Source organism: Oncorhynchus mykiss, chromosome 30 (genome assembly GCF_057628025.1).
Source record: "Oncorhynchus mykiss isolate SJ-2025 chromosome 30, ASM5762802v1, whole genome shotgun sequence".
In the NCBI taxonomy this organism is placed as follows: Eukaryota; Metazoa; Chordata; class Actinopteri; order Salmoniformes; family Salmonidae; genus Oncorhynchus; species Oncorhynchus mykiss.
Genome location: NC_143051.1, coordinates 39,372,384 through 39,444,472, shown reverse-complemented (window position 1 = coordinate 39,444,472; position 72,089 = coordinate 39,372,384). Strand labels below are relative to the sequence as shown.

The following is a 72,089-nucleotide window of genomic DNA, read 5'->3' as shown; positions in this document are numbered from 1 at the left end:
TCCAGGATGAAAAAGTATAATTTGGGACAATAGGTAATGTGAATGATACAGCATGCCAAAGGTGAAAAGGAAGATAAATAGAATAGTTTTACTATGTAACTTGTGCTGATTGGGTTGCAATTCAATCAAAGCATTTATATTGCAATCAAACCAAAGTGGGACAGTCAGTGCCATGTAGGTGGGATGTTAGGCTACTATTTATACTGGTTAATAAAAGGCATTGTCTATATGTATCACTGAGAGCCTCCATTTCAGCAAAGCATGGTAATGATGACTTTAACTGTGCGGTATAGGACAGGTCATCAACAAACCTTGAAATATAGGCCATGTGCACAGACAGTAGCCTGGTCACAGATCTGTTTGTGCTCTTGTCTATTCCATTGCTGCTGACAGGGAGTTGACATGATAGCACAAACAGACTGGAACTCATGCTATATGGATATTATTTAGTACACTGGGCCGTACAAATGATATTGGCTTAGAGTGTGTACTAACACAGATCTTGTATACAGAAGATCATTACCAGCCTCAACAACCAGAATGTGCAGCGTGGGTCTTCAAGATGGTAGACTACAGTACAGCTCTTCCAGATTTGATCTCACAGCCAGCCAGGCCTTCATCAGAAAATGTCAAATGCCTTTTCCAGTCCCCCATCCACCTCCCCCCTCTCGTTACAGTACATGTTAAATAATGATCATGGCGATTAAGTATTGGTGGTAGTTGTTCTGAGGTATTTAAAAGAAGGCCCATGCTGGGCTTAATGCTCAATGGGAGGATAATGTGGTCCCCCTGCATGTGGTGTTGTGGCAGCATACCTCCAGCCAGTCTAAACACAATCTGTTACAGATTTAGACCAAGTATAATTTTTTTTTTAAAGAGAGGTGCAATGCCAACGAGCGAGAGAGGGAAAGCAGGAGAGAAAGAGAGAGGAGTGGTAGAGTACAATACATTCCAATTCCACTCCCTCTATCATGCGGCGATAGAGAGATAAAGCCACCCAGGATGACTTTTATCTATGTCTTAGGAAATGAAGAACCTCTGTATTGTGCTGTTGACTTTCTATAGTTTTTTTGGTCGGTTTTTATTTCTCCTTGGTGGCTGAAGCTAGCAAACCCATCCACCCTTTGGTTTCCCTGAACATGGACCCAATTAAATACATATGTGGATTTTCATATCGAGGTCTCGTAAAAAAATGTAGGGATTTACATCACGCTCATCTACATAGGGACCATATGCTGAACATTCGTACATGTCCTGTACAGTCTTACAGTTTTCATTATTGTGTAATGATATTTAAGGGCACATCAGATGTTCATGTTATTCACATGATTCATAATACGACATTATTTCTCACTTCAGTCAAGTGTTATTTCATAAATACAGCATTTTACAGTCAGAATTTAGTTTTTTGTTAAACATGTGGAATTTGTTAAAAATGTACTGTATAGTCTACATCCATCTTCAGCACTCAGGCTACTGAGAAGGAAACCTACATTTTTCCTTCCATTCAACTACAATAAAACCATATTGTTTATATTATGAGGCTGGGATAGCAGCATTGCTTGTTTAAAGATCTGTATGTGTGCTTTAGCCAAGTCGTTTCACTGTCATTGTCATTCTGAGGATTTGCTATGGTACATAGAGATTAGCGACCAGGCTAGTGACTCTATTGTCATTGTCTCCCAACAGGTGGCTCCATGCCTCCACAACACTAAAGAATACCACTGTGGTATAATATAAAATGTTTTTTAAAATCCCTAAGATTGTTTGTTAGGCCAGGCTGAGTTTTATGTACCATGGTTTTTATGCATAGTTGATACAGTGAGCTACATTCCCTCATCACTGCTGTCTATCCCAGTACATAGTACATATATTACATATAATATAATATCGTACGGGGAGAATCTCAATTGCATTTCCTTGATTCCTCGCATCCTCTCTCCTTACCTTCTTCTTAAAACCCCTTTCGATGAGAAGGTCAGTGGTCCCGCCCTTTTCACTTTCTCATCCAATGGGTTTTGAGGAGGCAAGGAGAGAGGGCATGAGGTATCACAGCAATACAATTTAGATTCTCTCAAGGTATGAATTAGGCTTACTGTTAGAATAGTTAATGTTCTACTGCCTCCCAGTGGTCAAGGTGAAACACTGCTCAGATATTGGTCAGAAATGTGGAAAAAGTCAAGGGGTTTGAATACTTTCCGAATGCCCTGTATACACTAGAAATAGAAATGCAACATGTGTTTGGTCCTGTGTTTCATGAGCTGAAATAAAAGATCCCAGAAATTGTCTATGGACAACAAAATGTTTCTCTCAAATGTTACATCCCTGTTAGTGAGCGTTTCTCCTTTGCCAAGATAATCCATTCACCTGACTGGTGTGGCATATCATGAAGTTGACTAAACAACATGATCATTACTAGGCTTGAACAATTTGGGGGATATTTAGAGGTGGGAACTGTCTGTGGGAATTAACAGGAATATATGGGAATTAATGGAAATATATGCAAATTAATATTAATACCATTTAAATGTAGATGTTTTTGCATTGGATATATTTACCATATCATATCATATGGAGACAGAAACATAAACATTTTACCTTATCATCAGTAGACATAATTGCAAATGATTAAATTCTTCCAGTAGAAAAAAACCATTTAGTTACAAATTGAACCTTAAATAAATGAGTTGACTCTTCCCATGGGATGATTTCACTGAACAACTAAATAAAGGGAATATTGAATGATCCCAATGATCCCTTGCATCTCCCAAAAACGTTTTCAAGATACATCTGTAAAATGATAGTCTAGAAACTAAAGCTTTGGTTCTCTTCCTCTGAGGCTTCCATGTCTTCTCCATGGACCTCCTCAATGTCCACCTCTTGAACATCATTCTCGACATGGTCTTCTTTCCCCACTGATTCCGCAAAACCCTTGGCTATGGTTTCGCTAGATAGTAGGTAGGAACAGTGGGAATCTCGTTCATCCATTCATGCGCGTCACTAATTAGATGACGAGGCATTTGGCTACCTTAACAGTCACAATCACTCCCGCCCTTTACCCGGAATTCATTGAATTTCTTCACTTTGACAGCTCAAAGCGGGGCTCGTCTCTTTTGACCCCCGGTTGATCCGCATGGCGGGGTGGACTCTTTTCCGGTTTACCGACTGGCCGTCAGTCGCCTACAGGCCATCTTGTGCTGCGTACTACTTACCTGGAAACGAGGTCACCAAGGACTAACGCTACTGTATCTGGCGTCCTCCAGCTGGAGAGGGCATCCGATTCCTATTGCTTGACTCTGTCCGTCACCACAAGAGACCTGAGGCTGACAAAAGAGTGGGATTATTCGACCGTGCGTCGGATGGTAGCGGCCTCTGCATTGTATGGAACTGTAACACTATGTGTGGGTTTTGCCGGTGTGAGTGATACATGTTACCGTTCCGCCCCTGCGCACCTTACCATGTGCACGTATGCATGTAGTGTACCTCCCTTTCAGCCAGCATTTTTATCCTCTCTATTCACCATGGGGGCAGTTACTACCCCCGGGTCCTCGGAACCTAAGACCCATCTGTAGACGGTATGTTTTTGCTAAGGGTTAGTCACATGCCATCCCACTTCATGCTCTGAGAAGCGTGAAAGGGAGCTCCCACTTTAATGTGTAGAGTCCCTTACTCAGGCAAACCTGAGACCTGGTAGTACCTAACCGCTAAGCACCGACCATCGCACCGACCGTCTCCCTTTAATGCTCATTCTTTGGCGTTCGATTCAAACCTTCGCGGTTTAGCGTTACCTAAGTATAGGGACGCGCGTTTAAACGTTTCACCACAGAGGCTCTGTGATCAGACTGATGTTGCCGAAGCTCCATCAGCCGTCTCCCAGAACATAGTTCCCCCTCCTAGCCGAGCCACCATTCTCTGGTTGGCTACTCTTGTTTGCATCGTTATCGACACCTGAGAACAGGTGACCTACAAGGAGGGGTTGAAAGAGCCCTACTTGAAGGCTGCCTCCCTTACCTCCCTGCACTAACACGCCAGAGACAGTTCGACCTGCCCCTACCAGGTGTCATATAAGAAGGGACCAGAGGGGTCCTACTAGAGGGCCCCCTCCCTACCTCCTCGCACTACCCTGTCAGAGATAGATCTACTCAACCCCACCAGGTGTCATTACAAGAAGGGATTTGAGAGGCCCTACCTTACCTTCTCATACTATCCTGCTAGAAGTGATTTTTTCCCAGTCGTTGGAGTGACTCCCCTAAATATGTAACACAGAGTAGGGGTTGAAAGAGCAATGTCTGTCTTACGGCTCTGCCTTGCCGAAAGGTGATGCCAGTTTTGATAACCCGGGTTGGTTGCCCTGGAACGTTTATGGAATCGAGTTCATTACCTGGATAATTCTGTCAGTAGACATAATTTTGTTTCGCAGAGGTTGGTGGCTAGGTGGGGTTGGGGAGGTTGCCCTTCTTTCCCCCGCCCGACTTTCGCCAGAGCAAGATGACATATTTCACAAAAAGGTTGAAATGAGAGCATCTGGGTTCTCCCCTGTCATCGCCAGGGCGATGGTGAGGGGAGACATTGAACTCCCGCCTGCGCCGGTTGTCATGCATCCACCCTTTGAGCTCCATCCATCGTCCTCGTAGATACATACCTGGTTAAGGGTCAGGCAAAACACATAGAGGGCTACTCCCTTCCAGGAACCCAGCTTCTCAGTCGGTTGCCATGTGTCCATCCCAAGCATGTCAATCAGTCGGCCTTGAGAGATTGAGCAGACAAAAACCCAGGAAGTATAACCTCCTCTACGGTTGTCAGGCATCCACCCCAAGTGTCAGTCCTTTGTACTCAGTGGTTCAGATGGCAAGAACTAGTGAGGCCACACCCTTCCAGGATTGTGGGTCCCCATAGGGTGTCATTCTTAGCCAGTGAGTTATTGTCATTATGTTGTTCAAGTCTTGTAGTGGTCGGATCAGTATGAGCGAGACTGGGCCAGGTGTCCGCAGAGTGTCCGAAGCTGGTTTTCATATCTGATGGATCCTCTTCCCCGTCAAACTACACCTGGTCCCCCTTCCAGGTTCCAAGGCCACAAACAGGTTCCAGCGTGCCAAGTGATCCCAAGCCCATTTCACCAACACTCCATTGGAGACATCGATGGCCACCAGTCGGTCAGAGGCTGAACTTCCCGACTCATTCTGTCAAGGTACTGAATCAGCAGGCCAGTGACTTACAGGGTACCTCTGCCGGGAGCAAAGGCATGTCGTTGGCCGTTTGTCAAGCCCCGCATACTCTTCGGTGAGAGTGTCTGGCATTTTTTTAAAGAGATATGGAATGGATATGCGTAGGGCAGCATTGCTTTGTTAGAGCGTCTTATGCCGGGCATGAATCCAAGGTGCACTCCATCTCTAAGCCCCTTGGAGCAGCGGGGGAGAGGGTCACGTGAAGGCCTTAAAGATGTGGTTGAAGGGTAGATTTGGAGGGGAAAACCATCCATCCAGTCCCACAGGCGTATTTAGATGGTTACCTTTTTACCGTACTTTTCACCCTTTGGTGTTAGGATTTGGACGGGCCTGATTTGCAAGGGAGGCTCAGCGCACAGACGGCCCGTTGGGGGAGCCAAGGGACTGAAGGTTGGAGGAGTGTTTAGGTCCTCTCTGTCATAGGGTTTGTTGGTGGGTTGTAATGGGTTGATTGTAGTTGAGGTTGATGAGAGGCTTGATTGGAGAGTGGATGTGTTGAAACACAGGAAGGCTGTTGCCTCCGTGTGTTTTTGTTGCTCCCTTGATGGCTAGTGCCTTGGGGGCCCGTTGCTGAGTCCACACTTGGCTTTGTATCTTGTTGAGTAGAGTGTTGATTGGAGTCTGTTGTGTCATTTTTTATGATGGGATGTGGTAGGTGTAGGTGTTGGGTTGGTCCGCAATGGCAGAGGTTTTGGGTGGTGATGGGAGCACATCGAGGATGAGAAGGTGGAGGAGGAGAGGGATGATGATGATGAGGAGTCGGCGGCGGTGGAGGAGGTGGTGGTGGCGATGTTTCTAGACGAGTGTGTAGAGGAGTCATTGCTGGTGGAGGGTTGAGGTGTGGAGGAGCTGCTCTTGGTCTGTGATGGTGTGATGGTCTTGCTGTTGGGCGGTGGTTGGTTGATCCTGGGGGTGTTGTGTCCCTTTCGATGTTGTCTGGTGTTCGTCATTGTGGTGGAGGATCGTGGAGAAGGTAGAAGAAGAGGTGCCACGGTAGTGTTGTACTGGTGGTCTTCTTCCTTGTGGAGGGTAGTGGTGCCTCTTGTGTCTGGTTGAGTGGCGTCTGGTGGCTGTTGTGTTCTCTCTTCTAGCCTGCTGGGAGAGTTCTGTCACAGCATGCATGAGGAGGGCATCGTCTAGGATATCTTGATCCTCTGGAGCCAGTGCAGATGGTAGTCCGGTGGAGTGAAGAGGAATGGGGGTGGAGAGGTCCAGAAAGTTGGGGAGCCCCTCTTCTAGTACGGTGAGTTGGTTGATGGTCTCTGCAATGCCGGGTGGATAGGTTGGAGGGTGGAGGGGGCTTGGTCTTTTGGAGAAGTACCATGGGTATCTTGGAGTAATGGTTGAGTTGTATCTTGGTCTTTCTGTAGGTAGTTGGTGCTGGCGGGTCTGTAGGTTCTGGTAGGTGGTGGTCTCTGTCCAGGGTGGGGTGGAGTGTTGTGAGCTCAGAGGTAGTGGGTTGAGCCTTGGTTTCCTCAGGTGCGGTCTCCCTGGTCTGGGTGGGGTCCGTGCTGGGGTTGGGTTGGGCCGTACTAGTGGTCGGGCGGTGGGTTGGGGGCAGTCTTGATCTGTAGGTGGCTGGTTCTGTCAGGATCTGGAGAGGGTGTAGAGGCCCTGTAGGTCTCGTGGGTTCTCTTGCGTACTCTAGTAGCGGTCTGTGGGTATCTTGTCTTGTAGGTTTCTTCCGTGGTGGGGGAGGTAGTGGCTTTGTCCGGAGGGTCGAAGTTCAGTCCTGCCGGTTATTCTTCTGTTGAGAGGGGCGGTTTCAGGTCTTGGCGTGGCGAAGGAGGTCTCTCCTCAGTTGGGGTGATGTGTAGAGAGGTCTGGAGAGGTGAGTCGTCCTCTGCTTTACTGCCTGGGGGGTGTGGGTGAGTGGGGGACGAATTGGCCATTGTCTCTGGTTGGCCAGTCTCCTTGAAGGTGAGGGAGGGAGTTCAGCAGGCTCTCCAGAAGAGGTAGTAGTGGGGGTCTTTGAAGGAGTTCTTCTGCCCATCTGCTGCCGAGGTACCCGACCTCTGCAGTTGGTGTAATCAGAGAGGATGTGTTGGGTGTATTCTGTCTCATTCCTGTAGTGTCTCTCCAGGATCTCATGGTTCTTTCTGAGCCATTGCGTGGTGGCGATGGTTAGTTCATTGAGGGTGTCGTTTGATGCTCTAAATGGGGTGAAGAGGGCTTTTAGTTCCTTTGTCTTGGTCTGGTAGCCAGGTGGTAGAGGGCCTCCGGAGAAGTGCTCGCTGGTTGCTTCCAGGTGGTGTATCGCTCTGAGGAGTCTGGAGATCAGCTTAGCTGATTTCTTGACCCTAGGGTGGCGCGAGCGGCGCGCCGGCACCCGTGGCTTCAGCCATGGGCAGTTCAGGACCTCCCGCTGGGCGATTGGTGGATTGCACCAGGGCCTCCTCCCCTCATGGGGTAGGACCGTGCCCTGGCCGTTCTCTGCTTAGTGAGAATGGCCAGTAGCATATGCTTGTCTCAAAGATTAAGCCATACAAGTCTAAGTACACACGGCCGGTACAGTGAAACTCCGAATGGCTCATTAAATCAATTATGGTTCCTTTGATCGCTCCAACGTTACTTGGATAACTGTGGCAATTCTAGAGCTAATACATGCCAACGAGCGCTGACCTTCGGGGATGCGTGCATTTATCAGAACCAAAACCCATGCGGGCCGCTCTCGGGTGCCCCGGCCGCTTTGGTGACTCTACATAACCTTGAGCCGATCACGCGTCCTTTGTGGCAGTGAAGTCTCATTCGAATGTCTGCCCTATCAACTTTCGCTGGTACTTTTTGGTGCTGAAAATCCACTTTTTCCCGGGCTTTGCTAAGGGGTCCTTGAATGAGCTATCGGACAGAAACGTTAAGGGTCCGTCTCTATGGGCCGAGGCGGTTTCAATGCACCTAGTCTTGTGACTTTGGGACTTTTCTAAATGTTTTCATTTTCGCGATGGTCAAAATGAATTGAAGTCATTGCAAATGTACGAGGCTGTTTCTCGGTCTGAGAACCTTCTAGAGCCACATAGATCACCGTGCACTATCAACTTGAGCTCTAGAACATGTTTCTCAAGTTTCAGAGCTCTTGGTCTGACGGTTCGTTGATAGTTTGAACAATCGTAACTATTGCAGGCTTTGTGTGTCTGTAAGCCCCACACTCTGTCACTCCATCCTTGCTGTGTGTGTGAGTTTTTCTTGGAAATCTGATGGTAGAAATGACTGATTTACAGTTCATTAACTGGAACTAGGGGGCGCTTTTTTTGTTTTTGGAAAAATAACATTCCCAAAGTAAACGGCCTATTTTTCAGGACCAGAAAATAGAATATGCATATAATTGACATCTTAGGATAGAAAACACTCTAAAGTTTCCAAAACTGTAAGAATATTATCTGTGAGTATAACAGAACTGATATTGCAGGCAAAAGCCTGAGAAAAATCCAATCAGGAACGCAGCGGTTTCAAAATAAGAGTCCCTTCCTATGCGTCCCTATTGAGCAGTGAATGGGATATCAACGAGATTCCTTTTTCTATGGCTTCCTTAAACAGAAGGCGCTGTGAATTTTGGGCCTACTCTGAAATATGTGATAGATGGCTTCTAAACATGTTGGACAAAGTGAGTTTGGTGTCAGTATGTATCAGTTTGGTGTCAGAATGATATCTTATTGACTGATGGACGCTGACTTGATGGCTGACTTTTGTCCTTTTGCAATAAGTTTAAACATTGATGAATCATCACCAAATTGACATGCTGAAATCAACGCTAACGAGCGATGGAGAGGAACCACTATCACTACCCGGCCATCCCGAGTTCAACGGGCCATCAATTGGGCATTTCTGCAGTATATTAGAGAGACCGTACACGGCTGTCCATTTGCAATGTCTTACAATTTACCATCACGAATGTCAACCTGGTTTACCATCAGCATGTCAATCTAGTAACCTGAACGGATTAACAGTAGCACATTTTAAAAATAGTTTTAATGCCTTAAGGGGGGTGCAAGGGGTCCATGGCCACCCATTCCCAACCAATAGAGGGTGCCCCTGGTCATTTTGGACGTTTTTCAAAAAATATTCAGAAAAATGTCCCGCTTCTCTCTCATTGCTGCAAATTCTTACTTCCTATGACTTCCTATGATCAAATATGAAAAATAGACCTTCTAGTTTGATTCAGGCGATATATATATAGTTTGGTCAGTTTAAATTCCATTTGGACATTTCTTATGCATTTGGACATAGTTTACTGACTTTTGGGTTCGGAAGCCGACTTCCTATGATCATATATGGCAAATGGACATAACATCCTGATTTGGTATGTTCAATACTTATCTATGGCATTTGGACATTTCTTATGCCATTCAGCCATGGTTCACTGACTTTTTACCCCCTATGATCATATATTGCAAATGGACAAAACATAGGCCTTATGGACAAACTTAATAAAATAAGGCAAATGTATGTTCCTACGGATATTACATATGTATAATTGACCAAAAAAAATCATTTTTTGGGGGGGGATCTTCAACATTTGACCCTTGTGTCTTGACTTTGTGACCATTTGCCATGTGACAATCAATGGTGGCGCGTGCTCATCATCTTTGGGATTTTGGGGTATGACACTCACTTGGCATTTGCCATGTTCCACTTGACATAAGGTTTGAAAGAACTGCCATCCATTTGAGTGGTATTTGTGATTGTGTCCATGGTTCGCCCAATGGCAATAAGTTGCCATTCATTTTTGTCAATTTTATGGCGGTCTTCCTTTACCCAGGTTGTGCAATGACAGAGACTAGACTTAGTCATTTTTTTGTAGATACATTTTTTAAAAATGATTTAAATAACAATGCAGCGGTACATGAAAGGATAACATTTAACAAAATGTTATCTTCAAATGTTGAAAAAGTTGTGTTAAATAGACATCCTATCATTTGAAAATATTTGAAAGGCTGAGTGAATCATCTCCGGAGATGAGGTTACCGGCCTATCAACATTCAGTCACCCTGTTGGCAGAACCCGGGTGGGGGTGCCTCCTTGCGAAGCAATGGACCCCAGTAACCCCATGAAGCCATTAAGAACCACAATGAAAAATGCACCTGGTAACCCGTTCATTCCCCAGGTGCACAGCTCAATATAGTGCAATGACAGAGACTCTGGACATAGTAATTTTTTGGTAGAAAAACAATATATGTGAAAATGAATAAAATAAAGTTGCAGCAGTACATGAGATGATCAAACCAAACAAACTGCTATCTTGAAATTTAGATTTTTTTTATATTTCAGGCTGATACGTCATCTTGTAAGAAAAATTGCATGTCCCTCGAGGCCTTATTTAGGAAAAAAAAATCGTAAAATGAAAAAAATAATGACTCATAAGTGCATTAAAAGATTAAAGTCAAACTGCTATCTTCAAATGTCGAAAGATGGGCATTAAACGGACCCTCCGGCGTTTCACCTGCTAAGGTTAAGAGCCTCTCACCTAACCAAACCGCCATAAAAAAAAGCCAGACTACGGTTTGCAACTGCATATGGGGAAAACGTTTGTACATTTTGGAGAAATATCCTCTGGTTTGATTAAACAAAAATAGAACTGTTTGAACATAATGACCATCATTATGTTTGGAGGAAAAAGGGGGATGCTTGCAAGCCGAAGAACACCATACCAACCGTGAAGCACGGGGGTGGCAGCATCATGTTGTGGGGGTGGCAGCATCATGTTGTGGGGGTGCTTTGCTGCAGGAGGGACTGGTGCACTTCACAAAATAGATGGCATCATGAGGCATGAAAATTATGTGGATATATTGAAGCAACATCTCAAGACATCAGTCAGGAAGTTAAAGCTTGGTCGCAAATGGGTCTTCCAAATGGACAATGACCCCAAGCATACTTCCAAAGTTGTGGCAAAATGGCTTAAGGACAACAAAGTCAAGGTATCGGAGTGGCCATCACAAAGCCCTGAACTCAATCCTATAGAAAATGTGTGGACAGAACTGAATAATCATTTGCAAGCAAGGAGGCCTGTGAACCTGACTCAGTTACACCAGCTCTGTCAGGAGGAATGGGCCAAAATTTCCCCAACTTATTGTGTGAAGCTTGTGGAAGGCTACCTGAAACGTTTGACCCAAGTTAAACAATTTAAAGGCAAATACTAATTGAGCCAAATACTAATTGAGTGTATGTAAACTTCTGACCCACTGGGAATGTGATGAAAGAACTAAAAGCTTAAATAAATCATTCTCTCTACTATTATTCTGACATTTCACATTCTTAAAATAAAGTGGTGATCCTAACTGACCTAAGACAGGACATTTTTACTATGATTAAATGTCAGGAACTGTGAAAAACTGAGTTTAAATCTATTTGGCTAAGGTATATGTAAACTTCCGACTTCAACTGTACATAACTATTTCATTGGCTCTCTTGTAGAGCGTATCCATTGTTTTCAGTGCCATGATGTCCTTGAGGAGCAGATTCAATGCATGAGCAGCACAGTCCATGGGTGTGATACGAGAGATGGTCTCCACTTTAGACCAAGCAGCCTTCATGTTCGCAGCATTGTCTGTCACCAGTGCAAATACCTTCTGTGGTCCAAGGTCAATGATGACTGCCTTCAGCTCATCTGCAATGTAGAGACCGAGACTTGTGTCTGTGCTCTTGTAGAGTACTGGTTGAGGGGTGGAGATTATGTAGTTAATTATTCCTTGCCCACGAATATTCGACCACCCATCAGAGATGATTGCAATACAGTCTGCTTTCTCTATGATTTGCTTGACCTTCACTTGAACTCTGTTGAACTCTGCATCCAGCAAATTAGTAGATAAAGCATGTCTGGTTTGGTACTTGGTATTTTATTGGGATCCCCATTAGCTGTTGCAAAAGCAGCAGCTACTCTTCCTGGGGTCTACACAAAACATGAAACATAATACAGAATGACATAATACAGAACATCATAAGACAAGAACAGCTCAAGGACAGAACTACATACATTTTTAAAAAGGCACACGTAGCCTACATATCAATGCATACACACAAACTATCTAGGTCAAATAGGGGAGAGGTGTTGTGCCACGAGGTGTTGCTTTATCTGTTTTTTGAAACCAGGTTTGCTGTTTATTTGAGCAATATGAGATGGATGGAAGTTCCATGCAATAAGGGCTCTATATAATACCGTATGTTTTCTTGAATTTGACCAGAATTTTTTTGGGGGGGAGACTATGAAAAGACCCCTGGTGGCATGTCTGGTGGAATAAGTGTGTGTGTCAGAGCTATGTGTAAGTTGACTATGTAAACAATTTGGGATTTTCACCACATTAATGTTTCTTAAAAGAATAAACAAGAATGAAGTGATGCAGTCAGTCTCTCCTCAACTCTTAGCCAAGAGAGGCTGGCATGCATAGTATTTATATCAGCCCTCTGGTTACAATTAAGAGCAAACGTGCCGCTCTGTTCTGGTTGGAGGGATATATGCTGGGCGAAGAACATTCAGAAATCTCTTCCAATACACAATGGCTGTGAGCATCAGAGGTGAACCAGTTGCATACACGGCTCGAGCAAGACATTCATCAGCATTTCTCTGACTACGTTCCTCCATTGAGTCAAAAACAACTTCTGATTCCAGGGGGACCGTGAGCTGTTGCTATAAGGTGTCTGATTCATAATTTTCACCTTGAATATAAGTAGAGGGACTTTTGTCAGAGGTTGCTTGTTGTGAGCACTGAGGGAACTTTATGCACTTGACCAAATTATTCTGCATCTTGTTGAATTCTTCACATATGATTTGACACAGTATTTGCAAATGTACAAGCTAAAACCCACATGGTAGTAAAAACAAACTAGCAGAAATTGTTAACAAGTTAGAAATGTTTTAAACACACTTTGCTGTAGGCTACTATTTATTAGTTAACAAAAAATAATGTCACATAAAATATATTCACTCACCCAGTATTATAATCAAAACTTACCAGAAAGCATGTAGTCCTTGGCTGAGACAGTGTAGTAGTGTGGGCTCAATAGCATCCCATTAGTGCGCAAGATCTTGAGAATCAACTGTACATGTGATGGAAGAGTACACTGCACATGGGATGGAAGAATGCATTGTGCATGCAGAGGGTTGCAATCCCATTGAATTGGAGATAGTTTAACCAAAATATACCAGAAGACGTAGAATTGCCTTACGTGTATCCCAAAAAAAGGTTTACTGTTATAAGATCACTTTTTTGATGATTTTAAGCAAAATTCCCCAAATTCCCAGGCTTATCCTCCCCCTTATCATTACACAGGTGCACCTGGTACACAAATGACTGATGATTGGCTGAGAGAAATTGCTGATAAAAAATATTGTGGGGGCTGTTTTGTTAGACTTCAGTGAGGCCTTTGACATTATCGATCATAGTCTGCTGCTGGAAAAACATACAATATGTGTTCTGGCTTTACACCTCCTGCTATTTTGTGGAAAAATAGTTACCTGTCTAACAGATCACAGAGAGTGTTCTTTAATAGAAACCTCTCCAACATAATCCTGGTAGAATCAGGAATTCCCCAGGGTAGCTGTTTAGGCCCCTTACTTTTCAATCTTTACTAATGACATGCCACTGCTTTGAGTAAAGCCAGTGTGTCTATGTATGTGGATGACTCAACACTATACATGACAGCTACTACAGCGACTGAAATGACTGCAACACTTAACTTGTTATGGCTTTTTTCAGAATTTCCGCCTGACTGACATGCCCAAAGTAAACTGCCTGTTACTCAGGCCCAGAATCCAGGATAGGCATATAATTGGTACCATTGGATAGCAAATAATACTACAGCGACTGAAATGACTGCAACACTTAAAAAACAGCTGCAGTTAGTTTTGGAATGGGTGGCAAGGAATAAGTTAGTCCTAAATATTTCAAAAACTTAAAGCATTGTGATTGGGACAAATCATTCACTAAACCCTAAACCTCAACTAAAACTTGTAATAAAAAATGTAGAAATTGAGCAAGTTGAGGTGATTAAACTGCTTGGAGTAACCCTGGAGTTGACCATGAAACTGTCATGGTCAAAACATATTGATACAACAGTAGCTAAAATGGGAAGAAGTCTGTCCATAATAAAGTGCTGCTGTGCCTTCTTAAGAAGACTATCAACAAGGCAGGTCCTACAGGCCCTATTTTTGTCACACCTGGACTACTGTTCAGTATTGGGGTCAGGTGCCACAAAGAAGGACTTAGGAAAATGATTATTGGCTCAGAAGAGGGCAGCACAGCTGGCCCTTAAAAGTACACAGGGAGCTAACATTAATGATATGCATGTCAATCTCTCATGGCTCAAAGCGGAACAGAGATTGACTTCATTACTACTTGTTTTTGTAAGAAGTGTTGACAAGCTGAATATACCGAGCTGTTTTTAACGCTTTTTTGGATACTACATTTCACACCGTAAAACATGGAAGAGGAGGTGTTATGGTGTGGGGGGCCTATGCTGGTGACACTGTCTGTGATTTATTTAGAATTCAAGGCACACTTAACCAGAATGTTTACCACAGCATTTTGCAGCGATACGCCATCCCATCTGGTTTGGGCTTAGTGGGACTATCTTTGTTTTTCAACAGGACAATGACCCAACACACCTCCAGGCTCTACAATCCCCTGACCTCAACCAAATTGAGATGGTTTGGGATGAGTTGGACCGCAGAGTGAAGGAAAAGCAGCCAACAAGTGCTCAGCATATGTGGGAACTCCTTCAAGACTTTTGGAAAGGCATTCCAGGTGAAGCTGGTTGAGAGAATGCCAAGAGTGTGCAAATCTTTCATAAAGGCAAAGGGTGGCTACTTTGAAGAATCTCAAATATAAAATCTGTTTTTATTTGATTAACACTTTGGTTACTACATGATTCCATGTGTTATTTCATAGTTTGATGTCTTCACTCTTATTCTACAGTCTATAAAATATTACAAATAAAGAAAAACCATGGAATGAGTAGGTGTTTCCAAACTTTTGACTGGTACTGTACATCATTGGTCAAAACACTTGCAGTAGTCACCCCTATGCAGTTTGTAGGTTCCCCTCACAAAATAGGTTAAATTAACTGTTATATAAAAAGTGAATGGCAAGAGTCTGTTTTGACATGAAAGTACTCAGAATATGTGACACATTTTGCAAAGGACAATGCAAAGGACAATGAACTGAAGCTGGTTTGACTACTACTACCACCCAAAACAATAAGGAGGACAGATTTAGCTTATTTTCAGAATTTGTATTTATTTCGAGTTAATTGTTGGTCTATGTTTTTTATTTTTACAAACATTCTGCCAGCAGGAGAAGTCTACATTTCGTCTGCGTCCCACTTTTGACCAAGAATCGAGTTGGTCGAAAGTAGTGCACGATATAGGGAATAGGGTGCCATTTCAGAGACAACCTACATTTCTAGAAAGCTTATCATTCATAAGAAGCACTGCTCATTATTTACAATCAAGCCCACTTTGAAATAATCCAAAATATTCCCTAAAAGCCAAAATTATCATTAGCCAATGGTGATCAATATGATTATCAGACAAGTGAATTACTGCATTCTCGCTCCTTCTCCTACACACACACGCACGCACACACGCATGCACGCACACACTGCAGAAGTTAAACATTGGAAAAACAATCAATGCACAAACGTATTAATCAAGAAGCAAGTGATAAAGGTGGCTGAAGCCGAAGCAGTATCATTCAGTTCTTAATTACAGTATTGCCTCATGTTCATGTTATCCACCTAACTAAATCTACTGTCTACTCAATTACAACAGTATTTAGTCCAGAGAAATCACTTTGGTTGGGGTTGTGATGGAGTGAGTGGGAAGATTTCACTAACAGTCAGGACTTTTTACCATTGGAGATACACAGACATAGACGTGTGAAAAGTGTTAGTACACAGTGAAGGGGAACCTGTTATATGAAGTATCAAAAAACATAGATCCGTCAAATTCAAATCTGGACCTCAAAGCCAGTTCCACCAGGGACACCAGGTAGGTGCAATTAATTATCAGGTAGAACGGAAACCAGCAGATGCCCGGGACCTTGTAGGGTAAGATTTGAGTACCCCTGACCTAGATGAACACCCAGACATAACATGACTGAGAAAGAGTGTTTCTAAACTATATCTGTTCTTGCATATATATATAAACATATATACTGTAAATATATACAGTATATATACAGTATAGTGTGGTTAATAGTGCAAGTGTCAGAGATATGAGACATTACATAATTGCTGTGTGTGTAATTTGACAGCTACTACTTAAGCAATTTAGTATTTCTGACAAAATAAAATGTGCAAACCCCCAAAATAATGCAGTAAAGTTAGACATTTGCATATTGGTTGCAATAAAAACTATTTTTCTCATACAAATGAAATACAAAACAACACAATCTCTGAGGTTACTAACTTTTTGCTCCGGCCAAGTAAATAGCTTACAATTAACTTTACATTCTATGTCCAATCAATCACCTCAGATGATTGATGCGCGTTTTAAAGGCAATGTTACCGCATTTGCGGAGATCGCATTCAAGGTAAACGCGGCAGATGTTGTCACAATTGGAAATTACCTTTAAATGTCAAGCGCGCTACGCCGTGGTTTCGGATTGAATCTGGCCTAGTTATTCAGATTAGTGACACGGGGTTGGATGGTGACCCTCCTGACTGGAGTCTGGTCTGCCATCCGATTGGCCACAAGCTCCTGTAACTGCAGCGCCCCTCCGCCAATAAAACAGAAAGCCGGGCAAACGGGGCCGGAGCAATCGACAGGCCCTTCCCACAGTGGACGGAGCGAGTGGGCATCGTAGAAAGTGACGCGACCCTTCTCGAAGTCAAGGCACACCCCGAGCCTGGGAGGCAGGGGGTAGGTGAGGCCCGTAGGCGAGGAGGCGGGGATGTTCCCGTTGGAGATGGTAGGGCTGCGGCGAGGGCTGGTGCCATTGGCGGGGCAACCATGGTTGTTATGATGGTTGGGACCGTGGGGCAGGAAGATCTTGCCCATCCCCATGGTGAGGAAGGAGAAGGGGGGAGGGGAGTCCAGGGAATCCTCCGCCCCACTGTCATGACCACTGTCTGGGTCATAGCTAGAGAGAGAGAGAGAGAGAGAGAGAGAGAGAGAGAGAGATGAGTCATACATACACAACTAGGGCCTGTATTCATAAAGCATCTCAGAGTAGGAAGGCTGATCTTCATGTCCACCTGTCCATGTAATTCTATTCATTATGCTGTAGGCATAAACTGATGAAGGCAAAACTGATCCTAGACCAGCACTCCTACTTTGAGATGTTTTTTGAATACAAGCCCTGATGTAGGTCAGTCTCTCCTCAACATATTTTCCCATTGACTACTTCCTGTACTCCATGCACTTTACAGCCTTAACCTCCAGCACCACTCACCGGGGACTGGCCATGTCTTGGGGAAGATGAAACCACTCCTGTAGTTTGGCCTCTAGGCCCACCCCCACCTGCGGAACAGATAGAGGCACTGAAAAGGCGCAGCAGCATTCAACGGGGTCTAAAATGATTGGCACCCTTGATAAAGATTAGCAAAAAAGACAGTATAAAATAATAATACAAATACTGAGCTATATTGTATGCTCCAGAATATTTTTAAATTACATTATTTTATACTAATACAATTGCTCAGAGAAATAGATTTTGTTTAACAAGAAATATATATTTTTCTCCGTTTAAATTGTTGTTTTTGTCATCATTATTTTGGTGTGTGTGATAAAACAGCTCTATTTTCATTTAATCTGACCATAGCACCGGTTCCAATCAAAGTGCCAATGCCGTTTAGGCAACTCCAGGCATTTACATTTGTTGGATGACGTAAAAATAGAGATCTTTGGCCATGCATACCAGTGGTGGGTTTGTCGTCGAAAAATAAGTAACGCATAATCAGAAAAGAACCCCATATCTACTGTAAAATATGGTGGAGGATCTTTGATGTTATGGGGTTATTTTGCTTCCACTGGTCCTGGGGCCCTTGTTAAGGTCAACGGCATCATGAACTTTACCAAGTACCTTGACATTTTAGGAAAAAAACTGGTTGCTTCTGCCATGAGGCTGAAACTTGGCTGCAAGTAGATCTTCCAGAAAGACAATAACCCCAAGCACACATCGATATCCACAACTGGTACATTTCCACAAACTCAACATTTTTCAATGGCCATATCTTCGGACTTGAACCCCATTGAAAACCTGTGGTTTGAATTGAATAGGGCAGTCCATAAGCACAGACGAAGTATATCAAGAATCCTGTACGGAGGTATGGTTTAGAATCCCTCACAGTGTGTTCTCCAATCTCATAAAATATTTTTTGAAAAATAACTTGCATGGTGAGTTATTGAAAGGTATTGAAAATGGGGTGCCAATAATTTTGACCCCTGTCTTTTTGAGAAAAATACGAGTTGTTAACTATAACTTTTTCTCTGAGCAATAATAATATCATACAATATGATTATTTTCACATTTGTTTTGCGTACAATATAGCCCAGTATTTTGTATTATTAATTTTTTGCTCATCTTTATCAAGGGTGCCAATAATTTCCGACGAGTACATTATTACCCAAGAGGTCAACATGCAAAAACACATATGATCACACATTCATTTTCATACACATTTTTGTATATAGCCTACAAAACCATACAAAATACACCACGCCATCTACAGTACAGTAAGGGCCAATCCCAAATTGCTCTTTAACTTCACTAGGGTAGGGGCATTATTTTCACCTCCGGATGAAAAGTGTGCCCAAAGTAAACCGCCTGCTACTCAGGCCCAGAAACTAGGATAGAAAACACTAAAGTTTCCAAAACTGTTCAAATAATGTCTGTGAGTATAACAGAACTGATTTGGCAGGCAAAAACCTGAGAAAAATTCATCCGTGAAGTGGGATTTTTTATGTTTGCAGTTTTCTATTGAATGCCATTACAGTATCCATTGACTTAGGACTCAAATTGCACTTCCTATGGCTTCCACTAGATGTCAACAGTCTTTAGAAATTGTTTCAGGCTTGTATTCTGACAAATGAGGGAGTAAGACCACTCTGAATGAGTGGACACTGCAGTGTCCCAGAGCTTTTTCATGCATGTGACCGAGACCACGCCTTTCTTGTTGACCTTTAATATTGACGACGTTATTGTCCGGTTGAAATATTATCGATTATTTAGGCTAAAAACAACCTGAGAATTTATTATAAACATTGTTTGACATGTTTCTACGAACTTTACGGATACTATTTGGATTTTTCATCTGCCTGTTGTGACTGCATTTGAGCCTGTGGATTACTGAACAAAACGCGCAAACAAAACGGAGGTTTTTGGATATAAAGAGGGACTTTATCGAACAAAACAAACATTTATTGAGTAAATGGGAGTCTTGTTAGTGCAACCATATGAAGATCATCAAAGGTAAGTTATTAATTGTATTGCTCTTCCTGACTTGTGTAACTCCTCTACTTGGCTGGTAACTGTTTGTAATGATTTGTCTGCTGGGCGCTGTTCTCAGATAATCGCATGGTATGCTTTCGCCGTAAAGCCTTCTTGTAATCTGACACCGTGGTTGCTCTGCAATTTCTCTGCAATTTCACTGGATGTTGGCCAGGTGGGATGCTACCATCCCACGTCCCCTAGTGAGGTTAAGCCCTATGCAGTAGCGGAGATCTGAGAGGATTTGATTGGCATAAGAAATATGGGTAAACGTCCACCTAGCCTATCAGAGGGCAAGGTGGAGTTATTACCAAATGGATTTCACCTGTCAAATCTTCTCAGTTCTCTACAGGTGAATAGGGCACGGGGCTTTCTGGGACGATATGGGATTGGGCAAAACTCTCTTCCCAGCCATTCCACTTGCCTTGACCAGATAGGAGCCGGGCTCCACTGAGCATGCCCAGTAGTGCCTGCCCTGGGTGATGGCCACGTCGCCCACCAGCAGGTCTGCAGTCAGGTGACAGGAAGTGAGCGCTAGGTCGGCGGCCTGCAGCAGGGACAGACCGGGGACGCTCCGGGCGCAGCGCTGCTCCTTACTCACCACCAGCCGGTCGGCATGGAGACCCCAGCGAGAGTCCAGGTAAAAATTTAACACTGAGAGAGGAAGGCAGGGGAGGAGAGTGCGATGGAGGGAGGCAGGAGGAGAGGGAGATGGAGGGAGAGGGAGGGAGGGTGGAAGGAGGAGTGCATTTTTAGGAAAGAGAGAAGCGGGAAGGGGAGGGTTTTGATGGGATGGAGTAAAGAAGTGAAATAGGAGAGAGGTAGAAGATAAGGGTACAGAGGAGGTAAATACAGGGATAGACTTAGACTTAGAATCAGGGCAAGGAAAGAACTAAGAGCGTTAAGAGAGGAGGAGAGGTATGGACAACATGCAAGTCCTCTGGAATGAGGAGAGGAGACAAGGACTAATAGAAAGGGAGTCAAACTGTCCATCAACAAACTGGAAACGGATAGAAAACATTCAAAGCCAAAGGTCAATCAAAAGAGGGGATGCATCTTTCCTAAACTGGGATCATTTTGGGGATTAATATTCCTGAGGGAAATATCACAGGATAGAATACTTTACCAGGGGAGACAAGGGATACATTGACCACTCAGGACTTCTCAGACCCATTAGCATGGATCTCAACCAACCAAACTGATTTGTCAAGCCTCAGGTCTTAACAAACAGCAAACCTCATCAACACACTCTGAGATTTCATTATGGGAGAGAGGGAAAAAGAGGGTGGCTGGGAGAACAAGAGATGCATGGTATACATGTAAAAGAGGTAGAGATACAGTGCCTTGCGAAAGTATTCGGCCCCCTTGAACTTTGCGACCTTTTGCCACATTTCAGGCTTCAAACATAAAGATATAAAACTGTATTTTTTTGTGAAGAATCAACAACAAGTGGGACACAATCATGAAGTGGAACGACATTTATTGGATATTTCAAACTTTTTTAACAAATCAAAAACTGAAAAATTGGGCGTGCAAAATTATTCAGCCCCTTTACTTTCAGTGCAGCAAACTCTCTCCAGAAGTTCAGTGAGGATCTCTGAATGATCCAATGTTGACCTAAATGACTAATGATGATAAATACAATCCACCTGTGTGTAATCAAGTCTCCGTATAAATGCACCTGCATTGTGATAGTCTCAGAGGTCCGTTAAAAGCGCAGAGAGCATCATGAAGAACAAGGAACACACCAGGCAGGTCCGAGATACTGTTGTGAAGATACAAAAAGATTTCCCAAGCTTTAAACATCCCAAGGAGCACTGTGCAAGCAATAATATTGAAATGGAAGGAGTATCAGACCACTGCAAATCTACCAAGACCTGACCTCTACCAAGAACTTTCAGCTCATACAAGGAGAAGACTGATCAGAGATGCAGCCAAGAGGCCCATGATCACTCTGGATGAACTGCAGAGATCTACAGCTGAGGTGGGAGACTCTGTCCATAGGACAACAATCAGTCGTATATTGCACAAATCTGGCCTTTATGGAAGAGTGGCAAGAAGAAAGCCATTTCTTAAAGATATCCATAAAAAGTGTCGTTTAAAGTTTGCCACAAGCCACCTGGGAGACACACCAAACATGTGGAAGAAGGTGCTCTGGTCAGATGAAACCAAAATTGAACTTTTTGGCAACAATGCAAAACGTTATGTTTGGCGTAAAAGCAACACAGCTGAACACACCATCCCCACTGTCAAACATGGTGGTGGCAGCATCATGGTTTGGGCCTGCTTTTCTTCAGCAGGGACAGGGAAGATGGTTAAAATTGATGGGAAGATGGATGGAGCCAAATACAGGACCATTCTGGAAGAAAACCTGATGGAGTCTGCAAAAGACCTGAGACTGGGACGGAGATTTGTCTTCCAACAAGACAATGATCCAAAACATAAAGCAAAATCTACAATGGAATGGTTCAAAAATAAACATATCCAGGTGTTAGAATGGCCAAGTCAAAGTCCAGACCTGAATCCAATCGAGAATCTGTGGAAAGAACTGAAAACTGATGTTCACAAATGCTCTCCATCCAACCTCACTGAGCTCGAGCTGTTTTGAAAGGAGGAATGGGAAAAAAATGTCAGTCTCTCGATGTGCAAAACTGATAGAGACATACCCCAAGCGACTTACAGCTGTAATCGCAGCAAAAGGTGGCGCTACAAAGTATTAACTTAAGGGGGCTGAATAATTTTGCACGCCCAATTTTTCAGTTTTTGATTTGTTCAAAAAGTTTGAAATATCCAATAAATGTCGTTCCACTTCATGATTGTGTCCCACTTGTTGTTGATTCTTCACAAAAAAATACAGTTTTATATCTTTATGTTTGAAGCCTGAAATGTGGCAAAAGGTCGCAAAGTTCAAGGGGGCCGAATACTTTCGCAAGGCACTGTATGTGCAAAGCAACAAGAGGAAAAATGAGAAAGGGTGTAGATGCTCACACTAACAGGCAGAGGTAGAAATGTGGATTGGGAGATTGGATCTAAGAGCGGAATGAGTGAGATGAGGAGAGATATGTGAAGACAAAGTGTAAAGAGGAAAGAAGCTAGGTTGGATAGAGAGATGGGATGGGTAAAGAGAGGGATGGGAGGAGAGATGGATGGTATGGGCAGAAAGAAGTATGGGAATGGGCAGAAAAAGAGAGACATTTGTCATTAAGATGATCTCCATGGATACTGTTCTGATGCATACCAGCTATACCAAGACTTATAATGAGGCCAAGTGTGTGTGTTCGTGTGTGTGTGTGCGCGTGTGTGTGTGTGTGTGTATAGTGTGTGTGCGCCTTTAGAACAGTGTATAGACCTCACCTGGTGCTGGCGGGGTGTGTAGGTACACCTCCTCACTGTACTCCCCGAAGCCGGCCTTGTTGCAGCCTCTCACCCTCAACACATACACACTGTCCATCTCCAACCTGTCAATCACAGCACTGGTCCCGCCCACTTCCTCCAGCCGCTGCCAGCCCCAGCGGGCCGCAGCCAATCGTCCTTGGATACCACCTCTGGCCCCGCCTCCTGGCACCACCCCACGGCGACGAAACTCAACAGAGAAGTGCCAGGCGGGAGCGGATTCCTGAGGCAGCCGCCAACACAGAAAAAGCTGGTCATAGGCCAGGGTCTTTTGGGTGTCAATTACAGGGGCCAGAGGGGCTGATGGGAGAAAACATTACAGCTGTCAGTCAGATGTTAGATTCACAAACATACAATTCTCTCTGGCTTGATTATACTGTATATGCAATACTACCAGATGTTCATTACAGTTTGTAGGGAAGCCTAGTGGTTAGAGCGTTGGACTAGAAACCGGAAGATTGCAAGTTCAAACCCCCGAGCTGACAAGGTACAAATCTGTCATTCTGCCCCTGAACAGTCAGTTAACCCCCTGTTCCTAGGCCGTCATTGAAAAAAAGAATTTGTTCTTAACCGACTTGCCTAGCTAAATAAAGGTAAAATAAATAAATAAACAGTTTGTAAACAAATCAAATCAAACTTTATTTGTCACATGCACCCGAATACGTAGACCTTACCGTGAAATACATAGTTGAAGACGCAGTATTATGACATAATTAAAGGTAGACTCAGCGAGATGACGTTGCCTTAACCCTCTCTGGCTGACTCTATCCTCCTTCACCTTCATATCCCCCTCCGTTATCCTCCACTCTCTCTCTGGCTGACTCTATCCTCCTTCACCTTCATATCCCCCCCTGTTATCCTCCTCTCTCTCTGGCTGACTCCATCCCTCCATGCCCCCCTAGACCCCACCTTCATCTTCCTCTCCTCTCTCTCTGGCTGACTATCCCTCTATGCCTCCCCAGCCACCTCCTCTTATCCTCTCTCTTGTGGACTCTATCCCGCTACCCTTCCCTAGCCCCAGGTCCCCTCCTTTATCTTTTTCTCCTCCTCTGTCTCACCCTGGATGAACTGCAGGTCTGTGAGGAGTTTGAGCTCTTTGGAGACATCCAGCTGGAAGTGTCTGAAGGAGGGATCAGCGGCCAGAGAGAAACACTGCAGCCCCTCGATGGACGTGGATAACCTTGGAGAGAGCGTGGAGGGGGGGAGATGGAGAGAGGGGAGGGAGAGAGAAAGGGAGATACATTTAGATGAATTGTTTGGGAGTAGACGAGACATACAACAAGTTGGGGGAGGGAGTCAATTTTATCATTAGGGTAATACACACAGAGATAGGCAGTATTTCTGTAACATGTACACTACCAGTCAAAAGTTTTAGAACACCTACTCATTCAAGGGTTTTTCTTTATTTCTACTATTTTCTACATTGTAGAAGAGTTTGCAAATCTGTCATCAAGGCAAAGGGTGGCTATTGGAAGAATGTCAAATATGAAACATATTTTGACTTGTTTAATACTCAGAACACCAAACAAAAACAACAAACGGCATCACAACCGTCACGTTCTGCCGGCTTCACAGAGCTAACAAAAAACAGGATCCCACAACATAGGTGGGAAAACAGGCTACCTAAGTTTGATTCCCAATCAGAGACAACGATAGACAGCTGCCTCTGATTGGGAACCACACTCGGCCAAAACAAAAGAAATACAAAACATAGAATGCCCACCCCACATCACACCCTGACCTCACCAAATAGAGAAATAAAACGTCTCTCTGAGGTCAGGGTGTGACAAGTACATATGCAGAGGGTTAGGCAAATTAACGTAGCAGGTTAGGAGAATTAGGCTAAGCTGTATCCCATCAAGACATGATCCCCAAAAAAGGCCAATAATAATACCCAGTGTGCTTTGCAGTTCATTTTTGGAATGTTCATTTTCACATACAGTGACTTATTTCACATTTTGTTGTGTTACAGCCTGAATTCAAAATAGATTAAATAAAACATTTTCTCACCCAGCTACACACAATACCCCATAACGACAAAATGAAAACATGTTCACATTTTTGGGGGCAAATTTATTGAAAATTAAATACAGAAATATTAAATGTACATAAGTATTCACACCCCTGAATCACTTTTGGCAGTGATTACAGCAGTGAATCTTTATGGGTAAGTCTCTAAGAGCTTTGCACACCTGGATTGTACAATATTTGACCATTATTCTTTTTTACATTCTTTAAGCTCTGTCAAGTTGATTGTTGACCATTGTTAGACAGCCATTTCCAAGTCTTGCGATAGATTCTCAAACCGATTTTAGTCAAAACTGTAACTCGGCCACTCAGAAACATTCAGTGTCATCTTGGTAAGCAACTCAGTGTAGATTTGGCCTTGTGTTTCAGGTTATTGTCCTGAATAATGGTGAATTTGTCTTCCAGTGCCTGTAGGAAAGCAGACTGAACCAGGTTTTCTTCTTGGATTTTGCTTGTGTGTACCTCTATTCTATTTATTTTCTATCCTAAAAACCTCCCTAGTCCTTGCAGATTACAAGCATACCATAACATGATGCAGTCACCACCATTCTTCAAAAAATATGAAGAGTGGTACTCAGTTATGTGTTGTTGGATTTGCCCCAACGCTTTGTATTCAGGACAAAAAGTAAATTTCTTTGCCACATTTTTTGCAGTATTATTTAAGTGCCTTGTTGCAAACAGGATGCATGTTTTTGTATTTTTATTCTGTACAGGCTTCCTTCTTTTCAGTCTGGAGTAAATACAATGTTGTTGATCCGTCCTAAGTTTTCTCATATCACAACCATTAAACTCTGTAACTCTTTTAATATCACCTTTGGCCTCATGGTAAAATCCCTGAGCAGTTTCCTTCCTCTTTGGCAACTGAGATAGGAAGGACGCCTCTATCTTTGTAGTGACTGGGTTTATTGATACACCATCCAAAGTCTAATTAACAACTTCACCATGCTCAAAGGGATATTCAGCATCTGCTTTTTTAAACTTTTTTTTTTTTACACATCTAGCAATCAGTCTCCTTCTTTGCGAAGCTTTGAAAAACCTCCCTGGTCTTTGTGGTTGAATCAGTGTTTGAAATTCACTACTCGATTGAGGGTCCTTACAGGTTTGAAACTAACTGTATGTTTGGGGTACAGAGATGGGGGTAGTTATTAAAAAATCAGGTTAACCACTATTATTGAACATGGAATGAGTCCATGCAACTTATTATGCAAATTGTTAAGCACAATTTTACTTCTGAACTTATTTAGGCTTTCCAAAACATAGGGGTTGAATACTTATTGACTGAAGACATTTCAGCTTTTCATTTTTTATGAATTTCTAAAAACATAATTCCACTGTGAAATCATGGGGTATTTGTGTGTAGATCGGAAGGGACTGTACATGTTTCATGCCACGGATCCATTGTCAGTCAGACAAACTATCATTGGAAACAGTGAACACCGGTTGGAGCACAACTAAACTCAGCAAAAAAACAAACATTCCTTTGTCAGGAGCCTGTCTTTCAAAGATAATTCATAAAAATCCAAATAACTTCACAGATCTACATTGTAAAGGGTTTCAACACTGTTTCCCATGCCTGTTCAATGAACCATAAACAATTAATGAACATGCACCTGTGGAACAGTTGTTAAGACACTAACAGCTTTTCAATTAAGGTCACAGTTATGAAAAGTTAGGACACTAAAGAGGTCTTTCTACTGACTCTGAAAAACACCAAAAGAAAGATGCCAAGGGTCCCTGCTCATCTGCGTGTGTCACACCGGGACCTGAGTATTCTTTGTTTTCTTTATATATTTTGGTTAGGTCAGGGTGTGACATGGGGTTTTGTAGGTTTATGGGGTTGTTTATCATCTAGGTGTTTATGTGTGTCTATGGTTGCCTAGATTGGTTCTCAATTAGAGACAGCTGTTTATCGTTGTCTCTGATTGGGAACCATATTTAGGCAGCCATCTTCTTTGGGTATTTCGTGGTTATTGTCGATGTCTAGTTGCCTGAACGTTTGTAGTATAGCTTCACGTTCATTTTGATATTTTGTTTGTTTGTTTGTTTAGTGTACTTCGTGTTTGTTTTCATCTATCATTAAAAGGGTGTATTCACATCACGCTGCTCTTTGGTCTCCTCACTAGGACGTTCGTGACAGCGTGAACGTGCCTTAGGCATGCTGCAAGGGGGCATGAGGACTGCAGATGTGGCCAAGGCAATGAATTGCAATGTCTGTACTGTGAGACGCCTAAGACAGCGCTACAGGGTGAGGCTGAGAGAGGCTGGACTGAGGGCTTGTAGGTCTTCACCAGACATCACCGGCAACAACGTCGCTGGGCCAGACAGGACTGGCAAAAAGTGCTCTTCACTGACGAGTCGCGGATTTGTTTCACCAGCGGTGATGATCGGATTCGCGTTTATCGTCGAAGGAATGAGTGTTACACTGAGGCCTGTACTCTGGAGCGGGATCGATTTGGAGTTGGAGGAACCATTATGGTCTGGCGCGGTGTGTCACAGCATCATCGGACTGAGCTTGTTGTCATCGCAGGCAATCTCAACGCTGTGCGTTACAGGGAAGACATCCTCCTCCCTCATGTGGTGCCCTTCTTGCAGGCTCATCCTGACATGACCCTCCAGCATGACAATGCCACCAGCCGTACTGCTTGTTCTATGCGTGATTTCCTGCAAGACAGGAATGTCAGTGTTCTGCCATGGCCAGCGAAGAGCCCAGATCTCAATCTCATTGAGCACGTCTCGGACCTGTTGGATTGGAGGGTGAGGACTAGGGCCAATCCCACCAGAAATGTCTGTGAACTTGCAGGTGCCTTGGTGGAAGAGTGGGGTAACATCTCATAGCAAGAACTGGCAAATCTGGTGCAGTCCATGAGGAGGAGATGCACTGCAGTACTTAATGCAGCTGGTGGCCACACCAGATACTGACTGTTACTTTTGATATTGACCCCTCTTTTGTTCAGGTACACATTATTCCATTTCTGTTAGTCACATGTATGTGGAACTTGTTAAGTGTATGTCTCAGGTGTTGAACCTTGTTATGTTCATACAAATATTTACACATGTTAAGTTTGCTGAAAATATATACGCAGTTGACAGTGAGAGGACGTTTCTTTTTTTGCTGAGTTTAACAAAGAACAACATCACTAAAACCACGCCATGTTATTTTGATCTAACAGGTATGTATAATGGTTCCCTCTTGTGTCCATTTGTTATTTTTCTGGTGATGTGGGATGAGCAACGAAAACACACAGAAAAAGGAAAGAAGCATAGACAATAGACATTGATAGAAGGAGTGGGAGTAGAAATGGAACAATAACAACAGAGAAACAAACAAACAAAGGAACAGAAAAATTAACAAACAACAAAACTAGGGAGTTAAAGAGTCCTGGGTATGCGTCCCTAATAGCACACTATTCCCTACAGTGCTTTTGACCAGAACCCTATGTGGAATAGGGTGTTATTTGTATAACAATAAGGTGCTATTGTTTAAGTTGCCACGCTGTCTGCTGTCCAGCCAGTCAGACCTATTGTGTGTACCTGCTGTGTGTCTGGCGCGCTGCCTGGACGAAGCAGGGCGGGTCCGTCTCCTTCAGCAGCTCCTGGGACAACGCCATGAGGCCTGCATGCTCCAGCAGGCTCCGCCTCTCCGCCACCTGGCCCGCCAACGCCTCACCCCGCTTCTGTCTCGCCCTCTCCAGAGCCTCGGTCAATGAGGCGTGGCGCTCGGCGAGGAGGGCAGTCAGGTCCCTCACGCTCTGGGACAGCTGCTCCCGTGCCGCTACGCTGTTGGCCTGGGGACAGACAGCAACACACAGGGAGGTTAGGACCATAGAGATATACTGTATATGAATCTATATTATTCTAGAGTTGTGTTCTATTTCATTCTGTGATTAACACAGTCAGACAGCAACACACAGAGAGGTTAGGTGGACCACAGAGATTATGTATTACACAGCAACACACAAGTTAGGACCATAGAGCAAGATATTTTATATACAGAATACAGTAGCATATGATGTTTACTTACTGTGGTAAACAGTGTTGTCCATCGTGGTGTGGTCAGTAGGATCAATGATCCTAATTTGCCTAAATATTCTGAAATAACTTGAAATGGCCATGGTCTAATTGACTCAACAACCAAAAACACATGTCGAAGTTAAACTTTCTTCACAAACCAGAAAATCTATAGTTATTGCTGGTTCTTTATCAAAGTTAGCTGCTTTGTAGTATACTCCTCTGGTGGGGTATTTCTGGAGCTCTGCAGACTGCAGTATTATTTAGTCACCTCTGTCTGAGTGATAGCACTCTCCAGCTGTGTGATCTGGCCCAGCACCGTCTCTTGGTTGGCCAGAACGTAGTTCATCTCCTTGGTAATCTTGTCCTGACAAATAAACAGTGACAACAAACAAAGAGTTTAACACCCAGACCAGACTTAAATCCTAATGCACAACAGTAGCTCTGTATTGCACTACATTTTAACTGTACTCATCTCTTACACACTGGATGATCTAAACACACAGTTCAATGGCTACTCTTACCCCTTTCCTGTCATGCACTGTACTACTAGACTAACCACCAACCATTGAGGGCCAATCTCCATTGCATGTGATATCCACTAATGCCACTGAGTATAACAACTATTGCCATTTAGCAGATACTTTTATGCAAAGCAGCTAAAAGGTATTACATACATTATTCAGTATATTGTACAGTATAAGGCCAATGCAGGAACCATGCTATAACCAATTAAGCTATTGCACCCAGATGCCCACCTTGAGAGTCTGGTAGGCCTGGGCGACTGGTGCCACTTTGTGCCCGGCGTGTACGCGGCGCAGCTTGCAGAGCGGGCACAGCAACCGCTGGCACGTCCTACAGTAGAAGTGCAGACGCTCCTGGTCATGCTCAGGACACGACAGAACCTTGAGGAGTAGAGGCAAGAGGGATGAGAGAGAGGAGAGAAGAGAGGGATGAGAGAGGACAGAGAGGGATGAGAGAGAGGCAGGCCTCACCTTGGGCCTGAAGTTGAGGGTGGGCTGGACGTGTTCGTGCTGGGCGCGCGGTGTCCCCCAGGGGTGGTAGAGCTTGAAACACTCGTTACAGAAGCTGGCTCGGCAGTCGGCGCAGCCCTTAGTGGCCTCCAGGGACTGGGGAGGCTTGCAGAACTGACACATCACAGCCACACTGCCTAGGCTCACTGTGTGTCTGTATCTGAGAGGAGGAGGGGAGAGAGGGAGTGGGGAGGGAGGAGAGGGGAATGATTAAAGGGAGGAGGATAGGGGAGAGAAAGAGAGAGCATTGGGCGAATTAGGGCTGGATCGAAGTGGAAAGGGGGTGAGTGAAGGTGAAAAGAAGTGGGAAAAAAGAGAGACAAAAAAGAATACGGTGGAAGGAGAAAACGGTGCCAAGACAGAGAGAGAGTGGATGGGTAAGACATGGTGATAAATATCATAAAGAGATTACTGTACAGGGGGGAAATAAGTTGCTTGCAGTTACACTGCAGTAGTCCAGTGGAAGTGTAGTGTATGTCCTGCTGCAGGTTGCAGGAGCTCTGCTAGCTTCCTCTCTAGCGCAGCTTCACGCTGATTAACAAGAGTCAGCACTTGGCACCCTATTCCCACTATGTAGTGCACTACTTTTGACCAGGGTCCGCGCTACTTTTTAGCAGGGTGCCATTTGGGACGCAGAACTTGGACACGCTCTCTCACTCACTATTTAAGGGGCTAAAGCTGCTACTAAGTGAAATGTTACACTATAGCCTACCCTGCAGCATAGAGGCATGTAACAACCGACCACCACACAGTGTGAATGCTGTTTTTATAGGTATCTTTGTCTGAGTGTGTTTGTGCACGTGCATGTGTGTGTGCGCGTGTGTGTGTGTGTCAGGGGCAGCAGGTATCCTAGCGGTTAAGAGGTTAGGCCAATAACCGAAAGGTCGCTGGTTCAAATCCCCGACTAGGTGAAAAAACTGTCAAGGTGCGCTTGAGCAAGGCACGTAACCCTAACTGCTCCTGTAAGTCGCTCTGGATAAGAGTGTCTGCTAAATGACTCAAATGTGAGATCTGAACCTCTTGGGAAACAAAAATCTTAAACAGAAATTCCTTCCTGATGGTGACACTGATTTTGCAGGCAGGGAGGGCTACATCCTCCCTTACAGAAGAACCACGATTTCACGGAAAATTCAGAATTTCGGAACACCAAATGTGATCATGTGTTTTGCATGTTATCACATTAACTTCAGATAAGATCACATGGGATCACGTGAAATTCTCGATTTTTCACGTAAGGGGTCACAAGACCATGAACCGACACCTCCCCTCCATATGATTGTGCATACGCGTAAGTGTGTATAAGTGTGTGTGTGTTACCTCTCTACAATGCGCTCCAAGGTGAGGTTACGCAGGCAGTCAGCCAGACCCTTCTCTCCCAGCTCTACCTCCCTCCCACAGGGCGGGCATGGAAATAACATTGCATGGGGTGGTTCCTTACGCCGTCGCCCCGGCGACAGATAGGTACCAAATCCTGGATACAGGGTGGGAGAGGGGATGGGTAAAGGGTGGAGGAGAATAGAGTAAAAACAAGAATCAGAGTAGGATGTGTATTCCCATCGCATCCCCAGACTAGTCCTATTGGTCGTCACATTCGACATTGAATCTAAAGACACACACACTCTCTCTCATGTGCACACACTCACACACAAACATTACCTGAACGTAGCACGCGGTCAATGGGTCGATGGTCGGCCTTGCTGGGCATGGGCCTGCGTGCCTGGTGGGGAGAGCGGGTGTTGGGGGTGGAGGCAGGAGAGTTGGGCTCGGGCGGCAACTCCGGAGGAGGGTAGCCATTTTGAACCAGGACCTCGGAGGCACACATCAGACAGACGCTGTGCTGACACGGCAGGACCACAGGCTGCTTGACGATCTCCTTACACACCGGGCAATGCAGCTCGCGCTCCATGCTCTTCATGTTAGACTAGGGAGGAGGGAGATGGAGAGAGTCAATGAATCACACAGGTACAGCAGATAGACAGAGCTAAGGCTGTCCCATGTCGCTCAGTTGGCAGAGCATGGCGCTTGCAAGGTCAGGGTTGTGGGCCACTACTGTACGTCGCTCTGGTTAGAGTGTTTGCTAAATGACCTAAATGTAATATAAATGGGGAGTCTCTACTACATTGATATTCAAGGGAATTACTGTAATTAATTGAACTAAAATGAACCCACCAAGACAACAACAAAAAAGGAGGGTGTCCAGGGATTAATTTTTAATACATTTTTTGAAAAGAGACCGAAGTATGTACGGGACAGAAACAGAGGAATGACATGAAGAAAATTTAAGAGAGTTATAGAAATAAAACAAATAGCTGCACCACCAACTACAATAAACCGCAGCACTCAAGATCCATAAACATGCAAGTCACGAGAACACAGAGCACAGGAGATGAGCTCGGTAACTGAGTGAGATACAGAGAGGCTGAGAGGTCGAAGGAGGAGAGATAGGCTGACATCCCAAATTACACCCTAGTCCCTATATAGTGCACTAACTTTGACCAGAGCCTTATGGCCTTGGTAAAAAAGAATGCACTATATAGGGCCATCGAACTGAACTATGGGCCTCGAAACCAATTCCACCGCATTTTTTCATTGTTCCCCTATAATCAGGGACTGATTTAGACCGGGACACCAGGTGAGTGTAATTAATTATCAGGTAGAACAGAAAACCAGGAGGTTCCGGACTTCGTAGGGTAAGAGTTGAATACCCCTGATTTAGATAATAGAGTGCCATTTGGGATGCAGCCGTAGCGTGAGAGAGGGCAGAGATTTCTCTAGCTAAGTGTTAACGTGACATTATGACAGTGGGCTTTATAAATAGCTGTCCTCAATGGGCTGTCAAAACAGTGTGAGACGCGTTAAATATCAATAAGGAAGGAGGACCAGACATTTTGTAATTCCTGCACACGCCTGATCCGGAGTGTGTGTGTGTCTGTGAGTTTCTGAGTTTGTGTGTGTGTGTGTGTGTGTGTGTGTGTGTGTGTGTGTGTGTGTGTGTGTGACCCCTGGTCCCGATGAGTTCATTCCACACACCTCTGCTGTATAGACAAGTGCTCCCTGCTGTCACACACACCATACCTGGGTGTATTCATAAAGTTTCCTGCAGAAGTGCTGATCTAGAATCAGTTGAGCCTTTTCGAGCATAATGAATAAGATCTATATAGACAGTGGGACCTGATCCAAGACCAGCACTCCTACTCTGAGACGTTTTATGAATACAGACCTAGATCGGAAGGATGAATGGAGGAAATGCATTTGTAATGCTGAAGATAGCGTGTCCCTTAGAGCTAGACAGTGGGCACTGATAGGTCCAAGACTAGGTGTGTTGCTTCTGTGGTTGCCCTTGACAGAGGTCTGAGACATAAAGCTTTGGCTAAAACAGCTAGCGGCTAGATTCTAGCTGTTTAACTTTTTAGATCATAATGAGTAAGATTACATGGACAGGGGGGACCTGATCCTAGATCAGCATTCCTACTCTGAGTGAAGGAAATTAATGAATTAATGAGTGAATGAGTGAGTGAATGAATGAAGGAAATCCCCCTGTAAACTGTAGCAGCGAAGGTGCTATCCAGAACCTAAAAGGGTTCTTCGGCTGTCCCCATAGGAGAACCCTTTGAATAACCATTTTTGGTTGCAGGTAGAACCCTTTTCTACAGAGGGGTTCAACATTAAACCTAAAAGGGTTCTCCTATGGGGACAGCCAAAGAACCCTTTTGGAACCCTTTTTTTATGAGAGTGTAACTGCTGCAGGAATGCATTAACATTGATAGCACACACACACACACACACACACACACACACACACACGCACACACACACACACACACACACACACTGCCACAATTTAATCAGACAGATTACATTGAAAACTACTTAACCTAATATCCATTATATTGATTGCAGAGGGGAGAGGGGAGAGGAAGAGGATAACAACCTCCCTTTGAATTTTCTAAACTAACCACATCCACTTGAATTACATTATTTGCATTTGATTATATGATTTAAGCAACAATATAAACTGGGTGGTTCAAGCCCTGAATGCTGATTGGCTGACAGCTGTGGTATATCAGACCATATACCACTGGTATGACAAAACATTTATTTTTACTGCTCTAATTACATTGATAACCAGTTTATAATAGTAAAAAGGCACCTCAGGGTTTTGTGGTATATGTGCAATATACCACAGCTAAGGTCTGTATCCAGGCACTCTGCATTGTGTCGTGCTTAAGAACAGCACTTACAGTGAGGGAAAAAAGTATTTGATCCCCTGCTGATTTTGTACGTTTTCCCACTGACAAAGAAATGATCCGTCTATAATTTTAATGGTAGATTTATTTGAACAGTGAGAAAAAAATAAAAATAAATTAAAAACGCATGTTAAAAATGTTATAAATTGATTTGCATTTTAATGAGGGAAATAACTATTTGAGACCCTCTCAATCAGAAAGATTTCTGGCTCCCAGGTGTCTTTCATACAGGTAACGAGCTGAGATTAGGAGCACACTCTTAAAGGGAGTGCTCCTAATCTCAGTTTGTTACCTGTATAAAAGACACCTGTCCACAGAAGCAATCAATCAATCAGATTCCAAACTCTCCACCATGGCCAAGACCAAAGAGCTCTCCAAGGATGTCAGGGGCAAGATTGTAGACCTACACAAGACTGGAATGGGCTTCAAGACCATCGCCAAGCAGCTTGGTGAGAAGGTGACAACAGTTGGTGCGATTATTCGCAAATGGAAGAAACACAAAAGAACTGTCAATCTCCCTCGGCCTGGGGCTCCATGCAAGTCTAGAGTCATAGTCACCAAGAAAACAATTGGTAACACACTACGCCGTGAAGGACTGAAATCCTGCAGTGCCCGCAAGGTCCCCCTGCTCAAGAAAGCACATATACATGTCCGTCTGAAGTTTGCCAATGAACATCTGAATGATTCAGAGGACAACTGGGTGAAAGTGTTGTGGTCAGATGAGACCTAAATGGAGCTCTTTGGCATCAACTCAACTCGCCGTGTTTGGAGGAGGAGGAATGCTGCCTATGGGAGGAGGAATGCTGCCTATGACCCCAAGAAACCATCCCCACCGTCAAACATGGCGGTGGAAACATTATCCTTTGGGGCTGTTTTTCTGCTAAGGGGACAGGACAACTTCACCGCATCAAAGGGACGATGGACGGGGCCATGTACCGTCAAATCTCGGGTGAGAACCTTCACTCAGCCAGGGCATTGAAAATGGGTCGTAGATGGGTATTCCAGGATGACAATGACCCAAAACACACGGCCAAGGCAACAAAGGAGTGGCTCAAGAAAAAGGTGGCCTAGCCAGTCTCCAGACCTTAATCCCATAGAAAATCTGTGGAGGGAGCTGAAGGGTCGAGTTGCCAAACGTCAGCCTCAACCTTAATGACTTGGAGAAGATCTACAAAGAGGAGTGGGACAAAATCCCTCCTGAGATGTGTGCAAACCTGGTGGCCAACTACAAGAAACGTCTGACCTCTGTGATTGCCAACAAGGGTTTTGCCACCAAGTACTAAGTCATGTTTTGCAGAAGGGTCAAATACTTATTTCCCTCATTATTAAAATGCAAATAAACGTATAACATTTTTGACACGCATTTTTATGGATTTTTTTTGTTTGTTATTCTGTCTCTCACTGTTCAAATAAACCTACCATTAAAATTATAGACTGATAATTTCTTTGTCAGTGGGCAAATGTACAAAATCAGCAGGGGATCAAATACTTTTTTCCCTCACTGTAGCTGTGGTATATTGATAATATACTACACTTCCTTGTGCCTTATTGCTTAAATATAGCACAGCCTAAATCAATTGATACATTTCCCACATTACAGTTTTTTTCAATCACTTTGGAAAAAAATTCAGATATAAGTGGTACATTTTCAAAATTTTAAGTAAAAAACTCTTAACCGATAACACTTGTAATGCCCCCTATCTTATGTTCAGAAACTTTGACTGTGCATTCATTGGGGTTTCACACATTTTTCACCCCTGAGCCATTCATGAAAAATCTAAGTTTTCCGTGAAATACCATGTGCACATTTGGCTCAGTCACCAATACATCAGATAATGATAGGCTCACCATTTAGTCATTTTAACTACCATTTAATCCAATCGCATTTTCCATACAGTACTTGACTATAAATTGACATGAACCATTTCGTTTTTTGTATCCAATGGCGGGTTGTGAGGACGTTGAGAAATATGTCAGTGTTACCGTTTTATTATCCATATACAGTACATACATAGGACAAATCATCAGAAATAGGGGCATTTTAAAGCAGTTTGCTAAAAACGTAGCATAGTGTTTTCTGCCCCATGCAAGATTGTACAAGATCATGTTTTCTACGTGACTTGTCAACTGATGCGGTACCACCTATCTATCTGCTTGACAAAATGGATTTGCTTACAGTGCATCAATGAAATTCAGATAGCGAGTGGAATATATTGCTATATACAACCCAGATCTTTCAGCAGTGCATTGTACACTACACTCTTAGGGGGAAAAAAGGTGCTATCCAGAACCTTAAAGGGTTCTTCGGCTGTCCCCATAGGAGAACCATTTGAAGAACCCTTTTTGGTTCTTCGGTTTGCACGACCGAAGAATTTCTGCACAAACTGTCAGAAACCGTCCCAAGGAAGCTCATTTGCGTGCTCATCGTCCTCACAAGGGTCTTAACCTGACTGCAGTTTGGTGTCATAACAGACTTGTGGGCAGATGCTCGCCTTCGATGACCACTGGCAAGCTGGAGAAGTGTGCATTTCACAGATGAATCCCGGTTTAAACTATGCCAGGTAGATTGCCGGGCAGTATGGTGCAGTGTGGGCGAGTGGTTTCAACGTTGTGAACAGAGTGCCCCATGGTGGTAGTGGGGTTATGGTATGGGCAGGCATAAGCTACGGACAACGAACACAATTGCATTTTATCGATTGGCAATTTTTATGCAGAGAGATACCTTGAAGAAATCCTGAGGCCCATTGTCTTGTCATTCATCACCTCATGTTTCAGCATGATAATGCATGGCCCAGTCAGTGTCTCAAGGATCTGTACACAATTCCTGGAAGCTGAAAATGTCCCAGTTCTTCCATGGCCTGCATATTCACCAGACATGTCACCCATTGAGAATGTTTGGGATGCTCTGGATCAATGTGTACGACAGTGTGTTCCAGCTCCTGCCAATACCCAGCAACTTCACACAGCCAGTGAAGAGTAGTGGGACAATATTCCACAGGTCACAATCAACAGCCTGACCAACTCTATGCGAAGGAGATGTGTCGCGCTGCATGAGGCAAATGGTGGTCACCAGATACTGATTGGTTTTCTGATCCACACCCTTACCTTTTTTTTTAAAGGTATCCATGACAACATATGCATATCTGTATTCTCAGTCATGTGAAATCCATAGATTAGCGCCTAATGAATTTATTTCAATTGACTGATTTCCTTGTATGTAAGTTAAATATTTTTAATTGTTGCATGTTGTGTTTATTTTTTTGTTCAGTGTACAGTATATACGTTAACTATACACTACTTTTGGTCCAGCAGTTAACAGTTTTGAGCAGTTTGATTAAATGATAGTTAATTGTATTGTTAACAAATGACAAGAACATCATATCAAAAGTAGGCTTATTGCATTTTGAAAAGCAGATACTTCGATTGAATATGTATCCAACTTGAAAGAGTGATTTGATGCAATTAACAAGTGACTGTGAATTCATTTATTGTACTCAGTCAATTTAAAATGTGCTTAGAGTTTTGAAACATGAGCCATTTTCGTTTGGATTTTTGTGCTTACAGTTGTGAAAATGTACCACATAGCCAGCCTACTTGTTGAAATTGCACCAAAGCGATTTTTTGGGGGTATTATATGAAGCAATACCAAACAATCCACACACACATCACATCATAAAAAACATGCAGACCTGAAAGATCATTTATAATTTACCAGCAGGACATGGTTAGAGATCCTGTCTCGCTGTCATTCACCAATGTCAAATCCGTCCTGTCCTTTCTTGTTCTGTTCAAAACAGCCGGCGACTAAATTAGTAATAGGCTAGACAGGCTATGCTACACTGGCTACAATCTATTGACGCCCACAAATTAGTTTTCCAAATAGGAAAATTGATTTGCAATGCGATGTCTGTCTGTCACCGGTTTGATTTCCAGAACACGCGTTGTGCTACAGCGTATTTCTTACCTTCAACTGGAATCGAGGCGCCATGATATGAAGGTTTCTTCCATAGTAATCTGAGCGACGCACCCAGAGGGGATAGTAGAAACTGAAAGCCGGGGGTATTTCTGCCCCGCCACAAGGTGTGGCATGGGAGAGTTGTGAGATGCAAATATTTAAGGACTCCCTTTTCATTCCTGTTAATATAGTGCGTAAAAAATAGTTATTTTCAGTCTTTCATTGTTCTTATTTTTCAAAACTAGGTTAGCCCATTGCGCTGTGCAATATTCGGTACCCTAGTTTTTTTTTTTATCTCCCCCTCTGCTGCGCAAGACCGCGCCGCTTTCCTGCATCCCGTCTCCATGGTAACGAGCATCCGTGGTCCATGCGCATCCCCGGAGCATGCACAAAACGCGTAGCATTTTAGTTGCACGGCTCCTTTATTTGTTTCCAGTGTCTAATGTTGCATTTGAGTAGGCATATGGTCTACATTTCTTTAGCATTTTTGTTGTCCACCCCAAAAATATATATACATGATAGAGCACCTTATAGCCTAGTTCTCAAAAATGTTGCCCAAAAAGGGTAACGCCTATAAAAGGCCTATAAGTGGTTCAAATGCATTTGGTAGGCATCCACATATTTGCAGGTGAATTCAATGGAAATTGGAATATTGCCTAATGGGAATAGTATGGTAAATGATAGTGTTATTTAAAACATAAATATATGTTTCCTTTTGGTCTAGGTTGAAGAATAGTTAGGCCATCATAACGAATTCATGACCACATTCAAGGTAGAGGAATGGGGTGGAAGGGGAATAGATTTTCTAGAAAACAGTGTATAGACAGGCCTATATCACCTAAAAATAAGATACCAATGTGTTACATTGAGCCGTGTTAAATGTTAGAAATTATGTCGTAGAGGGGTCCGACAGATGCATATGGGGGCGAATCATACACCTGAAAATAAATGGTGATCTATTTCTGGTAGCCAAGGCTTTAGGCTACTGCCTGCATCATTAGCCTATAAAATGTAATAGGCTATTAGTAGACTACAACGGGGAAACAACAAACCATGTAAACATATACAAATCACTGACATGACCAGATACATACATGTTACTCACACTAATACGAACCAGAGCGTCCATCATTGAAGAAGTGAGCGTTCAATCCGATTGTGCCTCCTTCGATGAATTAGACATGATAGGCCTACCGTTATCATAACAATAACAACAGGTGTCATGAAGGCAAAAACGGCAAAATAGATATTCATAACTCCTGGATCAATATAGCGTATTTAGCCATAATAAACATTTGCGCATTATTGGAAATGGACGCATGCGCATGAGCCTACAACCTCCAAAAAAACCTTAACAAAATAAAAAATGAAGCCAAATGGAAGAGAGAAATGGAATTTGTAACCAAATGAAATGAAAGCGAACATGAAAATACACACACCATTCCAAATCCTGCCAGATTATGTGCTTGGTAGGCTACTCCCCACCTTGTCGTCTCTCAACCTTCATTTACCGAATCACATCAGCCTCGGAAATTCTGCCACGATTCAGTTTTTCTGTCTCTGTCGGGGTGAGGACTACAGTAGTCGGAGCATGCGTAATAAACCCGGCCTGTTACTAAAAAGAGTGACCTTAATTTATTTATTTGTTTTACTAAAAAAATTGCTACAGCTTTATAAACAGAATTTTAAAAAGTACACTAGAGTCTATAGCACAGGCGGGATTGCAAATGTTCATGAACGTGTGCAAAACAAACCACTTTCCAAACGTGGATCTTTGGTTCGGGATTTTGCCCATTTATTAGCAGCAAAGATAAAACATATCACGGTAAATACTTAGGCCTACACATAGCCTACACACAATGTTTACTATCTCACATGCTATGCTATGTTTAGCAGCATTCTTGAGATCTTAATATAATAATATAATCTAACATTATACGCCATTTATAGCAGAGGCTTTTATCCAAAGCGATTTAGTCATGCGCGCCTACATTTTACAACGGGTGATCACAGGAATCAAACCCACTATCCTGTTGTCGAAAGCGCCATGCACTACCAACTGAGCTACTTTCTGACAATGAATCCATGTGGGTGCATGTATTTGATGATCAGTCTCATAATTATTGCCGAGTTATTCAACCCTTTGTGTCTGTGCGGGCGTGCGTGCATGCGTGTGGACACAGGGAGGAGGGCATTTACCCATTTACCCAATGAGATATGAGACATTAGTGTGACATGTAGGCCTAATGCAATACACTGTAGAAAGCAGATGGAGGCAGGCAGGTTTTTTCACGAAATGCAAACACATTTTCCCTTCCAAGACGCAGTTGCACATGCAGGCAAGGGATACAATCAGGGTAAAGTACTCCATGAAGTTCAGAGCGCCGTCGCCGTCCTGGTCCAGCATCGTCATCAGGTCATCCCCTTCAGGACCACCCTTCTGCTCATGACAACGTAATACAAGATCACAAGGAAGACGCAATACATTAGGATTTCAGTCTTTTGTTGTCAATCGCACTGAATGGCTGACACTTCGCACATGTCAAGAGAACGTGAAGGGGGGGGGGGGGGGGGGTTGGATCACAAGGAAGACAATACATTAGGATATCTATACTTTGCTGTCATTAGTAGGGGGGGGGGGGGGGGGATTGGATCACAAGGAAGACAATACATTAGGATATCTATACTTTGCTGTCATTAGTAGGGGGGGGGGGGAGATTGGATCACAAGGAAGACAATACATTAGGATATCTATACTTTGCTGTCATTAGTAGGCTACTAAATGAATGAGAATCCATGCATTATAATCAGTCAATCTCAATTCAACTTTATTTCATGTAAATGTTTTATTAAAATCACAACACATAACAATAAAAAAATAGCATTTGCTAGTTTGTGAAGGACTAGTTTCCCAGACACAGATTAAGCCTAGTACTGGACTTTAAAACTGGCACGACCGTTTGCGATATTACAACAAAAAACGTTACTGCAAACAATTTGTACTTTTCACACGGATATCCTTGCACGCGCTATAGAACAGCACAATACGTAATGCATTTCCTTTTTATCACATTGCACGACGCTCCTCACCAATGCATTGTCAACAAAGCAAAAAAAATAACAACAGCGGTTGGGCCGGCCTTGTCCTCACTGCGGCTCCCATCTTCACAAAAAAAGGCATGCTCAATTGATAATCTTAATTGAAAGTGCTTTTTAGTTCAGGACTATAGGCTTAATCTGTGTCCGGAAAACTGGCCCGAGGTCTTGCAATGACTCACCACAGCGATGATGGAGAGCTCTGCCTTGATGAGGTTGGTTAGCTTTCTTGCTGAGGGTCTTGGCATCTCCACTGCCAGCATGCTTGTGGAATGTCATGATTATGGCTCCCAGGGAGGCTTCCAGGGGTGTGGGCTGTGCCATGGTGTCTGAGGGTGATGGTGATCCTGGGGGTGTGGGCTGTGCCATGGTGTCTGAGGGTGATGGTGATCCTGGGGGTGGAAACTATTATAAGTAGGCTACTAGGCAAGCAGCTTACTTGTGGAATGCCTTATGTTTTACATCAGAATAAAGAGGACTAAGTCAGTAAGTAAGTGAAACTACATACAGTAATGTAAAGTAGGAGTTTACCACATGCAGAATATACATGTTAAATTCATACATTTACTCAGAGGATGATATCACACAAGTAACTGACATTTGAACTCTTGTGAATGCATGAACAGTAAATTAATGTTCATGTTTGAGACATTCTAAGTATTTTTATGACAAAGTAGCGTGTGTAGGTAAAGAACTAAACAGATATGAATAGTACACTTTAAGGAAAAAAATCATTAAGAGAAGAATAATTTCTCAAAAATGTTTAAAAGTATTTACTTCCTGCATTCTACCCTAATGATCAATGTACTATTTTGTTTTTCAGTCTAATCAGCCGATTTAAAAAAATCCCCCCCCTCCCCAAAATGGTATGTAGGGAAGACCAGGGATGGCTGTAACATTTTTGCATTTTTGTCAATTTCTCAGAGATTGTTTGAGGTACTAAATTCAAAATTTGATACGAATTGGTATAGGTGTTATTTCTCTAAATCAAACTGACAAGGTGTGACTTTTTCTTCAAATACAAGGAGTGAAATGACAATTTACACCACCTCCCGGGTCAGATGTAACAGGGCTTGGGGTGAAACAGTTTGCAAAATTGCATAAATCATGACATGCAACAAAATATTGAAATCCTTTATTCAGACCATGAGAACAACATTGCCATGTTTAACATATATTTTTGTGTGGCAGAAATAATAAATAATACAAATCATAAAATGTTTAGTATTTTTACACTCCATTAACTGTCCCTTCTCAACTAACCAAAAACATCTGACAACTAAACAACGGAACAAAACAGCTGAATGTTTGTGGTGTGTGTTTGCGTGTGTGTGTGAGTGAGTGAGTTTGAGAGAGACAGAGGGGTGCTGTGTGTGTGTGTGTGTGTGTGTGTGTGTGTGACTGAATCTTGGACATGCTCACTGAATCAGAGTCACAGTTGTGACAGTGGTAGGGTATTCCTGGGGTACAGGCTTGGTGGGACCTGTCATGCCAAAAAGTGTCCCTTCCCCCTGCGTCACAATGGGATTCAATGACCTCTAGGTTCCATTGATAGGGCTGTTGCTTGAACTTCAAAATTCTGACTGGCCTACGTAATGAAACAAAGAGTCCTTTGCTATGCTGGTTGCTTGACTCTATTTTACCTTGTAGCGTCGCGGAAGAGGGACGACGTTCTAGATCTATTTCACCTCATAAGTGCTCACTCGGTCCGAGCAAATATATTACCTCAGAATCGCTCTACAAGGACGTTGTTTTTACGGTGAATACTTGCTGACTACCTACTGCTTCAGAAGACCGAAAATACTGAAAAGGAAAAAAAAACTATTTCTTTGATATTTGTCTTTATATAAGAAAATATTGTCAAATAGGAAGAAAAAATGTAAGCTGTTTTTAGATTGATTTTAGATTGACATCGCTAGCTATGTATTTACAGTACATTCGGAAAGTATTCAGACCTCTTGACTTTTTCCACATTTTGTTACGTTACAGCTTTATTCTAAAATGGATTTAAAAAAATATTAAATCAATCTATACACAAAACCCCATAATGACAAATCCAAAATGTGTTTTTAGAAATTTTAGCAAAAATAAATAAAATAAAATAAATATTACATTTAAGTATTCAGACCCTTTACTGAGTACTTGGGTATGATGATGCTACACGCTTGGCACACCTGTATTTGGGGAGTTTCTCCCATTCTTCTCTTCAGATCCTCTCAAGCTCTGTTAAGTTGGATGGGGAGCGTTACTGCACAGCGATTTTCAGGTCTCTTCAGAGACGTTTGATCGGGTTCAAGTCCGAGCTCTGGCTGGGCCACTCAAAGACATTCAAAGACTTGTCCCGAAACCACTCCTGCATTGTCCAGTTGGAAGATGAACCTTCGCCCCAGTCTTAGGTCGGGTGCACTCTGGAGCAGGTTTTCATCAAGGATTTCTCTGTACTTTGCTCTGTTCATCTTTCTCTCAATCCTGACTAGTCTCCCAGTCCCTGCCGCTGAAAAACATCCCCACAACATTATGCTGCCACCACCATGCTTCACCATAGGGATGGTGTAAGGATTCCTCCAGAAGTGTCTCTTGGAATTCATGCCAAAAAGTTCAATCAATCTTGGTTTTATCAGACCAGAGAATATTCTTTCTCATGGTCTAAGAGTCCATTAGGTGCCTTTTGGCAAACACCAAGCAGGCTGCCATGTGCCTTTTACTGAGAAGTGGCTTCCGCCTGGCCACTCTACCATAAAGGCCTGGTTGGTGGAGTACTGCAGAGATGGTTGTCCTTCTGGAAGGTTCTCTCATCACCACAGAGGAACTTTGGAGCTCTGCCAGAGTGACCTTCGGGTTTTTGGTCACCTCCCTGACCAAGGCTCTTCTCCCCCAATTACACTGATTGGCCGGGCGCCCAGCTCTAGGAAGAATCTTGATGGTTCCAAACTTTTTCCATTTAAGAATGATGGAGGCCACTGTGTTCTTGGGGACCTTCAATGATGCAGAAATTACCCTTCCCCAGATCTGTGCCTTCGACACAATCCTGTCTCTGAGCTCTACGGACAATTCCTTCGACCTCATGGCTTGGTTTTTGCTCTGACATACACTTTCAACTGTGGGACCTTATATAGACGTGTGCATTTCCAAATCATGTCCAATCAATTTAAATTTACCACAGGTGGACTCCAATCAAGTTGTAGAAACATCTCAAGGATGGTCAATGGAAACAGGATGCTCTGAGCTCAATTAGAGTCTCATAGAAAAGGGTCTGAACACTTATGTAAATAAGGTATTTCTGTTTTTTATTTGCAATAAATTAGCAAATGCCTAAAAACCTGTTTCCACTTTGTCATCATGGGGTATTGTGTGTAGAGTGATGTGGAAATTGTTTTATTTAATCCATAGAATAAGGAAGGCTGTAACATAACAAAATGTGGAAAAAGGGTGAGGGTCTTAATACTTTAAGAATGCACTGTACTTCAGCCTGATTTGTCAGCTAGCTAGCCAGTTTTATTTAGCTAACGATAGCTAGCTAACTGTTTTTGTAGCTTTCTGAATGTATGTAGCTTGCACTTTAATGGCATCTCTCGAGGAGATTTTGTTTTATCTTTCCAATCAGGTGGAATACTATGAAGGCATCGCTGATCTTGAACAAGAGTTGCAACATTCGTAGGGCAGAGAAATTCACAGGGTAAAGTTTAATAGTTAACTTCAATTAGATCACTGGAAGGATTTATTGAACAACCGTTTTCAACACTTAGCCATCTGGTTGGTCATCTACGTGTTGCTAGCTATACATTTAGTTATGTCTGTCATATTGAGGTATCTAGCTACAAGTTAACCTTGATCAATCAAATGGATAGGTGTGAGCAATTATGGTAGCTCCAACTGCCCTTAGCTAAGTTTCTTCGCTAGACAGAGAGAGAGAGAGACAGACAGACAGACAGACAGAAAAGATGAAAGTGAGAGAGGGAGAGCGGGAGGTGGGAAGAGAGTGAAAGACAGAGAGAGAGATGGAGAGAGAGAGAAAGAGAGAGAGAGAAACAGAGAGAAAGAAAACAGAGCAAATTTACTTAGACTAGTATTTCAACAACCCTTGTCTTCCAACTTGTTAGACAATCACATCAAATCGTATTGCGATGCGGGGGGCGGACACTATTTGGCATGACAGGCCCATAATTTGCATTCCCAGCACTGAACCCATACCCCTGAAGGCTTGTTACAACTAACCCTGACCCTTGCATTGTTATCTTACATCAATCTACACACACTGGTTATGAACCTGATACAAATTTGGTGAATCTAACTACAATGCAGGTAATGCCATCACAAAAACAATTTTGGTAAAAAAAAGTATTTCTTACCTCCAAATCAGATTCTTGTCAATGAAATCTGCTGTCTATCACAGGTCCGTGTTTCTTCACATGAGGGTTGAGGACTAAACTGAGCATGTGCACAGCCAGTCACATAATTCTAGCTTGTTCCTGATTGGAGATATTGAGAGTGTTACAACTATACTATGTTACAAACAACCCTGGTCTCCCCTAATTTACTGGCAGACAGTTAATCACCATAAAAACAACATTTTTTTAGAGTGCAGGCAGGATCCTCCACATACCACTGGTCCTCACAAGCAATTTGTCCAAATAGCCTATTACAGCGCAAATTGCTGTGCAATGCGATGTCTGTATGTTACCGGCTTGGTTACCAGAACAGCGCATTTCTTACCTTCACCTGGAATCTAGGCGCCATGATAGGAAGGTTTCTTCCATGGTAATCGGAGCGATGCTCCCGGAGAGGATAGAAACTGAAGGGGGGTGGGGGGAGGGGGTATTTCTGCCCGCCACAAGGAGGGGTGAAAGGAAGATTTGTCTGCATGCATCATCATTAGCCTATAAAATGTCATAGGCTATAACTACAACGGGAAAACAACAACACGTGTAAACACAGACAAATCACACACTGACACGATCACAGACACAGGCTACTCACGAACCAGAGCGTCCATCATTGAAGTGAGCGTTCAATCCGACTGTGCCTCCTTCGATGAATTACACATGATACCCCTACCGTTATCATAACAATAACAACAGGTGCCATGAAGGCAAATATTGCAAAATAGATATTCATAACTCCTGGATGATCACGTTATTTAGATGGAGAAGGCCTTGCTTTAATACGGCATATGTTTTGCGCAATAAAATTGGAAATGGACGCAAGCGCGTAAGGCTATAGCCTACATTATACAACGCAATAGAACAATCAATCCAAATGGAAGAGAGAAATTCAATTTGTAACGAAATTCAATTTAGGTCTAAACGATAATCCGATCATGAAAATGCACACACCCCTTTCAGAGTGTTTGCCAGATTATGCGCTTGATATGCTACTCCCGCCCTCTTGATAGATTTCTCCCGCCCTCCTCTACGGAATCGCATCAATTTTGGACACGGTGCCACGCTTCAGGGATTTCGGTCTCTGCTGGTACACTGCAATATAATGGGGCGGGGGTAAGGGCTACAGTAGTCAGAGCATGTGTAGCCTAATAAACCATGTTAAAGTGGCCTCAGTTAAATGTATATTTTACGTAATAAATTACTGGTGTAAAAAAATGGTAAACAGGACATGCCTGTTTACCACTGTCAATTGGGATTGCAAATGTTCGTAAATGCTTTACAAAACGTACTTGGGTCTTTGGCCCATTTATTAACAGCAAAGATAACATATTTTGTAGTGATCATCACTATATGAGTCATTTTCACAATTCCCACCGGGTGAGTTAACCCTATTAGCGCGATGGTGTTTGCCTTTCAATCCAGCGACCCAGGTTCTCTTCCCTGCCCCACCGACGTGTGAAGAGGCGGAGAAGTAAAAAACTGGAAGGTGCATTCAGAGGGGGCAGTGTCGCGATTCTTGCTATATGAGCCACTTTACAATTCCCATCAAGTGGGTTAACCCATAGAGATGTATAGAGGACTCTAGTGCCCAAAAGTCAATTTTAGCATCAAATCAAACTTTATTTGTCACATGCGCCGAATACAACAAGTGTAGTAGATCTTACCATGAAATGCTTACTTACAATCCCTTAACCAACAGTGCAGTTCAAGAAGAGTTAAGAAAATATTTACCAGATAAACTAAAGTAAAAAAATACAAAATAATAAAAAGTAACACAATAACATAACAATAGCGAGGCTATATACACGGGTACAGGTACAGAGTCAGTGTGCAGGAGTACAGGTTAGTTGAGGTAATAGGTACATGTAGGTATGGGTGAACCGATTATGCATAGATAATAAACAGCGAGTAGCAGCAGTATACAAAAAAAGTAATTATTTGATTAATTGCACAGCAGTCTTATGGCTTGGGGGTAGAAGCTGTTAAGGAGCCTTTTGGTCCTAGACTTGGCTCTCCGGTACCACTTGCCATGCAGTAGCAGAGAAAACAGTCTATGACTTGGGGGACTGGAGTCTCTGACAATTTTATGGGCTTTCCTCTGACACCACCTATTATATAGGTCCTGGATTGCAGGAAGCTTTGCCCCAGTGATGTACTGGGCCGTACGCACTACCCTCTGTAAGCGCCTTACGGTCAGATGCCGAGCAGTTGCCATACCAGGTGGTGATGTAACCAGTCAGGATGCTCTCGATGGTGCAGCTGTATAATTTTTTGAGGATCTGGGGACCCATGCCAAATCTTTTGTCTCCTGAGGGCGAGACTGAAAAGAGGGCACAACTGTCTTGGTGTGTTTGGACCATGATAGTTCGTTGGTGATGTGGACTCCGAGGAACTTGAAACTCTCGACCCGCTCCACTATAGCCTCGTTGATGTTAATGGAGGCCTGTTCGGCCCGCCTTTTCCTGTAGTCCACGATCAGCTCCTTTGTCTTACTCACATTGAGGGAGAGGTCGTTGTCCTGGCACCACACTGCCAGTTCTCTGACCCCCCCCCCCTATGGGCTGTCTAATCGTTGTCGGTGATCAGGCCTACCCCTGTTGTGTTGGAGTCGTGTTTGGCCATGCAGTCGTGGGTGAACAGGGAGTACAGGATTAGCCTACTAGTTAGTTTTTTATTTTATTCATAAAACCTTTCATTCCTTATAAATTCCTTAATCCACAAAACCTATTCACAAAGAAAACACAAACAAATGAAAATGAAACAGCCATTTATTAATGTAGAATCTACAGTATATTATAATACTGTACGCCTCTCAACTGCGGTTGATTTGGTCATTGATTTTCTTCATTTTAGGCTTAAAGAAAGCACGTCCTCTTGTGTTTTGTGTTTATTTATTTTCCTGTTTTTTGTGTTTTGGAATATCCGGTATCCCTGGGATATCATGCTGTCACAATATAAATTATGTAAGCACTTGTAGCCCAATTTTGATTCTGTAGAATCAATTGCGCATTGACTGGACAATCCAAATTACCATGGCAATTATGCATCACATTAGAAGTATTAATATGCAACATGCAGCAATCCAAGGTATACTATCAACAGTGCTGCTGCGTTTATAGCACCCTATTCCCTGTGCATAACATTTGCAAAGGCAGATCTCATGGCTCACTGCCCTGTTTTCCCCAACTCTTAAACTAACCCTCAAAGCCTTTCAAATAATGCTGTTAAATAAAGCAAGGTACTGTACATAATGAGTCAAACAAGCTCTAGGCCTAAACATAGGCAACAAACGTGAGCTGGTAGATTAGTCAGCCCACTCTGTGAGAGGTGAAATGTACATCTCACTCCTAGTTTGGATGTGCTTCCTGCGCATCAGACATGCTGGGCCAGCCCTAACCTACAGGCCTACTGTTTTTACAATAGATATAGATAACATGGGTTCATAATGGGCCTATCAAAACATATAATTTTAAAGAGAAAGCATGCTCCATGATCCGACAGGAAATAGGCCAATGGGAGTTTTTTTTAATGCACTGGAGTTGAAAATACTACCAGTATATCCAGACACATTTTGATTAGCTAAATGGGGGAATTGCATTGCAATCATGCATCACAATAGTAGGCCTAACTCTATTTGTCACACCCTGGTCAAAGTATTTATGTGTTTATTTTCATTTATTTGGTCAGGCCAGGGTGTGGCATGGGTTTTTGTATGTGGTGTGTTGGGATTGTAGCTTAGTGGGGTGTTCTAGTTAAGTCTATGGCTGTCTGAAGTGGTTCTCAATCAGAGGCAGGTGTTTATCGTTGTCTCTGATTGGGAACCATATTTAGGCAGCCATATTCTTTGAGTGTTTTGTGGGTGATTGTCCTTAGTGTCAGTTTGCACCAGTTTAGGCTGTTTCGGTTTTCACATTACGTTTATTGTTTTTGTATTGATTTGTGTTTACGTTTTATTAAACATGAATCTCAATAGCCACGCTGCATTTTGGTCTGACTCTCCTTCTACCGAAGAAAGCTGTTACACTATTTCTATTGTAGAATACGTTTTTTAATAGATATTGATAACATGGGTTCATGGTAGGCCTATCAAAACACACTCCACCAAGTCAGCGACACACAAGGCAGCAAGCGGCCATTTCGCACATCTTGCTGACTTAACGGTCATGAAAGCAAGTGCCATGATCCAAAGGGAAATATGCTGTTTTTTTCACATTCCTCCAGAGATGATAACATTGGTAGCCTATCCAGATACCAAAAATCTGAACAGATACATATTTGATTTACAGGAGGGGAGAATTGCATTGAATCAAATGATTAATTTCAAATTATTTACCGCTCAGAAGGGCAGGGTGCACTAGTGTAATGTAATACACTGTACAAAGCATATGGCAGCATGCATTTTCCACTATAGAACACAGTTGCACATGCAAGGGATCCAATCAGGGTGATGTACTCCTTGAAGTCCACAGAACCGTCAGTGTTCTGGTCCAGCATTGTCATCATTCTGCTTATATCAATATAATATAGGAAGACAAAACATTAGGATTTCTGTATTTTGTTGTCATTCACACTTAATGACTGACACTCCACACAACATACAACCAAAACAGTCAAACACCCTTCCGCTCATGTCAAGAGAATGTGGGCATTGAGACCAAGGCACAGCGGGATATGCATACATTCTTCTTTTAATGAAGAAAGAACACTGAACAAACTAACAAAACACCACAAACGTGCCACTATACAAAACAAGTGCTGACAGGCAAGAACCCCCAAAACCAAAAGGGAAAATGGCAACCTAAATAGGATCCCCAATCAGAGAAGACGATAAACAGCTGCCTCTGATTGGGAACCAATTCAGGCCACCATAGACATACAATTACCTAGACTTACAAAAAACCCTAGAAATACAAAAACCCTAGACAAGCCAAACAAGCATACCCACCCTCGTCATACCCTGACCTAACCAAAATAATAACGAAAACAGAGATAACTTAAGGTCAGGGCGTGACAGGCATGGGATATAAGATCACAAGGGAGACACAATACATTAGGATTTCTGTATTTAACTGTTATTCGCACTGAATGGCTGAGACACCATGCAATATAGCAAGTCAGTCAAAGTTCAATAAAACTTTTTTCGAGTGTATTTTTGATTAAAATCATGACACACTTAAAAGCTTTTACTGCAGTGGGCTAAAGCAGGGTCATACAGAGTCTTTCTTGGTAGTCTTAAACAAATCTACCAAAGTATACACCTCACACGCATGGTTATGGGCTTAAAAAAAAGAAGTCACCTGTACCATGTCAGATATAGAGTTGAAATGTATTATTTTGAGTTTGCATCCCAATATTACACTTTATATACCAAAACTGTTTGCCATAGAAACACTATATTTTTGTCTGTTTAAAAAAAGTAAAGTTTATTAATTAGGAAATTATGCAAAATATTAATAACATTGCACCCATGAAGCCACTAGCCATTTGACTGCGGGAAAGGGCTACATTGATGCTACAGAGCTTTTGTATAATTTCAGCCAGTAGTTTTGAAAATAGTGCTCACTAGACAAAATGGTCCATAAAAATGTTGCGCAATTGTGCGCTATGTCAAATCAAATCAAATTGTATTGGTCACATACACATTATTAGCAGATGTTATTGCGGGTGTAGTGAAATGCTTGTGTTCCTAGCTCCAAAAGTGCAGTAGTATCTAACAATTTACAACAATAAACACAAATCTAAAAGTAAAGGAATGGATTTAAGAAATATATAAATATTAGGACGATCAATGGCATTGACTAAAATACAAGTAGAATAGAATACAGTATTTACATATGAGATGAGTAAAGCAATATCTACACATTATTAAAGTGACTAGTGTTCCATTATTAAAGTGGCCAGTGATTCCATGTCTATGTATATTAGGGCAGCAGCCTCTAAGGTGCAGGGTTGAGTAACCGGGTGGTGGCCGGCTAGTGACGGCTATTTAACAGTCTGATGGCCTTGAGATAGAAGCTGTTTTTCAGTCTCTCGGTCCCAGCTTTGATGCACCTATACTGACCTCGCCTTCTGGATAATGGTGACCATGCCGTGGTTCGGATGGTTGATGATCTTTTTGGCCTCCCTGTGACATCAGGTGCTGTCCTGGAAGGCAGGCAGTGTGCCCCCAGTGATGCGTTGGGCAGACCGTACCAACCTCTGGAGAGCCCTGCAGTTGTGGGCGGTGCAGTCTCCGTACCAGGCAGTGATACAGCCCAACATGATGCTCTCAATTGTGCATCAGTAAACGTTTGTGAGGGTCTTAGAGGCCAAGACAATTTTTTTCAGCCCCTTGAGGACGAAGAGGCGCTGTAGAGCCTTCTTCTCCACGATCTGCACCTTCATTTTGTTGACGTTGAGGGAGAGGTTATTTTCCTGGCACCACTCCACCAGGGCCCTCACCTCCTCCCTGGAGGCTGTCTCGTCATTGTTGGTAATCAGGCCTATTACTGTTGTGTCAAACTTGATGATTGAGCTGGAGGCGTGCGTGGCCACGCTTTCATGGGTGTACAGGGAGTACAGGATTGGGCTGAGCATGCACCCTTGAGTGGCCCCTGTATTGAGGATCAGCAAACCACCTGGTGGCGGCCTGTCAGGAAGTCCAGGACCCAGTTGCACAGGTTGGGGTTCAGACTCAGGGCCCCGAGCTTAATGATGAGCTTGGAGTGTACTATGGTGTTGAATGCTGAGCTATAGCCAATGAACAACATTCTTATATACAGTGGGGAGAACAAGTATTTGATACACTGCCGATTTTGCAGGTTTTCCTACTTACAAAGCATGTAGAGGTCTGTAATTTTTATCATAGGTACACTTCAACTGTGAGAGACGGAATCTAAAACAAAAATCCAGTAAATCACATTGTATGATTTTTAAGTAATTAATTTGCATTTTATTGCATGACATAAGTATTTGATACATCAGAAAAGCAGAACTTAATATTTGGTACAGAAACCTTTGTTTGCTATTACAGAGATTATATGTTTCCTGTAGTTCTTGATCAGGTTTGCACACACTGCATCAGGGATTTTGGCCCACTCCTCCATACAGACCTTCTCCAGATCCTTCAGGTTTCGGGGCTGTCGCTAGGCAATACGGACTTTCAGCTCCCTCCAAAGATTTTCTATTGGGTTCAGGTCTGGAGACTGGCTAGGCCACTCCAGGACCTTGAGATGCTTCTTACAGAGCCACTCCTTAGTTGCCCTGGCTGTGTGTTTCGGGTCGTTGTCATGCTGGAAGACCCAGCCACGACCCATCTTCAATGCTCTTACGGAGGGAACAAGGTTGTTGGCCAAAATCTCACGATACATGTCCCCATCCATCCTCCCCTCAATACGGTGCAGTCATCCTGTCCCCTTTGCAGAAAAGCATCCCCAAAGAATGATGTTTCCACCTCCATGCTTCACGGTTGGGATGGTGTTCTTGGGGTTGTACTCATCCTTCTTCTTCCTCCAAACAAGGCTAGTGGAGTTTAGACCAAAAAACTCTATTTTTGTCTCATCAGACCACATGACCTTCTCCCATTCCTCCTCTGGATCATCCAGATGGTCATTGGCAAACTTCAGACGTGCCTGGACATGCGCTGGCTTGAGCAGGGGGACCTTGCATGCGCTGCAGGATTTTAATCCCTGACAGCGTAGTGTGTTACAAATTTTTTTCTTAGAGACTGTGGTACGAGCTCTCTTCAGGTCATTGACCAGGTCCTGCCGTATAGTTCTGGGCTGATCCCTCATCTTCTTCATGATCATTGATGCCCCAGGAGGTGAGATCTTGCATGGAGCCCCAGACCGAGGGTGATTGACCGTCATCTTGAACTTCTTCCATTTTCTAATGATTGTGCCAACAGTTGTTGCCTTCTCATCAAGCTGCTTGCCTATTGTCCTGTAGCCCATCCCAGCCTTGTGCAGGTCTACAATTTTACCCCTGATGTCCTTAAACAGCTCTCTGGTCTTGGCCATTGTGGAGAGGTTGGAGTCTGTTTGATTGAGTGTGTGGGCAGGTGTCTTTTATACAGGTAACGAGTTCAAACAGGTGCAGTTAATATAGGTAATGAGTGGAGAACAGGAGGGCTTCTTAAAGAAAAACTAACAGGTCTGTGAGAGCCAGAATTCCTACTGGTCGATAGGTGATCAAATACTTATGTCATGCAATAAAATGCAAATTCATTATTTAAAAATCGTACAATGTGATTTTCTGGATTTTTGTTTTAGATTCCGTCTCTCACAGTTGAAGTGTACCTATGATAAAAATTACAGACCTCTATATGCTTTGTAAGTAGGAAAACCTGCAAAATCGGCAGTGTATCAAATACTTGTTCTCCCCACTGTAAGTATTCCTTTTGTCTAGATGTAATAAGGTAGTGTACAGTGCAATGGCGATTTCATCGTCTGTGGCTTTATTGGGGCGGTAAGCAAATTGAAGTGGGTCTAGGGTGTCAGATAAGGTTGGGGCGGCAGGTAGGCTAGTGGTTAGAGCGTTTGGCCAGTACCCAAAAAGTTACTGGATCAAATCCCTGAGCTGACAAGGTTAAAATATGTTGTTCTGCCCCTGAGCAAGGCAGTTAACCCACGGTTGGGTTAAATGTGGAAGACACATTTCAGTTGAATGCATTCAGTTAAACAAATGACTCCCCTGTTCCCTAAAGGTAGAGGTGATATGATCCTTAACTAGCCTCTCAAAGCACTTCATGATGACAGAAGCTAAGGGGCGATAGTCATTTAGTTCAGTTACCTTTTGCTTTCTTGGGTACAGAAACAATGGTGGACATCTTGAAGCAAGTTGGGAGAGCAGACTGGGATAGGAAAATAATATATCCGTAAACACTCCAGCCATCTGGTCTGTGTATGTAAATGTCTTACTCACATCGGCCACGGAGAAGGAGAGCCCACAGCCCTTGGGTGCGGGCCGTGTTGGGGGCACTGTGTTATCCTCAAAGAAGGTGTTTAGCTTGTCCAGGAGCAAGAAGTTGGTGTCCACGACGCGGCTGGTTTTCCCTTTGTAATCCGTGATTGTCTGCCACATAAACTCAGCAACAAAAATAAATGTCCTCTCACTGTCAACTGTGTTTATTTTCAGCAAACTTAATGTGTAAATATTTGAATGAACATAACAAGATTCAACAATTGACACATAAACTGAACAAGTTCCACAGGCATGTAACTAACAGAAATGAAATAATGTGTCCCTGAACAAATGGGGATCAAAGTCAAAAGTAACAGTCAGTATCCGGTGTGGCCACCAGCTGCATTAAGTACTGCAGTGCATCTCTTCCTCATGGACTGCACCAGATTTGCCAGTTCTTGCTGTGAGATGTTACCCCACTCTCCCAACAAAGGCACCTGCAAGTTCCCGGACATTTCTAGGGGGAATGGCCCTTGCCCTCACCCTCCAATCCAACAGGTCATGCTAAATGGGATCTTCGCTGGCCATGGCAGAACACTGACATTCCTGTCTTGCAGGAAATCATGGACAGAACGAGCAGTATGGCTGGTGGCATTGTCATGCTGGAGGGTCATGACAGGATGAGCCTGCAGGAAGGGTACAACATGAGGGAGGAGGATGTCTTCCCTGTAACACACAGCGTTGAGAATGCCTGCAATGACAACAAGCTCAGTCCGATGATGCTGTGACACACTGCCCCAGACCATGACGGACCCTCCACCTCCAAATCGATTCCGCTCCAGAGTACAGGCCTCGGTGTAATGCTCATTCCTTCGACGATAAACTCGAATCCGACCATCACCCCTGTTTGAGACAAAACAGCAATACACCAGTGAATAGCACTTTTTGCCAGTCATGTCTGGTCCAGCGACGGGGGGTTTGTGCACATAGGCGACGTTGTTGCCGGTGATGTCTGATGAGGATCTGCCTTCCAACAGGCCTACAAGCCCTCAGTCCAGCCTCATGGCCACATCTGCAGTCCTCATGCCTCCTTGCAGCACGACTAGGGCACATTTACGCAGATGAGCAGGGATCCTGGGCATCTTTCTTTTGGTGTTTTTCAGAGTCAGTCTTTAGTGTCCTAAGTTTTCATAACTGTGACCTTAATTGCCTACTGTCTGCAAGCTGTTAGTGTCTTAAGGACCGTCCCACAGGTGCATGTTCATTAATTGTTTATGGTTCATTGAACAAGCATGGGAAACGGTGTTTAAACCTTTTACAATGAAGATCTGTGAAGTTATTTGTATTTGTATTAATTATCTTTGAAAGACAGGGTCCTGAAAAGGGACGTTTCTTTTTTTGCTGGCGTTTACGTCTCGTGTCTGAGCCATTGAATTGCGACTCCACTTTGTCTCTGTACTGACATTTTGCCCTTTTGATTGCTTACAACAACACTGTTTGTATTCAACCATATTTCCAGTCACCTTGCCATGGTTAGATGCAGTGGTTCGCACTTTCATTTTTGTGTGAATGCTGCCATCTATCCACGTTTTCTGGTTTGGGTAGTTTTTAATAGTCACAGTGGGATCAACATCTCCTATACACTTCCTGATGAACTCAGTTGCCGTGTCCGTTTATATCTCATTGTAGCAGTGGTAGAGTGTTTTACCAGAGCAAGTACTACAGTCAATGTGTTGATAGAACTTCAGTAGCGTTTTGCTCAAATATCATCCATTTTGTATGATATCCTACATCCAGCCCAAAAAATGGTATGATATGATATGTACTTAAGTTCCCGGGCTACATCTTTAACAATAAAAGTTAGCATTAGAAAAGCATTTTCCATCTCATAAAAGGGCGGACTTAAAAAAAAAGCTTTACTCAATGGATACACTTCATCAAAAGTGCTTTTTAGTCCAGGACTATAGGCTTAATCTGTGTCCAGGAAACTGTCCCAAGGTGTTGCAATGACTCACCCCAGCGATGTTGGGCAGCACTGCCTTGATGAGGTTGGTTAGCTCTTTTTTGTTGAGGGTCTTAGCATCTCCACTACCAGCGTGCTTGTCGAATGTCATGATGAGAGCTCCCAGAGAGGCTTCCAGAGGTGTGGGCTGTGCCATGGTTTCTGAGGGTGATGGTGATCCGGGGGTAGAAACTATTATAAGTACTAGGCAAGTAGCTTACATGTGGAATGCCTTATGTTCTGCATAGGAAAGAAGAGGACTAAGTAAGTAAGTACATACGTACATAGGTAGGTAGGTAGGTAGGTAAGAGCTTACCACATGCAGAAGATATGTTAAATTATTAACATTTTACTACTCAGACAGATTATATCACACAGGTAACTGACATTGCAAATCTTGTTTTAAATGCATGAACCATTGGGACATTTCCAAATACAGTGCCTTGCGAAAGTATTCGGCCCCCTTGAACTTTGCGACCTTTTGCCACATTTCAGGCTTCAAACATAAACATATAAAACTGTATTTTTTTGTGAAGAATCAACAACAAGTGGGACACAATCATGAAGTGGAACGACATTTATTGGATATTTCAAACTTTCTTAACAAATCAAAAACTGAAAAATTGGGCGTGCAAAATTATTCAGCGTCCTTAAGTTAATACTTTGTAGCGCCACCTTTTGCTGCGATTACAGCTGTAAGTCGCTTGGGGTATGTCTCTATCAGTTTTGCACATCGAGAGAATGACATTTTTTTCCCATTCCTCCTTGCAAAACAGCTCGAGCTCAGTGAGGTTGGATGGAGAGCATTTGTGAACAGCAGTTTTGAAATCTGACACATTAAGGAGAAGTAATTCCATGTGTAATACTTGTATTCTCATCAACATTTATGATGAGTATTTCTGTAACTTGATGTGGCTCTCTGCAAAATCAATGCATGTTTTAGAACTATGCTTCGTGGGTGACTGTTGTTGATGTGTGCAGAGGGTCCCTGGTTCGCGCCCGGGTATGGGTGAGGGGACGGTCTAAAGTTATACTGTTACATTGATGCTGTTGACCCGGATCACTGGTTGCTGCGGAAAATAAGGAGGTCAAAAGGGGGGCGAGTGTAACGGATGTGAAACGGCTAGCTTAGTTAGCGGTGGTGCGCGCTAAATAGTGTTTCAATCGGTGACGTCACTTGCTCTGAGACCTCGAAGTAGTGGTTCCCCTTGCTCTGCAAGGGCCGTGGCTTTTGTGGAGCGATGGGTAACGATGCTTCGTGGGTGGCTGTTGTTGATGTGTGCAGAGGGTCCCTGGTTCGTGCGAGGGGACGGTCTAAAGTTATACTGTTACATAAGCAACGCCAGGGCTTTAAGCTGCCCCAGACTGTCATCCGATTCATACCCTGAAAACCTTCCAGAGCCAACCAGGGATAGTACATCATCGGCTGGGACGACACCGCTATCAACTCCAACCTCGGCTGCTGCTCTCTCCCGGCCTCAGACAAGCCCATTCCAGAGGTCGCTTCACCGGAAGACCCTTTGCCAGCAGGCCCAATCATAAAGTCAGCCTGATACCCAATGAAAGTTGATCCCAGCCAAAGACAATGGTCATACAAACTGGTCAGAGCCAAATGCCTCCTGAGCATGTTTCCACTCCAGGCAAACAGGACAGCACTCGTGAGTATCTTTCATTTTCATGGTGAAATCACATACCCAAGGGCACAGTCGGAGGTTCAAACTTGGCTGGTTAGCCTTTTACAGCAGTGGGCTAAAGCAGGGTGTAACGATTTTCGTTGGTGGAAGGAGAGGAGGACCAAAGTGAAGCGTGATACGTATCCATAATACTTTTAATCAATAATGAATACACAAACAAAAACAACAAAACGATAAACTAACAGTTCTGACAGGTGCAACAAACACTAACCAGAAAATAATCACCCACAACTCAAAATGGGAAAAGAGGCTACCTAAGTATGGCTCTCAATCAGAGACAACGATAGACAGCTGCCTCTGATTGAGAACCATACCAGGCCAAACACATAGAAAAAGAAAACCTAGACCTACAACATAGAATTCCCCAACCACATCATACCCTGACCAAACTAAAAATAGAAACCTACAAAGCAATCTACGGTCAGGGCGGACTCCGGCCGCAAAACCTAAACCCATAGGGGAGGGTCTGGGTGGGTATCTGTCCGCGGTGGCGGCTCTGGCGCGGGATGTGGACCCCACTCCACATATAGTCTTGGCCCACTTAAGTGGCACCTTTGGAGCGGCGACCCTTGCCGCCGACCTCGGACTGGGGACCCTTGCAGGGCCCCAAATAGACGGGAGACTCCGGCAGTGCCGGACAGGCGGCAGACTCCGGCAGCGCCGGAGTGAAGGGTGAGGACGCAGGCACAGGACGCACTGGGCTCTGCAGACGCACTGGAGACACAGTGCGCAGAGTTGGAGCAGGATAACGTGGGCCGAGGAGATGCACTGGAGACCAGATGCCATCCCTCCGCCCACTCTAGCCCGGCCGATTCGAGGAGCTGCGATGTAACGTACCGGGCTGTGAACGTGCACTGGAGACACCGTGCACTCCACCGCATAACACGGTGCCTGCCAGTACGTAAGCACAGGGAGTTCGCTCAGGTCTCCTACCTGACTCCGCCAATCTGCCCGTGTGCCCCCGCCAATACATTTTTGGGGCTGCCTCTCGGGCTTCCTTGCCAGCCGTGTTCCCTCAAATCGCTGGCTCCCTTTTCTTGCTGCCTCCACTCTCCTGGTCATGGTCATGTTTTTCTGTAATAAAAGGGCTTATTACAGGATGGCATGGTTACACGTGGTCTGGGCTGGCGTGGTTACACGTGGTCTGCGGTTGTGAGACTGGTTGGACGTACTGCCAAATTCTCTAAAACGACATTGGAAGTGGCTTATGGTACAGAAATGAACATTACATTCTCTGTCTGTCAACAGCTCTGGTGTACATTCCTGCAGTCAGCAAGCCAAGTGCACACTCCCTCAAAACTTGAGACATCCGTGGCATTGTGTTTTGTGACAAAACTGCACATTTTAGAGTGGCCTGTTATTATCTCCAGCACAAGGTGCACCTGTGTAATGATCATGCTGTTTAATTGATATGCCACCCCTGTCAGGTGGATGGATTATCTTGGCAAAGGAGAAATGCTCACAAACAGGGATGTAAACAAAATGTGTGCACAAAATTGGGAGAGAAAATGAGAGAAATAAGCATTTTATGTGTATGGAACATTTCGTGGATCTTTTATTACAGCTCATGAAACATGGCACCAACACTTTATTGTTCTGTATAGTTCAAAGAACGTTAAGAAACAACATTCAACTGTGGAAATGTCAGTACTTCAGCATAACGTTTCCCACAGGTTTCCACATGGTTCTATTTAAATTCATGCTCTCAAATTTTCCAAGAAAGTTAAGAAAACTACATTAAAAAATCACAAGAAAACATTATTAGAACGTTCTCTGAACATTACCAAAGTTAGCTAAAAACATATACCTTCCATTCTCAGCATCATCATACTCCCAGGAAACTTTAAAGGAACCAGAGTAAAACATTCTCAGAACCTCCCTGCAAGCTAAAATTAAACATTCCCAGAACAGGCAACATTTTCACTTCTTTTCTCAGAAGGTTTAAAAAACGTTTGGGTTTACTGGTCAGGAAACCTATGGCTTCGTACCCGAAATCAATGTTAAACCAAAAATATACAGTGCCTTGGAAACTATTCATAGCCCTTGGATTTCTTCACATTTTATTGTGCTGCAAAATGTATTTAATTGTCTTTTTTTTTTGTCAACAATCTACTCAAAATACTCTGCAATAATTATTTTTTAAAAGAATAATACAAACTAGATCACTAAAATATAGTTGTTGCATAATTATTCAGCCTAAATGAGTTCAAGAGTAAAATTTGGCTTAATTAATAAATCACATAACAAGTTACATGGACTCACACTGTGTGAAATAATAGGGGTTGACATCATAAAGAAGGGTAGTGATTGGTAGATGGGTAACAACATCAAATCAGACGTTAAAAATCTCTTTAAGCATGGTCTAGTTAACAATTATGCTGTAGATTATGTATTAAACCACCCAGACACACAAAAGATACAGTCATCCTTATAAACTGAGCTGCAGGACAGGAATGAAACTGCTCAGGGCTGTTACCATGAAGCCATTGGTGATTTTAAAACAGTTACAGAGTTCAATGGCTATGATGGGATAAAACTGAGGATGGGATCAACAACATTGTAGTGACTCGACAATAATGACTTAAATGATAGAGTAAAAAAATTAAAATAAATACAGAATAAAAATACTCCAATATATGCATCTTGTATTTTATTTAACTTTTATTTAAGTAGGCAAGTCAGTTAAGAACAAATTCTTATTTACAATGACAGCCTACCCTGGCCAAACCCCAACCTTGACAACGCTGGGCCAATTGTGCGCCGCCGTAGGGGACTCCCAATCATGGCCGGTTGTGATGCAGCCTGGAATAGAACCAGAATCTGTAGTGACACCTCTAGCACTGAAATGCAGTGCTTTAGACCGCTGCGCCACTCGGGAGCAGAGGCCTATGCAACAAGACACTAAAATAAATGCAAAAAAAAACATGGCAAAGGAATACACTTTGGGGCCTAAATTCAAAGCATTATGTTTGGGGCAAATTGATTGACATCGGTTAATACTGGGGAGTTTTCATGGATAAAAAGAAACGGGATGTAGAAAAGCATAGGCAAAATCCTAGAGGAAAACCTGCTTCAGTCTGCTTCACACCAGACACTGGGAGAGAAATTCACCTTTCAGCAGGACAATAACCTACTATACAAGGCCAAATCTACACTGGAGTTGCTTATCACAGTGAATGTTCCTGAGTGGCCAGGTCACAGTTTTGACCTAAATCTGCTTGAAAATCTATGGCAAGACTTGAAAATTGCTGTCTAGTGATGATCCACAACATCTTGACAGAGGTTGAAGAATGATGAAGATAATAATGGGATTATATTTTTCAATCCAGGTGTGTAAAGCTCTTAGAGACTTACCCAAGAAGACGCACAGGTCAGCTGTAATCGCTGCCAAAGGCTTTTATTACATGTATTGACTATATTTTAGTTATTTCATTTCTATCAATCTTTAGATAATATTTACAATTAAATTACAATTAAATCCATTTTCATCCCACTTTATAACACAATAAAATGTGAAGAAATCCAAGGGGCATGAATACTTTTGCAAAGCACTGTAACATAACCACAACATTCAAGGAACCAAATGTGCTAGCTGGGTCGCCTCTTTGGTTCGAGACCTGGACGAAACTGATTCTTTGCATGTGTCTTTAGAACAGCATGCTCATGAATGAGAGTGCATGCAACCGCGTTCCTGTCCCAACTTCTGAATGCATCAAGAACCGAAAACCTCGCCAACAGGCAACATCTCAAGAGGAGATATTTTGTTTGTAATGCACGCGTTTGTAATTTATCAGTCATATCTTGTGTTGTTTTTGTTTAGAAAATATGTATGCAATTCTTAGACAAACGTTCAACTTTTAAAGAAGAACAGATTTTGTGAAGACTATGAAGACACCTCTAGCCTATGGAGAGAAGGCTTGAGAATGTGTGGTGCATTTGCATCAGTGGATGTCATCCAATATGACAAGACAAAAAAGCAAATATTGTTTTCCTTCTTTACTTGTTATTTTTTCCCCTTCTTTACTCTCACTGTTAATCAAAAAGTATAATTAGAAAAACTATTTGTCGACAAGGAGCCAAATGTCCCTAATCTCAAAGTGGCTCTTAGGCCATTTAGGTGAAACATAAGTATCTAAATTGTTTAATGACATTAAAATAATAGTCAACAATAGTCGGTCTACAATAAAGTTCATAACTCAATTACTACAATAGTACTACTACTACATCACCAACAGACCTACTCCTTACAATCTTCCTGAATTGACTGAGCTGAAATGGAATTGACCCCAAGCCTGGTATCTATCAATATAGAAATAAGATGATTATTTAAACATATTGGGAAATCTTTATACAGAGAATGTCTATCATCCTCATCACCTGGATATAGTGCAGATGCCCATCTGTCACTTGTTTTGGGCTATGTAGTATAGACTATAGATTACAATCTCAAAGACCTATTCCACTGCAAACTCTCTGTTACATCAAACATAAATTACCCCTTGGCTTTGAAATGTGCCTATGTCTCTATTGCTATCTGTGTCTGCACTTCAGGAGCCCTAATTCTCCTTGCATAAGCACTTCACATAGTGGTATGGCCAACAGCCAGCCTGGTCACCGGTGATACAAGTCAGTATTCGATGTCCTTCCATGTCGGAGGACGTCGGGAGATGACGTGGAAACCAGGCACTTACCTTCAAGTAGGTTTTGGTTTTGCTAGGGTGTTGTGGAAGGGGATTGTGGATGGGTGTAAGCCTCTGATTCCAAAGGTTGCAAGTTCAAATCCAGAGATAGAAAGTTGTTTTTTAGATTTTTGTTTTAAGCCTATGCCAAACCATTCCAAGTTAATGCCTAAACTTAACCTTAAACACTTTGAAATTTGACGTTTGAGAAACATGGATGAACATCTAATTCTGATGTGAGACTGAGAGCTAGCTGCAACAGCAACATTCTTGTCATTTGTTTTCACTCTCCTCTGTGGTGCCCAGCTGTTGCTTTGATTGACAGGCCTTCGATACAGTCTTTCCAAAGAATGTCCATGTGCTTATTGCTTCCTTCAAGGCACACGCACACGCATACACGATAAACTGTACACTGACTCATTAGCTCACAGATTAGTTGAAAAGACCAGGTTGTGTCAAAGCTACTGAAATGACATCACTGAAATGTCATCAGCGATCAGTGGAGTAGTGAAGGGTATTTGTATTATGGATCCCAATTGGATCTGCCAAATCAGCAGCTACTCTTCCTGGGGTCCAGCCAAATTAAGGCAGTTTATAAAATTTTAAAAACATTACATTCACAGATTTCACAACACACTGTGTGCCCTCAAGCCCCTACTCCACCACATATCTACAGTACTGTAACGATGTGCGCTGAGAGTCAGGAAGCAAGTTCAGGGAGTGTTTTAATAAATAAACGCAACATAATACAAAACAAGAAACACAAACAACGCACAGACATGAAACTGAAAAAGAAACAATAACGCCTAGGGAAGGAACCAAAGGGAGTGACATGTATAGGGAAGGTAATCAGGGAAGTGATGGAGTCCAGGTGAGTCTGATTATGCGCAGGTGCGCGTGAAGTAGCTACCTAGTAGCTACCTAGTAGCTAATATCAGGGTGAAAGTCACGCTAAGCACACACATACAAACAACAGTAAACCCATCATCAGTACTTTTAATCAAAAATGAACAATTGTCAGTTTTATTGCTTCAAAACAGAAGTCCAAACTCTAAGTGCATGTCACGCCCTGGCCTTAGAGAGCCTTCTTATGTCTCTATTTGTTTGGTCAGGGTGTGATTTGGATGGGAATTCTATGTTCTTTATTTATTTGTTTCTGGCCGAGTGTGGTTCTCAATCAATGGCAGCTGTCTATCGTTGTCTCTGATTGGGGATCATACTTAGGCAGGCCTTTTTCCCACCTGTGATTGTGGGTAGTTGTCTATGTGTAGTGGCCTGCGAGCACTACGTAGCTTTAGCTTGGCTACCTACTTTTTTTAAATTTTTTTATTTTTTTACAGTTAACCCACCGTTTGCGGAAAAATGCATTGAAAGTATATGGTGTGTTACTTTTTTCACCTCGAACAGAGTTTACCTGTAACGGATCCCCGTTACTGCTGCTCATTCTGTTCTCCAGTTCCGAAGGTCTACTCACCGGTTTTCTAGGCTTCACTGAACAGGTTTCATTGTCATAAACCCCGGACTGTCTTGTCTGATTAAACACACCTGGTTCCCATTTCCCCTGATTAGTATGCTATATATGTGCCCTCTGTTCCCTCTGTCGGTTACTGTTCCCATGTCCTTTGGTTGTGTGAGTACCTACGCGGTGGTGCAGCGGTTATAACTTTATAAATTGTGTATTACGGTTATCGGCCCGTGTCGTTCAACAAGGTTACCCTCGCTCTTTTGTTTGGGTACAGCCCAGTGTTTTTGTATATGTGTTTGTTTTGTGTATATTAAAAACCCCTATTGTGTATTCCTGTGCCTGTCTCCAAATCCTTTATACCAGCGTGACATTACCCACCTATTTTTTTTACCACTACATCACAGGCTGCATCATTACATTGCCATACGGTACATAACTGTCGCAAACCATGCACTGCATCACAACAAAAATAATCACACTACACGTTAGCACCTTCTTCTGTGGTTTATCTACTTCTGTTTCTGATACAGCATGGCAAAGCATGTTGGAAAAATTCCACGCATGCGACACACTTCATACACTGCAACCTAGTCCGGCAGATGAGTCGCAGCAGTGCAGATTGCCTCCCATTGAAGTTAATGGATTTGGTGTGCACTAGGCTTAAAGGAACATTCCATTCGGGGTATGATAGTAGGTGCCAGGTGCACCGGTTTCAGTGTGTCAAGAACTGCAATGTTGCTGGGTTTTTCACGCTCAACAGTTTCCCCATGTGTATCATGAATGGTCCACCAACCAAAGGACATCCAGACAATTTGACATCTGAGGGAAGCATTGGAGTCAACATTGGGCAACATCCCTGTGGAACGCTTTCGACACCTTGTAGAGTCCATGCCCCGATGAACAGAGGCTCTTCTGAGGTGCAACTTATTAGGAAGGTGTACACTCAGTGTATTTAAAACATGCCTGTTTCCTTTAGGTCTGGGTTGAATACTATTTAGGCTAACATAACAAATGAATGACCACATTCAATGTAGAGGAATGGGGTGATGATGGGCAGGATGAGGCTATAGCTTTTTTTTTTAAATAGCCTATAGATAGGCCTACAGGGCTATCATATTAAACATATCAATGTGTTGCTGTGTTAAATGTTGGAATGGAATGACATGAGGTATTGCATTGAGTGCTGAATGTTGTTGTGAGGATATAAAGCATAATAAGAGTGGTCCAACAGGGCAAAAATGCAGACAAATCAGACACCTGAAAAAAAAATGTTAGCAATCTGTTTCTGGTAGCCTTGGCTTTACTGCATCAACATCAGCATGTAATATGTCATAGGCTATAAAAAAAACATGTTAACACAAAACACGCTGACATGACCTCAGACACAGTATACTCACTAATAAGAACCAGAGCGTCCATCATAGAAGTGAGCGTTTTCAAATCCGACTCTTGCCTCCTTCGATGCAAATGCAAAGTGCCATAAAGGCAAATACTGCAAAATAGAAATTCATAACTGCTATTTAGATGGAGTAGGCCTAGCCCTAATATGGCATCGGTTTTGAGCGATAAGATTACTGAAACTGGACACACGCACGTACTGTAGGGCTACAGCAGTTCACGATAGAAAAATGAATCCAAATGGAAGAGAGACATTGAATTTGTAATGAAATGAAACGGAAACGACCACGAAAATACACACACTGTTCCAAATGCTGCCAGATGATGCACTAATGAGACTCACCGAGCGCGCAGATGTCCCCCAACCTTCCTTTATCGAAGCGCATCAGACTCGGAAAATCTGCCGATTCAGGGGCCTCTGTCTCTGCTATACACGGTATGTAATATAATCGGGCGGTGGTGAGAAGGGCTGCAGTAGTCACACCATGCACAATAAACCCTGTTTAAAAAGAGTGGTCTCTAAAATAATTTATTGCAATAAAATTAATCAGATATTTTACGTAGGAAATTGCTACTGCTTCACAAACAGAATAAAAAGAGCACTGTAGTAGGCCTAGCCAATGATCTATATAAACACTAGATTGCTGATGCTATGTATTGGTCAATGAGAGGCCCTGAAGCCATATTGGTTCTCATTAGAATGACCTGTCCTCCATAGGAATGAATGTTATTCTTCAGTTCAAAAATTATATCATATCAGTATACATGTCATTGGTAGTAGCCAACATCCCTGTTAACCACACAGGTGGGATTGCAATGTTCATAAACGCATGCGAAACAATCAGCTTTCCAAACATTGATCTCTGTTTGGGTCTTTTGCCTTATAAGCAGCCAGGGGCATAGGCCTGGGTGGACACAGGCTCACCCACTGGGGAGCCAGGCCCCGCCAAGCCCACCCAATCAGATTGAGCAAAAACAAAATAATAATACATTATTAGTTCAAAAATACTCCCCAGCATTCATTGCGTTACCGATGAGAACTATACAATATGCTCTCCATACCTTTGCTAAGAATTAAATTACGGTGTTTAACATACTACAAAGAACTCTGATTGTAAAATGTCTACACTTTTTAGTCAATAGGCTATGGCTATCCATACCTGTGCATCCCTACTTCTTGGTCACCTACAGTGGGGCAAAAAAGTATTTAGTCAGCCACCAATTGTGCAAGTTCTCCCACTTAAAAAGATGATAGAGGCCTGTAATTTTCATCATAGGTACACAACTATGACAGACAAAATGAGAAAAAAAATATCCAGAAAATCACATTGTAGGATTTTTAATGAATTTATTTGCAAATTATGGTGGAAAATAAGTATTTGGTCAATAACAAAAGTTTATCTCAATACTTTGTTATATACCCTTATATACCCTGTTGGCAATGACAGAGGTCAAACGTTTTCTGTAAGTCTTCACAAGGTTTTCACACACTGTTGCTGGTATTTTGGCCCATTCCTCCATGCATATCTCCTCTAGAGCAGTGATGTTTTGGGGCTGTTGCTGGGCCACACGGACTTTCAACTCCCTCCAAAGATTTTCTATGGGGTTGAGATCTGGAGACTGGCTAGGCCACTCCAGGACCTTGAAATGCTTCTTACGAAGCCACTCCTTCGTTGCCCGGGCGGTGTGTTTGGGATCATTGTCATGCTGAAAGACCCAGCCACGTTTCATCTTCAATGCCCTTGCTGATGGAAGGAGGTTTTCACTCAAAATCTCACGATACATGGCCCCATTAATTCCTTCCTTTACACGGATCAGTCGTCCTGGTTCCTTTGCAGAAACACAGCCCCAAATGATGTTTCCACACCCATGCTTCACAGTAGGTATGGTGTTCTTTGAATGCAAATCACCCCAAAAAATATAATATTATCTGCTATGACTACAAGGTCCGATAGGAATTCAGGGAACTCAATGAGGAACGCTGTATATGGCCCAGGAGGCCTGTAAACAGTAGCTATAAAAAGTGATTGAGTAGGCTGCATAGATTTCATGATTTCAATCATTTCATGATTTCATAGAAGCTCAAAAGACGAAAACAAAAGGCCTCATTTAACAGTAAATTCAGGCTTAAGCCATGTTTCAGTCAGGCTAATCACATCAAGATTATGATCAGTGATTAGTTCATTGACTATAATTGCCTTTGAGGTAAGGGATCTAACATTAAGTAGCCTCATTTTGAGATGTGAGGTATCACGATCTCTTTCAATAATGACTGGAATGGAGGTCTTTATCCTAGTGAGATTGCTAAGGCGAACACCGCCATGTTTAGTTTTGCACAACCTAGGTCGAGGCACAGACACTCTCAATGGGGATAGCTGAGCTGACTACACTGACTGTGCTAGTGGCAGACTCCACTAAGCTGGCAGGCTGGCTAACAGCCTGATGCCTGGCCTGTACCCTATTTCATAGTGGAGCTAGAGCCCTGTCTATGTTGGTAGATAAGATGAGAGCACCCCTCCAGCTAGGATGGAGTCCGTCACTCCTCAGCAGGTCAGGCTTGGTTCTGTTTGTGGGTGAGTCCCAGAAAGAGGGCCAATTATCTACAAATTATATCTGTTGGGAGGGGCAGAAAACTTATTTCAACCAGCGATTGAGTTGTGAGACTGCTGTAGAGCTCATCACTTCCCCTAACTGGGAGGGGGCCAGAGACAATTACTCGATGCCGACACATCTTTCTTGCTGATTTATACTCTGAAGCTGTTGCGCTTGGTGACCTCGTGGATAACAGTATCTCTATACTTTACACTCACCAGTTTTAGCTTTAGCCAGCACCATCTTCAGATTAGCCTTAACGTCAGTAGCCCTGCCCCTGGTAAACAGTGTATGATCGCTGGATGAGTCATTTTAAGTCTAATGGAGTCGCCAATGACGAGAGTTTTCAATTTGTCAGAGCTAATGGTGGGAAGCTTCGGCGTCTCAGACCCCGTAACGGGAGGAGTAGAGACAAGAGAAGTCTCTGCCTCAGACTCAGACTCCGACTCGCTGCTTATTGGGGAAAACCGGTTGAAAGTTTGTCTGCTGAATGAGCGACACCGGTTGAGCATTCCTACAGCATTTCCCTCCAGAAACCACGAGAAAGTTTTCCTGCTGCGGGGACTGTGAGAGGGGATTTATACTACTATCTGTACTTACTGGTGGCACAGACGCTGTTTCATCCTTTCCAACACTTAAATTACCCTTGCCTAACGATTGCATCTGAAGCTGAGCTTGCAGCACAGCTATCCTCGCCGTAAGGCGATCGTTCTCCTCTATATTATGAGTACAGCGACTACAATTAGAAGGCATCATGTTTATGTTACTACTTAGCTTCGGCTGTTGGAGGTCCTGACAAACCACGTCCAGATAAAGCGTCCGGAGTGAAAAAGTTGAATGAAAAAAAGTTGTGAGGGGAAAAAACAAAAATAAACGGTAATTAAGTAAAAAAGTAAAAACCGTAAAGTTGTCAGGTAGCAAAGTAAGGTTGGCAACAAAACGCACAGCAACACGTAAACAAGTCTGCAAGTTGTGATCTGAAATGGCTTAAACAGTTTCAGTCATCTACCAGATAACCAGTGCATCTATGTGTCAAACATTCTTCCACATACAAAACCCTTATTCACACAAAACACTCAAAGTAAACACCCGAAAAACCAAATTAAAATTAAACTACCATTTATTCATGTAGAATGTAATGTACAAAGCAGATGGAAGCAGGCAGGTCTTAACATCCAATCACACACTCCTCAACAGGGCACAGTTGCATGCGTAGGCAAGGGATCCAATCAGGGTAATGTACTCCTTAAAGTCCACGGAGCCGTCAGCATCCTGGTCCAGCATCGTCATCAGGTCATCCACTTCAGGACCACCCTTCTGCTCATGCAAATGTAATATAGGATCATTTACATTTTAGTCATTTAGCAAATGCTCTTATCCAGAGCAACTTACAGGAGCAATTAGGGTTAAGTGCCTTGCTCAAGGGCACATTGACAGATTTTTCATGTAGTAGGATCACAAGTAAAGAAACTCTTCATTGAAAGTGATTTTTAGTCCAGGACGATAGGCTTAATTTGTGTTCGGGAAACTGGCCCGAGGTGTTGCAATGACTCACCCCAGCGATGTTGGGCAGCTCTGCCTTGATGAGGTTGGTTAGCTCTTTTTTGTTGAGGGTCTTTGCATCTCCACTACCAGCGTGCTTGTGGAATGTCATGATGATGGCTCCCAGGGAGGCTTCCAGAGATGTGGGCTGTGCCATGGTGTCTGAGGGTGATGGTGATCCTGGGGGTAGAAACTATTATAAGTACTAGGCAAGTAGCTTACATGTGGAAGGCCTTATGTTCTTTGCAGGAATGAAGAGGAATATGTAAGTAAGCACTTACAAAATGAAGAATAGACATGTTAAATTGATAACAGTTACTGTATTATCTTTTAAGGTTCAGTCTAAGAATGTATTCAGTTTCCTGTCGGTCTTACCTGTGTGTAGAATAGGAGAATCTGTCAGGTGCAGAGGGGGTGGAAAGGGAAGGAGCTTATATAGAACAGCACCTGGCCTGTGACACACCCCTTGATTCCATCCTTCTCTCTGCCCTTCCCTGTTCCCTCCTCTCTCTCCTCTCCCTCATCTCTCTCTACGCTACACCCTTCCTGCATGTCCCTGTGTGACCTGACCTTTCATGGTAGCTGCTTTAGCAAATATAAAAATTCTCTGTAGAATTCGCTGTCTAAAAAAAGTATTGTCCATATTAATAGCATCATCCTTAGCCTTAATAGCGTTTGTGTGATTAATAGTTGTAGTCTATACACTAAAGTTGCAGAACATGCAACTCAAATGAATACAAAACATTCCTTGTCCTCTCTTACGTTTTTGTGAACAGTATGCCTTCATATATCATGCATGTATCATGCAACAACAACTGCATATAGAGTGAATGGTAAATGGTTTAAGTTATCTAAGTTCATTGAAAGTCTGTTTTCTATTACACTGTCCGTGGCATTTCATTGAATGGCAGGGTGTGTCCATGCTCTCTTTGTCTTGCAGTAAATACTTGCAATCCAGATCAGGTTATATTTGAGTTAATCCTGTTTATGGTTTGTTATAGTGGTGTCATTAAAAGCACAGCCTCTCTAACCTTCATTTAAAACAGGCATTTTTTAAGTCAAATCAAATGTTATTTGTCACATGCTTCGTAAACAACAGGTGTAGACTAACAGTGAAATGCTAAACTTTTAGCCCAGTGACTAAGAGAGTATGAGTTTATACTGTTGTTTTGATTATACAACAGTATAAATATGACTTGGCTAAGTCATCTGAAGAACTGAAGGACTAATGTGACTGATGATAAACCATGAGATTTAAAAACCCTCATAATTACTCACCCCTATCAAAATGAAACCTACAGTTTTATTGCTTCTAATAAGTAGTGTGTAATCATTTTGTAACTTCTGTGAACTTTAATATTTCAAATACACACTGTGGACTCAATTCAATTGTACGCCCTTGGCTGGATTCATGTAGTTGCACTTTTTCCCATGGACAAATAAAATCACAAAATGGTTTTGTGCACTGTGAATACCTCCTTGACATCCTCGCAGGTGGATGCTTCAATTTGACAGATGTTTTTATGGGATACCAATTTCACTTTTCATTTGATGATGATCATTTGATGATGATGATAAGGAGAAGAAGGAAGATGGTATGGATCTTACATGTGGGATACCTTTAATATCAACACATGTATTGTTGGCATTTCTCCTCTTGTGAGAAACATTTCTGACATCTTCTCATGACATTCATTTACAACACATTCATGAGTTGCAAAAGATATTTGATAAATGCCATTCACAGCAAATTAAATGTTTCTGCAAGGCACAAAACACCAGGGAAATCATGACAGTTGCAGAAGGTTTTTGTAGTATAAAAAGAAAGAAAGTTGTATGTTCCCAACAATTGGCTAAACCTAATAACCAGCGTTTCGGCAACACAGTGCCTTCAGGTTTTAGTGTATCAAATATTTATCTTGGGTATGGGCAGTTTGGTTTGGCTGGTTATCTCTCTCTCTGACTTTGTAGAAATTCAAGTTGAACTTGTTTGGTTGTGACATTTAGTTTAATATCATCGGAGTTATACAAATAGAGAACCCTCATGCA

At 42.9% G+C, this 72,089-nt stretch overlaps 2 protein-coding genes across 8 annotated transcripts; both read right to left on the bottom strand.

Moving 5' to 3' along the window:
* Positions 1–15,431: 15,431 nt before the first annotated feature.
* On the bottom strand, positions 15,432–39,936 carry LOC110488482 (tripartite motif-containing protein 46). 7 transcript variants are annotated; one of them, XM_036971258.2, is made up of 13 exons: positions 39,750–39,936; positions 39,416–39,500; positions 31,765–32,029; positions 31,426–31,579; positions 30,070–30,268; positions 29,833–29,979; positions 29,346–29,441; positions 28,598–28,851; positions 24,097–24,218; positions 23,000–23,338; positions 20,070–20,299; positions 17,609–17,676; positions 15,432–17,296 (listed from the first exon to the last, which is right to left on the bottom strand). In XM_036971258.2, the coding sequence occupies exons 2-13, from the start codon at positions 39,440–39,442 to the stop codon at positions 16,831–16,833; spliced, it is 2,367 nt and encodes a 788-aa protein (XP_036827153.1). In that variant the 5' UTR covers positions 39,443–39,500; positions 39,750–39,936; the 3' UTR covers positions 15,432–16,830. The 7 variants fall into 7 exon arrangements, with proteins under 7 accessions (XP_036827153.1, XP_036827155.1, XP_036827154.1 ...); XM_036971260.2 differs by lacking the exon at positions 39,416–39,500 and having other exon boundaries at positions 39,750–39,897; XM_036971259.2 differs by lacking the exon at positions 39,750–39,936 and having other exon boundaries at positions 39,416–39,539.
* A 29,664-nt stretch (positions 39,937–69,600) lies between these two features.
* LOC110510473 (protein S100-A1) lies at positions 69,601–70,469 on the bottom strand. The gene is made up of 3 exons (XM_021591837.3): positions 70,416–70,469; positions 70,054–70,220; positions 69,601–69,815 (listed from the first exon to the last, which is right to left on the bottom strand). Exons 2-3 carry the CDS (start codon positions 70,195–70,197, stop codon positions 69,678–69,680), a joined length of 282 nt encoding a protein of 93 aa, XP_021447512.1. The 5' UTR covers positions 70,198–70,220; positions 70,416–70,469; the 3' UTR covers positions 69,601–69,677.
* Positions 70,470–72,089: the final 1,620 nt, after the last annotated feature.

Bases quoted from the DNA above. Each gene is read 5' to 3' on its own strand.
- LOC110488482 (XM_036971256.2), bottom strand. From the start codon at position 38,487: ATGAAAAGGGAGTCCTTAAATATTTGCATCTCACAACTCTCCCATGCC. The intron at 30,269-31,425 runs GTAACACACACA...TCCTCCTCTCAG, and splicing joins TTGGAGCGCATTGTAGAGAG to ATACAGACACACAGTGAGCC. The intron at 29,980-30,069 runs GTGAGGCCTGCC...CTACTCCTCAAG, and splicing joins CCCTCAACTTCAGGCCCAAG to GTTCTGTCGTGTCCTGAGCA.
- LOC110510473 (XM_021591837.3), bottom strand. From the start codon at position 70,197: ATGGCACAGCCCACATCTCTGGAAGCCTCCCTGGGAGCCATCATCATG. The intron at 69,816-70,053 runs GTGAGTCATTGC...TTGCATGAGCAG, and splicing joins AGCTGCCCAACATCGCTGGG to AAGGGTGGTCCTGAAGTGGA.